Source organism: Sinohyriopsis cumingii, chromosome 10 (genome assembly GCF_028554795.1).
Source record: "Sinohyriopsis cumingii isolate HCF-2022 chromosome 10, ASM2855479v2, whole genome shotgun sequence".
Classification (NCBI taxonomy): Eukaryota; Metazoa; Mollusca; class Bivalvia; order Unionida; family Unionidae; genus Sinohyriopsis; species Sinohyriopsis cumingii.
Window position 1 is genome coordinate 67,642,537 of NC_142970.1, and position 72,089 is coordinate 67,714,625.

At 34.3% G+C, this 72,089-nt stretch overlaps 1 long non-coding RNA gene across 1 annotated transcript in view; it reads right to left on the reverse strand.

Moving 5' to 3' along the window:
* Positions 1 to 605, reverse strand: part of LOC149790326 (uncharacterized) — a 2,903-nt gene extending 2,298 nt beyond the window's left edge. The window contains exon 1 of the long non-coding RNA XR_016423825.1: positions 1 to 605. This exon is cut by the window's left edge and continues 1,735 nt beyond it. This is a non-coding gene — a long non-coding RNA (uncharacterized LOC149790326).
* Between the last annotated feature and the right edge of the window lie 71,484 nt (positions 606 to 72,089).

A 72,089-nucleotide genomic window follows, 5' to 3' on the forward strand; every position in this document is an offset into this window, starting at 1 on the left:
TGGAAAAGAAACAACAATGAAATAGGATGCAATGTGTTTATGTCTAGTTTTGGAAGGTACCATCATAATTGTACCGTAGTTTAATGGGTGGAAAGGCCATTGAAAGGTAAGGGCAGTGCGGAGACCATCGAGTATGTTCCAGAATAGCTGAATCTTTGTAGATACATAGATCCATTCGTAACTTCAGTCCGCAAGCGAAACACTGTACTTCGTATCCCAATCCTGACTCGGGTCCGAAGTAGACAAATCCTGTTCTAGCTAAAACATACGAAGAAGGTAATCCTTCCCTATCCGTAGACCATTTTTGAAACGTGTCCAATCGACGGGCACAATCACAATAATCAGGTAAGAAGACTGGAAAATGGTAGGGTTTGAACTTGGAGTTCTCACTGGATTTCTCACTCGATTCTTGCTGCGGCGAAGTCATCCTTCTGGTGGGTGGCTATCCTCTTACAACCAATGTTTTATACCGACATGTCCATACGGCAAAGTAAAGTGGGTGGGAAGCCGCACTCGCTTCTGCTACACGATTTGATAGACTTTTTCCAAGGGTCGACTGACGATGTGGTGTGTGGGTAAACGTACAATCTTGTTGGTTTGATAGGTGGTCACTTTCTCTAGACTGCAAGGCTTCTTTCAATATGCCAAAGTTGACCACTCGACTGGTACGATAATTCAGAGTAAGTCCTTTCACTTTACACTTCGTGTGCACTTCTCCTTGTTTGTCCCAGTATTCGTAGCCGTAATTTTTGGGACCACCACTAACGAAACTTAGAATCTTGTCATCGGGGTGCTTGTCTGTCCAGGCTCCTAAACGGTCTCCTTCGATGTCAGGGTGCTGTTGACTCGGGTGATCGATATAAATGCAACTGTCCATGTCAAAGTACAAGACACGTTCCCCTAACAGTTCTAAAGCTTCGTACAATTTTAAGTGAGCATGAGCTGTCATGTAAGCTGCAATGATGACATTTCCAAAGGGGTCATCTTCTACAAAGTTCAGATCTTCTTCGTAATTCACCAAGATCAAATCCTCACGAACGACGTCCACGTGTTTCATGAATTTGGCTTTGTCGTGAATCATCTGAAAGTAGCGGGAAGGTTCAGTCAAATACTCCGTCTTGGGTAAACACGGTCATTGTGCCATTTTACCCCACAAGCAATTTAACATCACTTTGGCAAACGATCGCCTGCCTTCGTTTTTCTCAATGTGATTTAAAGTAATGCCTTCTTGTGCCCAGAATTTCTCTCTGAATGTCTTTTGGTCTTCGGGAGTGTGACACCAGGACAGATAGCCACTGGCTTCTTGCTCAGTTTCAAAAAGGCATCCACGTAGTCTGCGAAAATGCCTTTCTGCGTGGGGTCACCCTTGTGGAATTATTGTGTCTTGGGAAAGTGGCAAATTTCGTACACTTCTAACAGTTGGTATCCCATGTTCAGAGCTTTGAACAATTCTACGCTGACCCATGTCCCCGTCAAGGCCCGTTCTTCCTGGGTGTGATGATAAGGTTGATCTTGGTTGCACGTTTCAGCACAAGTACGGCACAAAGGAAACACAAGTTTGCCTTGGCAATGGCGAGGTAAGACGGGATGGTATAGGTTCGTGGGAGGCAAAACTTTGCACTTGATCAAGCCTTCGTATTGTCGAATGTTTTTTAGGTCGATGTGTTCGGTGAACAATTGTGGGTGCCCTGCAGGAAAGCAACAATATTTGCACACATAGGGATACAGTGAACACACGTCCAAGTATTTGATTTCTTCTCCTTTCTCTTCGTCAGCTTGGTACAGCAAACAGGTGGCATTGGTCCTTCCTCCGTACAAACTATTACTTGGGTTCAGGGGGTCCATGAACTGGTAACTTTCCATGAGGCGTTTAAACTCAGGATCGGTGTTCAAACGGTGATTGTATTTGTGTTCCCACATTTCCACCACTTGGTATCCTTCCTGTTCTAACTTTAGGCGTGGCTGACAAATGGCCTGGTACAAGTCTTCCATGGTTCGTTGTAAGAACTGATTTTTAGTGCCGCGGTCAGGGTAACAGACGGGACATCCGTGAAATAAGCAACCGTTAAACTCGTACATGATCTTGGGGTTTTCTAAGTCCCAGCCATTGACCGAATGCATTCCGATGATCTTTCGCCCTGTCCGTTGCGGGCATGCTGAATCCATTTGTCTTCCTTGTCACACAAGTAATGCAACCAGCATGGGGCTTTGACCGAGTATTGACGTTTGACATAGTTGGTCGTTTGAGGACTGATGACAGCCACAGTGTTTTCAAGCATGAATCGTTGTCGGTAGACTAAGGAACACGCTTTGGCAATGGTGCAAGCCTCTTTTAAATGATCAACCCCTCCGTGTTCCATGAACAGTTCTCGAAATTTTCCACAGCATCGCCGTAAAATGTCCATGTCGGAACGACGATACTTTAGCATTTCTTCCTGAAAGTCGAAAGGGTCGGAGGCGTGAGCCTGGTACCAAGCATAGAAAGTTTCTCGTTCAGTACGCATGTTGTCAGGGTCGTAATAGTGAGCCTGAGGCAAATGGGGTAGAACGGCGTGTTGATTGGCTTCTGTATTGAAAAAGTGTGGAAAGTACCCTTTAGCCATTTCTGTCATTCCAAACATTTTAGGCATTCGACTCAAAGGCATGGCTAAGTAGCTCATCGAATCTTTAAACTGCACTTGTCCCACTTGCATGAAAATGATTTTGGCTCCGTTCAAAGTGATTTTAGGACGCTCGATGCCACGTTCCGTATAACATCTCAAAAGAAACTGTCCATCGTATCCGGAGAAATTGTGAGCCATCACCGTGGCATGGTGATGACAATCTCCATAATAATGTTCGATGTCCTCTTGGCTCCACGTCTTGTCGATGGGGTCTAAGACCCATTGTGTGAAATCGGCTAGTGTGTTCAGTCCTTGAAAGATTTTTTCACGCCCTCCAGGAATCTTACTGCAGTGAGGGCAATAACTCAAGATAGGTTCTTGAATCACTTCTCGCACGCTCGATGAGCCACGCAGAAATTAGGAATGTGAATACTGGTCTCTTGCATGCATTCGAAATCGAAAAAGATGAAATTGCCTTTCTTCTTCTTGTGACCATCCTCTTTCTCTGGTTGGGATTGGTATTTTTGTATGTAGCATTGGTGTTCCAAGTCCACAATGCAGTGACAAATGTGACATTTTTTCTTTCCTGAACATACGTGTGCCTTGGTACTGTTGATACATAGACCTTGTCCACACATTGGGCACAATCTCAGGAGTTGGCAAGCACATTTCTTCTGTGAACCTTGCATCTTCAGATGTTGTTGGTAACAGGCAGGGCTGACAAATGTGCGCAGACAAGCAGGACAATGCACTGGTTCTTGCCCTTCGCTCAGACAGGGTTGAGAGGCCAAACATCCTGAGCATTTCGATCCACAATGTTTGTGTTGCTCTCGATTATTATAACCATCATAAGTCACATTTCTCACAGTAATATTTGTATCCCAGGAATCCAGTGATAGTGGTAATGGTATCGAAATGGTCATCGTGATGATAGAGGTGAATGTATTTTCCATCCTTAAAGTCTTTCCCTCGAAACAACAGAGACCCGCGCACTTCTTGAGGGTGCACTTTCAAGGTGTATCGTGGAGCTAGGGCATCTTGCAATTTTTGCATCTCAGGAATGCCACAGGATGTGTCTTTGGACAGGCATGCTTTCTGTAACAGAAGTTCTGCTTCATTTCGTTGTTTGGCTCGGTTCGATTTTCGAATGTTCTCCCAGGCTCTTTTCCATTCTACCGTGTCGTTCTTGTCGGCATAGGTTCATCCCACCACGATGGCTCGGGCTAAACACATGTGGTCTTGAAAATTGTTAATTTGGACAAGACTTGTTTTGGTAATGCGAAGGTTGTTGACCAATAAGGTCTTTCTGCATTGTCCGGTCCCTTGAGGAGGAGAGACGTGGGTCATGTCCAGTGTGGCTTTTCTATCGGTGATGTCAAACTGGTCATTAGATTGTTGCACGTGTTGAATCTTGTCCATGACTTTGGAAGTGGTTAATTCTGCAGGGCTGCTAAACTCGATCCAAACAGGGGATTTCAAGCCATCATGTTGTATGGAAAGTCTCAAGCGATCATCTTCTTTGGGTTGACATTGTCGCTTGAGTGTGGTGAGCAAAGAATCCCACATGTCGGTGATGAACCCTTTTGCTTTCTCTAACAGTACTTCAGACTTGAAATCTTTAAACTTCACTGTGTATTTGTAAGCCGTAGTTCTAAATTTTCTAGAGGGACGCTTTTCCGTCTCTCGAATGTCATAGTACTTTTCAGGGTTGACTAAGGGTGGTAAACTTTGTTTAGAGGGTTTGGATTCTGGTTCACTCATGTCCTCTTCAAAATCACTGGCATGAATTTGTGCCAAGACTTCAGCCCTAGTACGAGGCGATAGATCACGTTTCTGCCTCTTACTTTCTTCTTCTTTCTTCTCAAATGAATTGGATCATTTCATCTCGATAGCAAAAAGTCAAATGACTAAAGTTTAAACACCATGGATTAATTTATAGTCATAGCAGACCAGCGTATATAAAGGGTATGTGTCTTGTCCTTTCACTATTCATTTCACTCTCAAACTGAGCACAACAATGGAAGAGACTACCAAGATCGAACGTTTCATCAGAGCTTTGCGAGGGGTCATTAGAAAATTCTCTTCAGACCAGCCGAGGGACTACTCTCCTTCCTTTCAAGATAAAAGTCAAGATACTTGCTATATCTGTCAGAAGAAAGGGCATTGGTCTTCAGAGTGTCCAGACCGTCAAAAAAGAAAAAAAAGGGGTTAGAAGAGACAAAAATCAAGATACCTGTTATTATTGTCAAGAAAAAGGACATTGGTCACCAGACTGCCCAAAAAAGAAACAAGAGGAGTCAGAAGAAGAGAGGGATTCTTCAGAGGAAGAGGAAGAAGAAGAGGAAGAAAACAGACAGGTGAAGAAAAAGAAACAGGAGAAGAAAAGAAGGGAAGAAAGTGAAGAGGAAGAGGAGGAAAAGACTATGACGGTGAAGAAATTAAAAAAACAGAGAGTGAACAATGAGACAGAATAAGTCTATGAACTTTTTAAAGTGCTCTGTTGTGAATTGTGAATTGTAAATATTTATAAAAGAATAAATTAATTATAAAAGGTAAGTGTCTTTGGGTTTTGATTTTAAAATAACAACCTACACTCACGCACACTCATACACAGACAGGTACTATTGGGTAAAATGGTTTTTATTAGTTATTGGCAATTGAAAGCCTATCTCTTTTCGAGAGACGTGGATGGCCCTGAAAAGGGCCTTTTTTGGTGTAAGGGGTGAGTTTAAACAATCAACTTTAACTGTCTTAAGCCTTTGCCATGGCCAAGGCCTACTTCTGGACTGCGTACTGTTGATGATGATTTCGTTGAAATCACTAAGGATGGTGCAGTAGGCGTAGTCACAGGGTTGGAGTGTTTAGCTTGGGAAGGTCGTATTCTCTTCGGCCGTAATAAAGAAGTCTGATACATCTTATTTAATATAATGATAAACGACCTGGAAACAGCGGTAAAACCCAACCACCTTGACTTATCCCAATTCGCCGATGACAGCGCCGTATGGAAAACTGGCAACCCGGCCAGCAGAGAAACGACCAAGCACTTACAAAAAGGACTAAACGATATAGGAAATTGGACAGATAAATGGGGATTTAAATTGTCACCTCTAAAAACAGTAGGCATAGTTTCCAATCCGGGAGGTGGCCACCCCCCACCCACTCCAAACTTAACCCTAAAGGGGGTACCCATCAAATTCGAAAAACAAGCGACACTCCTAGGTATGGTATTCGACCACGAACTCACATGGGCAGCTCATATCCAAGAACTCGTAACGAAGTGCAAACGAGACATCAACCTCCACAGAAACCTCAGAGGGGTGAATTGGGGGGTTGATCAAAAAACACTCGTTACCCTATATAGAGCACTTATAAGAGCAAAATTGGACTACGGTTGCCAGGTATATGGAGCGGCGAACGCCACGTTACTAAAGAAACTAGACACAGTCCAATCAAAAGCGCTAAGGGTATGCACCAGCGTCCTAAATGGTACCCCCACACAAGATATCTTAATAATAGTAGGAGAACCCCCACTAGACCTAAGGCAGAAGGAATTGATGCTGCGATACTCGACTCGAATATCAATACACCAACCCAACCACCTCACGCTACAAGCCCTCTTAGCATGCGACAAACCATTCGATACAAAAGGAAAAAATAAAAAAATACCTAGTGGGAAAATAATTATAGAATTAAAAAGGAAATTTCAAATCGCAAATATCAACCCAGAAAAAATAAGGTACTACCCAGACCCCCCGTGGACCTGTCCCACACCACAAATAGATCTTAGCTTACGTAAACTAGGACAAAAACAAAATGACCCGATAGGACTAAGAGCATCAATACTAACGTACATTGACAACAAATATGAGACATACACGCAAATCTTCGCAGATGGATCAAAAACCAAAAATCCAAATAAAACTGCAGCAGGGATAGTGATCCCAAAATTAGATGTCACCGTTGGAAAAAGACTCCCAGACCAATGCGCTATATACACGGTAGAATTCATGGCAATACTAATGGCATTAACATACGTCAAAACATACCCCACAACTAAGGCAGTCATTCTAAGCGACTCTTACAGTGTACTACAATCGTTAGCAACGGACCAATCCAAGAGCAGACCTAATATGATTAATCATGCAAGATCGCTACTTAAAGAGATTGAAAAAAACAAACAAACACGTTGAATTCGTATGGATACCCTCTCACATCCATAATCCCAGGCAATGACAAAGCAGATGCAGAAGCAAAAAACGCCACAAACGAACCAAAAGCCCAAAATATAGCATACAGCGTCACTTAAATCAATAACATGGGACAAGATCAATGACATGTGGCAAGAGCTATGGGAAAAATCGGATGCAAACAGTCTAATACACACGATGATGAAAAAAGTAAGTAGAAAAGTCGAAAGTCCGACCTTCAAAAATCCATACGATATAACAATAATAAATAGAATAAGAACAGGTAAAACACTATTGGCAGGATGCGCAGGGAAACACATAAAAAGGGGACCAACCGAAAACTGCCCCTACTGCCCAACTCCAGAAACAATCGCACACTTAATAAATATATGCCCCAAATACAACCAGGAAAGGGCCGAACTAAAATCTCAACAGGAACAAATAGGAGAACGGTGGACATACCCGGAGTTACTTGTGGCAAAAAACAATAACATAGGAATGACCTATAATAACATCATGACATTCATTAACAAAATAGGCAAAAGGGGACAAATCTAAACCGAATGAAGGGTTGGGTATAAAGAGAGACCATGTAAAGAAATTAAAACCAATAAACCTAAAAGATCGAACCAAAAAAGAAAAAAACCAATCAAAATATTACAAATCACTGTTTGGGAATTGTGACGGCCGGCTCGGGCTAGTGGGTTCACAGACTGACACCGCCGCTCATAACCCGAACAATAAAAACCAGATAAGGACGAATATTACAAAATCACTGTTTTGGAATTATAATGGCATGCTAGGCCCCGTAGGTTCAAAAAAAAAAAAAAAAAATATAAAAAAATAAAAATAAAAAAAATATACATTAAAATAAATCACAAATAGCTAAGCTAAACAAAAATAACAGGTAAATAGCCAAGTGGTCAAAGCGAAGGGAAACAAAGGCAATCAAACCACCTCCCTCGAAGAAAACATCTCACGGCGAACATGGCAGTATCAAAAGGACGAGAAGACCAAAACAGAAACGGACACGGGATAAGGCAGAAAGAGCTGAAATAAAGAAGAGCAGGAAAAGGCACAGAATGAAGTTAAACGTCCTAAGGCAGTAAAAGAAGAAAGAACAGGACACTTGCAGACCTTGGGGAATGAAGGCAGAAACAATGAAAAGAGTATGCCTCAAATAATCAAACCACCCCCACCCCCCAGTATGAAAAGAATTGCCTTCCCGAAATCAAACAAAATAAATAAGGCCACCCCCCCCACATCTACTTATAAGTGTGAATGAGAAAGTGAGCGTGAATGTGTGTTGTCGGGATATGTGGGAAAAGCAGAAAAACGAACAAAAATGTCTATAGCCATCACACAAATATAGCATACACACTCCCTACCCACCTTTTTTTTCTTTTCTTTTCTTTTTTTTTTTCTTTTTTACAAACAAATTTTACCACATAGGGCTTTCATTCTGACCCACGAAAGCCCTCTTTTGACCAACAACTTACTGGCCCTGAAACACACTGATTGGTTTAAAGCCACACGTACGAAATACTTAACCAAATTGAGATCTCCAAAACAAAATAAAGGGCTACTAAAAGCCTACTAGATGTGAAAAAATTTCCGGAAAATTCAAGTACGCAAAGTACACAAAATTTAATAGACCTTACAAAAGATAGGAAAATTCACAACTCAGGAATATCTGAAGCGTATGTGACAATCACATGTTTGGCAAGATAGTACAGGAATAGCCCAATAAATATAGGGAACTGGGCATTGATTGCAACGAAAATTTAATAATACTGCTGCTGGTGTGCTTCGGTTACTGCCTGAAATGAGAGAGGAAGGAGATGCAGGATGCAGAAACAGACCACCAACGGAGTACAACGATGGAGAAGGTTGCAGCGACGAGAGCCTGGGCGGGACCTTTTGGGGCACCTGGGCTTCGGCTTGCTTGCTTGGGGGCATTGTATAAGTTAATCGCTAAATTCAAAAAGTACAAACTAAACAGTCGCACATACCGAAAGGTGCACGTGACTTTAATCCAATGAATGAATGAAATGTGTGCTAGAGGGTAGGGTTAGCAGTTATACTCCCAATTATGTTTGTGATGAGCAAAAGCAGCTGCACAAATTTGAGCTTTTAGTTTGGTTCTGGTAGGGTCAAAGGATGCAGGTACATTTTACATTAATTTTTTACTAGAAATAGCTATTTTCAATATTTTTCTGTGACAAGGCAACTAAAAGAATCAGTATGTGCCTTATGCATGAATAAAGTTCACTAGTACTATAACAAATTAGCATACTTTTCATCACCCCTCTACCATCAAGATTTTTTTATATTTACCTCTGTAGCAGACACAAATAAAAGTCGGCAGCTCATTTGCAGACTAAGTTACGCATATGATCTCCAATGCTCATCTAACTGTGACAGGCAGTCACCAACAAGCCAACCTATTTCCATGCCTAACTCAAAGTAAATCTGAACCACATTATAGATTTAGCTTATGTGTAAATTTATAAATGCTAGGCTTGTGATAATTAGGTTCATGCCTTCTACCTTAAAAATTAGAGGGATGTCAAAATACGAAACTATCCAGTGAGACCTATGATGTTAATTTTAATCCCTATGGGATTTGTGACATAAAAAACCCAAATGCTTTATGTATTAAAAGGTAACTAATGGGGGCAGGATCTGCAGTGAATCAACGGTTAGTATGCTAGACTCCTGATAAAAATGTTTGTGTTAAAATCCTGTTATCAAGTCAACCAGGTTACCTACTGCAATGTACCCTTGCCTTACTCCAATTCCCTCAGTACTCAGTAAACAACTAGTGTTGCTGTACATAACAAAACCAGTCCATATTGATTTTACATATTTTACTAAATCCTGACAAAAATAATTCTCTAAATAAAGAATGATTAATATGTGATGGTCTCGCATGTAATCAAACTCTTCCAAGCTTTTAATGATATGAACCGATTTATCAATGTTTATCAAATTTGCATGAAAAACTATTTCTTATTTGTCATCAAATATGTTCAATGTTTTGATCATATAAGCATTTCTGCTACATTAAATCAAAATAATCTTTTTGTCAGAAATAGAGCCCTTATAGTATTTGCAAGGTCAACCAATCAGATGCAGAATTTGAGTTTAATATGAATGAATATTTTTTTTACAAAATTGCTCTTTTGCTATATCTTGATGAGATAAATCTATTCACCAAGTCTGATGAAATTAATGAGAAATAGTTTTAAGAGCAGTAGCAAGAATGTCTAGTGAGATGTAGAACCACCACATTATATGCATAGATTTTGCTTATAGCCTCAGACATACAAGCAAATAATTAAACAAGTCAGATCTAAATTGGATCATAAACACTGTTGTGCAAATCATAAGAAACTCTGCCAATCAGATGCAAGGTCACTTCACTACCATACCTTTATCACACTCATAATAAGCATCATTGTGAAACTTGACTCTATAAGCCCAATGGCCAAGCATGATCAAACTTGAATCAGCAGTAGTGGTTATAACCTCATGTATTTGTATGCATCTTCACTTCTTCAATCTAGATCTCATTTATATAAGCATGTATTCTACGTTTAGTAAAAACTGCACTACATGTATAAATATTGCATGCGGTGGTAACATACTCAGATGAAAGATCACCTTATTATTATTAATGGTTAACACTCATCAAACTTCAAGGACAACTTAATGATTTTAGCCTATATTGTGGAAGTATGGCTTTTAGGCTGGTTAAAAAACTCAACTAATCTTATACATGATCACATGTATATACTTGGATTTTCCTCATTATTAGATTTATCCAAGATGTTGATTTAAGCCCAAAACCAAGTTTTATATAAACAAATTGATCAGAACTATGGACTCCAAAGTAGCTAATTTCTTACTGTTGAAAGACAGAAGGGGATGTGAAATAAATAACACACTCTGGACCATTACATAAACCCACTTAGCCTTTTGACCAGTTGAGATAAAATATCAACAATAATGTTAAATAAGATTGATAAATTATGTTTTCTCACATTACCTCTAGCCCTTTTCAACATGGATGGTATTTTTCTTCCACATATGTCAGCTCTTAATTAGTGGCCCTTTCCCATCATGAATGTTGTAGGTGAAACTCTCAGAATTAGGCTTTTTAATTTATATCTGTAGAAGAAAAAAACTATTGGTCTGCATATATCAATGTCACCATTTCTGTATTAGATTAAAATACCGTGTGTGTGTGTGTGTGTTAATTTTAGAATTTAAGCAAACTTGTCTCCATGTGTTTATTTTAAAACTGATGATGATAACACATAACAGGTTCAATGGATAAAATGTTATTTCTTACTTCTTACAACTGCTCATTATATCTGAATTTACATTCAATGTTTGTTTTAATTAACATATTTGGGATATTGGGCAAATTATTTATTTTGTAGTTTATCATTATATCATTTACCAGTCTTTTATCATTCAAATATGTAATATAGTACCATTATACTGACTTCATATTCTATATGATATCCCAGCAATACATATTAAGCAGATAAGTGCAAATAAAAATGTTCAGAATGTAAAATTTACTCCAAGCTCAAAGAAGATCAGCAAAAGATAATATCCAACAAATTACCAAACAAAAAGCGAAGTTAACGCAGTTACCTTTATTATGATGTCTCCAACACCAACGGTACTGTACAGCTACGTCTTCTGAGTTTTACCGTCATCTTGTCTTTCAAACCAGAATTAATTTCTTGAGCTCTTACAAAATGAAGAAACTTTTAAATACTATAATTTAAGCAGCTTCTTTACATGCCATCAGATAAATTATGGCACAGTGTTATGTCTGTCAGCAAAACGCAACTTCACATTTGGACGGCGCGCTGTGTGGGCATCGCCGACACAGCAACTGACATGAATTCTCTATTAGCAGACAATGATTCGGAATAAATCCTTCGCAAATCTAACATTCTCGATTTTTCATAGTTCCACTTTTCATTGTTGCATCTGTTTGATTGTACAATTGCTAATGATGTTCAATGAATCAACTTCAATTCATCTGCTGTCTGAAATCCCGGTTCAGTTGGTATTTTCTTCCGCGCATGATGCCGTGTAAATAAAAGATACGGTCGACATTCAAAGTGGTTTAGGTTAATTTATTATTTTTCTTTATTAAGGTCATTTGCAGAAAGTGTTTCGCTAGGGTGAGAAAAAAAAATATAACAAAAAGAAAACTTTCTTTTCCAACGCTAATACTGTATATATTTCAATTTGTGATTGATGCTATAAATAAAAAAAAATGATAATAAAGCATTTTAGCCCGTGGCTTCGGCACGGCACTCGTTTTTGTGGGTTTTTTAAAATGTTGTTAGTGTTGTTTTGGGGTTGTTTTTTGTGTGTGTACCACACAAAAAAACATACCAGGTATTAGGCCTAACGTAGGAAAAGAAATTATCCTCTATTTATTACTATTCTTACTGTCAAATGACGCAAAAGTGATCAAATTGCTATTAAGATTTTGTTTTGTATAACACTTACTGCTCGTTTTCCTCGAGATAAAGCAGCCACTTCAAAATGATTATAAAATCTGTGACAGATGAAAAACGTGGTTTAAATAATTCGTAATCGCCTGCCTTAAAATACTGTAGGAATTTGCTAATGTATTTCATGGCCCTCGTTTGAATAGATACCAACGATCATGTATATCGACCAAATTTTGTATATTCCTGCCCACAATCATGTATTTTGTATTAAACCGTATATTACACGAGCGCTCTGTGGCAAACTCGGGGGGGGGGGGTCTCTATTATACCCAGAGGCGTAGCTATGATATTTTGCGCCCGGGGACGAACTATAAAATTGGCGCCCCAGCCCCCTCCCCGTTTAATCACATTTTTTAATATTACCCTTGTTTACTTATTATAATGTAACGTTGTAAGCCTCATTTTGGCGCCCCTGTACCTTGGCGCCCGGGGACATATGTACTCCCCTTCCCCCCCCAGCTAAGCCTCTGATTATACCTGCTGTATCAGTTGAGAAATATATTGAACAGATCAGGCCCCAATACTCTCGCTCTGAAAAACATTAAAATAATTATATGCAGAATATCGGTAGGTCTCCCTCTTGCCAAAAATGTCAGCACCATATATATTTTGCAAGTAATGTAATGGGTATAATAACACACACACACACACACACACTTTTTTTGGGGGGGGGGGGGCAACGGACAGATGCCCCCATTTCCCCAAAAAAATAAAAAGTATTTTATATTTGTGTATTTCCCCCTCAGATGTGTTCTACGTTTTATTAAAACAAAATTTTATATAAAAAATTTAGTTTTTAGAATTTTTGATGGGGTATTTATGTTTCCATAGTGTTATCTAAAGGGTTGTTCGTCCGAGTCTGGTTTCCCTCACCTTGCTCGAAGTTCATTCCCTTGAAATGTTTTGTAACCTTTGCTATATGTCGCCTAGGTCTCAGTGTTTGCTATATGTAATGGTGTTATATTGTGTGTATGCTATATTTTCTTTATGTTTGAGACAGCAAGTATAGATCAAATATCTTTCCCAGTTGTATTTCTTCCTTTATGATGTTATATTGTATCTTTTAATTTGTTTTATGGTTTTCTAATTTTGACGATGGAATGGTGTACTATTTAGATTTTGTTTAAAAAAAATAATTTCCTATTTTATTATTCGAGTGATAATATGTGTCGTTCCTCATAATAGTCTTTAAAGATGTTGATAGGTAGGTTACGCTCGATCCAAGGTTCACGCTTCTTTATTCTCTATGTGTTTTTCCTGGGTCGCGTTAGGCCTCCTTTATTTAGTTTATCTGATTATGCTTTATTGAAAGATCCAAACGTATTTATGAGACCACATTATTCTATAGTGGTCAACCATGCAGTGCGGGAGAAGTTAGTAGGGTTTTAAACTAAGTGTTATACAGTATGTATTTGTGTCTTTATTTTGTCTGTTTATGTTCTACATTGGGTGTTTTCAAAGACTCATGATGGGCCTATGCACTTCACTGAGCCCTGTGACTTAGCCCCATGATGTCATCGCCATTTACTTCCCCCTTATATTTTCCCTGTATCCCTTCCTATATATGTCTTTAGAATTTTCTTTCAGAGAAAGAAGAAAAAAAATTAAATTACAAAATTCTTTTATTTTTTTCTTTCTTCCTTTCTTCCATTTTCTCTTTTAAAAAAAAAGTTATATGGGTTTCTTTGAAATATTTGAAATAGAATTTGAAATTTTCTTTGAAATATGGCTGTTGTGGGGTGCGAGGAGGGGGTATGGGTATGGCATCAGCTCGCAATTGCGCTACGCGACCCTTCGGTCTGTAATACCTATTCCTCCCTCCCCCTCTGTCCCCCAATTCCAACATCAATTGCGTTATATCAACCTGACGGTAAGTATCTATTCGTCGTAAGACGTACTGAGTTCTTGTTGTGGTTAATATTCTTATTTTTACCACGTATCTTATTTAAAAATCTTTATCACCTGTCCACAGGATATCATCGTAGTTACTATATAGTCTATACATTTTAGAACGATTTTGTTTTCGTAGTCTAAATCTATGAATAAAATGTTATTTTTGTTATACTTATATTTTTTGCAAATTTTCATTATTAACTTTATCCTATTATGTTTAGTTTTATCACATTGGACAATCGTATGTAGTTTGGTGAAGTTCGCTGTTTTACATAAAGGGCATTTCGGCATTATCCTCAGCATACGATGTTTGATTGTTTCTTCGCCTGTTAGCCAGGTGTTGTGCAGGTATTTAAAAATTATACTTTGTGTTTTGACAGATCTTATTTTCCCCAATTTTTCCAATTTTTTTGTCCAATTTACACCCTCAGTTGTCCTGCTCTACTCTACATTTTATATTTTTGGTTACCTCCTCCCTAATCCAAGCGTGACTTTTACTTATTAAATTTTGCATAAATCTGTTTTGTCTCTATATTTTAAAATTAGTTCTCATATGTTTGCGTGGCACTTCGATTTTTTTATATTAATTTGTTATTTTTGTATATCTCTGGTCGGTTTCTCAAGGTGAAGCCGAACCAGTAGATGTACGGTGCTTCTCACGCTGTAGCCGGGTCTGAGTGCATTTTTTTTTTAATCTATTGATTATGTTAGTTAATTATAGTAGTAGAGGGCTCGGCAACCCCAAGCCCCCTCTACTTTTGGCCCTATATAATGTCTCTTTTTTTACATGATGCATTTTATGATTCCATATATAATCTATTATTTCGTTGTCTGTTTTGTTTAAAATTGTATTATCCATATCTATGGATTTAATTATGTAGTTAATATTTGAGTATAAATAAGTCTTGGCCACTTGGGCCCGCTCCATGATAGGTAATGGCGCCATGGCCAGATTTTCACATTTTCTCTTATTTTATTGATAATATGTTCATAATTTTCTACAGCTTCTTTTTTTTATTACCAAAGTAAACCCCTAGAGCCTTTACAGTGTCTCTCAGTAAGTGTGTGTGTGTGGGGGGGGGGGGGGCGATAATCCAGGGTGGTTGCCCCTCCAGTTAACTATTTTTAAGATTTCGTGCTTGTTGTGGTTTATTTTGGAACCCGACGCTTATAGCATTTCCCCTCTCTTCTAAAGATGTTGCAATCATATGCATGTTAGAGCATTTTTTAATTCTTTTTTAGGTTTGGTATTTGTATGCCTTGTATAATCAGGGGCGGATTAAGGCTCACTGGTGCCCTAAGCACTGACAAATCTTGGCGCGCCCCTCTTTTCCACGTACACCTGAGAAGATAACCCTAGGGTGTACCATGATCAAGAAACAGAACATCATGATCAATTTGCACTAGTTGTATCAGTTTTTTTTTTACAAATCTTCATTCTTTTTTCTTTCTTTCTTTTCACCCTTTTCTCAACTTTGTGGTGCCCCCTTTGGCCCTGGTGTCCTATGCACGTGCTTAGTCTGCTTAATGGTTAATACGCCCCTGCTTGCACATCTGGGTTGTTTCTTATCGTGTGACGTAGGATTTATATTGCCATTACGTATTCTAGCATTGATAGTGGACATCCTTGTATCACTGATCGTTGTATTTCAAATTCTTTCGTGCATTTCCCGTTTAATTATCCCAGTGTGTAGGATTTTGGTCCATTTTGGAAATTGGGTCCGAAACCAAATTTTTTAAAAACATTCTTTATACAGTTTTGTTCAAATCAGTCGAAAGCTTTCTCCTGGTCGAAGAGTACCATAGCACTCATCATACCAGTTTCATTTATGTAGTTAATTATAGTTTTAATGTTTAAAATATTGTTTTGTATATCCCTCCCCCACAAGTTTGATTTACATTAATTATCTTGTTTATCCTACCCTTTACTGTATTTGTTAAAATCCTACTTAAAATCTTATAGTCCGTGTTTAAAAGTGATATAGGCCTCCAGTTTTTAATCTCGTCTCTATTCCCTTTCCCTTTGTATATAATTGTGATAACTCCCTCCCTCATAGATTTAGTCATTTTATTTTTACTTAAAACTATATTATTATACAAAGCGTTTAAGATCGGCGTCAGTTCACCGTGGAACTTTTGGTAGAATTCCACGATGAGTCCATCTTTCCCTGGTGACTTTTGTGAGTGTTGATATACTTTTTGTGATTTCTTCATCTGAGATGACATCATCACATTGGTCTCTATGTACTGCTGATGTCATCTCACAGTCGACATTTTTTAAGTAGCTGTCGATTGTGCTGAAGTATATGTTCTGTGTGGTGTGTGGTGTATAGTTCTTTATAATATTTGGAAATATTATTTAGGATATCTTCTTTTACAGTATGGGTTACATTGTTTATTTTGATATTGTTTAAAATTGTATCACCCCCTTTTCTAAATTCTTCTCGCTTATATACGTTTTTTGCCTCGTTGTAGATCTTTGTAAATTTTCCCGCCCTTATTATTCTCCCCTGATTTTCGTCTTCTTCAACGATTTTAATTTTGTCTGTCAATCGTTTTTTTTTTCTTTCTCCATCGTCGTTTGTTGTTTTGCTTAGTTCTAATTTGAGTTCGTGTTTGTCTTTTTTTTTCTGGGGTTTTTCCGCCCTCTATTTGAGTACTGAATATTTATTCCTTTTATTTTGTTTTTTAAAACATCCCAATCAATTATTATATTAATATTTTCTTCATTTTTGACGGTTTCAATTTCTTTTTTTAATTATTATTTCGACATATTCTTTGTCATTTAAAATCTTATTATTTAGTTTCCATAGTCCTGACCCACATTTTTCTATTTTTTTCATTTTTAGGTCAATAGTGAGCATGAAATGGTCTGATAGCTTTTGGTTGGTTATTGCAGTATTAATATATATTAATGGATCATAAAAATTTCCGTAAAATTTATCAATCCTGCTAGACTGGTTTAATTTATAGTTACCCAGTTGAAATCTCCCCCTATGATTAGATTTTCCATCGAATATTGTTGTAGGTAGGTGTATAAGTTTTCTTTAAAATTAGTTTCTTATTTCTATTAGCTGGCATGTACACATTTATAATACGCCAATTAAACATTTTAACACGTAGCAACCGTCCCTTAAAAAATTCCCCCCTCCTCAAACCTTTCCCAGCTTTTTAAAAATATTATTGTTGCAACCAACTCTAATATCATTATTTGCAAAATTGTTGCATATCTTTATTGCGTTAAGTTTGTCTTCTACTAAAATTTCGAACTCTGGCTTAATTCTATAGTGTGTTTCTTGTATCATTATTACACCAAAGTTTGTTTCTTTGGCTACTTTGTCTGCTTTCGCTTTGTCTATCCCATTGCTGTTGATAGTAGCGATCCGGAAATTTGTTTCTTCCATTTTTGCTTTACTCCCAGGTGCCGCATCACTTTTATATAGAATTTAATTGTATATATTTCAGTTAAAGTTATTATATTCCATTTGTTTTTGTACACACACACCAGCACGCTCGACAAAGAGCGCTTGAGTAATATACAGTTTGATACATCCTACATGGTAGTGGGCAGGAATACATATATAGGTCGTTATCCTTCTCGACCGAAGTAGTAACATTGTTCCAATGCTAACACTCGACGTCCTCGATTTGTGCTTCATCGTATTTGCAGTCTATACACTTAAAGTTACAATGGAAAAGTGTACATGAACATATTTATACCATAGACAGAGCCTTGAAGTACTACTTTTTTCGGTCTAAAACTGTCCCCAAAAAAAAAAAAAAAAAAAACCAGCATGTAATAGTTCATTTCGATACAGTTGCACAGAGCATTTGACGTTCATTTTGATGTCAATATATATTGATATCGATTAAGTGCGATTTGTTTTCAAAGCTGCTTTATTGCTGGTAGTGCTTCTGTTTTCAAGTTCGATATATAATATACCCATGGAGCAGTAGTAATACAGAAATCAGAACAACAACCATCATCATCATCATCGGGAGTATTATTATCGTATATGTTGGTCACATCGATGATCATTAATAAAAAGCGGTTGAAATATGAACAATATTCCATCTCTTCAAATAGCAAATAACTAAGCAAAGTGTGTGTGTGTGTGTGTGTGTGTGTGTGTGTAATTTTTAACGTAGCTTTAAAAAAAAATGCAATCATATCGCTACCATGTCTGCATTGTGACAGTTTATAATGATGTCTAGCAATGTGGCATCATGCCACAAACATACAGCATTTTGTCCCACCCAATCACATTATCCTCACACCAATATCTTAATGATGGGCGCCAAAAGAGGCAGCTGCTAGTACCATTTTTATGTCTTTAGTGTGATTCGGCAGGGGTTTGAATCCGCGACCTCTCGCATCCAAGGCGGACGCTCTGTACAGACACTGCACCACCTGAGCGATCGCTTAGCAAAGAATGTACGATACTGTTTCCTGTTGTTCATAACAACTCGACCTGGAGACCCACCTGACGGAAAATGAAAGCGCATTATAACGTTATAATATACGAATCCGGAATTTTTTTTGATTATTATAATTTTCAAGAAAGTTAGTGCCTTTTAGCATTTGACAAAGTGTGCTTGCAGTTGCATACTAAGGGGAGGGGGAGTTTACAACATACTTCGATGCTGACTACTGATTTGAAGCATAAAATTAAAACTAAACAGCAGCATAACATGTTTATATATCTTATTAAATACGTCTTCATTTGTCTTTCCGTGCGCCAAAATGCCTTCCTACACGAACATGTTCCATATAGGTAAATAAGTTGTACCAATCGTAAACAACCACCGATTTCGACATATATGATATCAATTTATAGGTTTCTCATCAGTTTAAATCGATCTGTGCAAAAAAAAAAAAAAAAAAAAAAAAAAAAAAAAATAATTAAAAAAAATGTGTGAAAATGAATAATAAAAAAGTTGCTATTTGCGACTCATTGTCGCTTGCGATTTTACCGATCTTCGTATCCTTGATGCTTCCATCCTTCCCGTTTAGGGATGGTAGCACCTACTTGGATGCTAATACTATAGATTTGAAGCATATAATTAAAGCTGTACAACAGTAAATAATATGTTTATGTATCTTCTTATTAAGTACGTCTTCATAATGTATGTTCGTGCGCCCAATGCCTTCCTCTACGAACGGTTTCGATATACACGAATAAGTCATACCAATAGTAAATAAACACCGATTTTGACAAATTTCATATTAATATATAGGTTTCTCATCTGTCAAACTCGATCTGTGCCAACAGACATGTGTGAACATGCAGAATACAAAAAAGTGTACTTTTTACTGAATATTGGGTTCGACTTTACTGATCTTCATATCCTTGCTACGTTCATATACCGTTCCCGTTCTGCGATGGTAGCACATACGTCCATGCTAATACTATAGATCTGAAGCATAGAATTAAAGCTGTACATAATTATAAAATATGTGTATGTATCTTATTAAGCACGTCTTTATCTGTCTTTCCGTGTGCCTACATCTGACCTATACGAAAGTTTTCCATATGGGCGAATAAGTCATACCAATCGCAAAGAACGATTTTGACACGTTTGATATCAGTTGATAAATTTTTATCAGTCTAAATAGATCTGTGCCAATATAAATGGGTGAAAATGCAAAATAGAAAAGTTGGTATTTTTCACTCAGTATCGCTTGCAACGTTACCGGTCATCGTATCCTTGCTACGTCCATCTGCCATTCCCGTTTTGCGATCGTATCACATTTTTTCGATGCTAATTCTATAAACCTGACACATATAATAAAAGCTGTTCAACGGTAAATAATGTGTATGCGTCTTATGAAGTACGTCTTCATTTGTACGTCCTTGCGTTTAGTGCCTTCCTAACCGAATATTTTCCATATAGGCGAATAAGTCATACCAATCGCAAACAACCAACGATGTTGACAAGTTTGATATCAATTGATACGTTTCTCATGATTCTAAGTCGATCTCTGCCAATAGACATGTGTGAAAATGCAAAATAAAAAAGATTGTTCTTTTTACTGAATATCGGGTGCGACATTACCGATCTTCATATCCTTGGTACGTGAAACTACCATTGCCGTTTTGCGATTGTACCACATATTTCGATACTAATACTATAAATTTGAAGAATATAATTAAAGCTGTACAACAGTAAATAATATGTGTGTATCTTATTAAGTACGTCTTCATTTGTCTGTCTTTTCTCCTAATGTCTTCTATACGATCGTTTAACAAACAGGTGAATAAGTCATTACAATAGTAATAAACACCGATTTAGCAAAATTTGATATCAATTGTTAGGTTTCTCGTCAGTCTAAATCGATATGTGCCAACAGAAATGTGTGAAAATGAAAATAAAATAGTTTGTATTTTTGACTCGATATCGGTTGCGACTTATACGTGCCTCTACCATTGCAGTTTGCCACGGTACCACATATTTCAATTTTAATGTTATAGATCTCAAACATATAAGGAAAGCTATACAACAATATATAATATGTGTATGCATCTTATAAAGTACATCTTTGTGTGTCTGTATGTCCGCTCAATGTCTTCCTCAATGAGCGTTTTCCATATAGGCAAATAAGTTATAACATTAGTAATTTTTTAAAAACGCGATTTAGACGAATTTGATATCAATTGATAGGTTTCTCATCAGTCTAAATTGATCTGTGAAATATATAAATGTGTGAAAATGCAAGTAAAAAAGTTGATATTTTTTACTTGGTGTCGCTTGCAATATTACGGATCATCAACGGATCATCATATTCTATATTCTACCTACGTGCCTCTACCCTTGCCGCTTTGAGATGGTACCATATAATTCGATGATAATCATTTGAATGTTAGTGCTCCTAGATCTTTACAACACGAACGTTTATCTTAGAGTCGAATAAGTCATACCAATCGTAAGCACACACAGATTTTGACAAATCTGGTATTATTTGGTAGGTTTCTCATCAGTCTAAATTGATCTATGCCTACAGAAATGTGTGAAAATGCAACCTAGAAAAGTTTATATATTTTACCCAGTATCCTTTGCGACTTTACCATTACCAATCTTCATATCCTTGTTACGTGCCTCTAGTATTGCTGTTTTGCGATGGTATCACATACCTCGATGCTGATACTAGTGATATGAAGCATATACTTAAGCAATAAAACAGTAAAAATTATGTGTATGTATCTTATTAAGTACATCTTCATTTCTCTGTCCGTGCGCCTATATCCGTGCAACATGATCGTTTTCTATAAGGCTAAATATGTCATGTTAATCGTAAAAAAAGCTACAAAGATTTGGACCTATTTGATATCCAGTCATTGGTTTCTCATTAGTCTAAAACGACCCGTGTCAATATAAATGTGTGAAAATGCTACCTTGAAAGTTGCCTTTTTTGTCTCGGTATTGCTTGCGACTTACCGATCTTCATATCTTTGCTACCCGCTTCTACCCTTGCCGTTTTTTGATGGTTTGTATATAACCAAATAAGTCATGCCAATTGTAAAGAACCACCGATGTTAACACATTTGATATTAGTTTATAGGTTTCTCATCCTCCAAATCTTTCTGTTTTTAAGAAACGTTTTTCTGATTCAACTAACGGGTCATCACGCTAAAATTACGCTACTGACAAATGTCACCTTAATATCCTACATACTAAACTTAGACAAGCAGGTAGTCTCCTGAAATCCGACCTTTACATGGTGAATTTAGTTAACTCTTTCACGTGTGCATGTGCTTATGATAATGAAGAAGTTGAACACTTTGTCTATTGCCCCTTACCTAATGCCAAAGATCCCAGCTCTTTCGCTCTACCTTTCAATACACTTCTTGGTTAAGTCTAGATTTATCATTGAAAAGTGACGTGACTACTCACCTACAATAAGATGTCTTTCTGCTTGTGTGATGACCCGTTAGTTAAATTAGAGAAACGTTTCTTAAAAATAGAAAGATTTGGAGGATTTCGGATATCATCAGGCAGAGAGTTCTAAAGACGAATCGTATATGGTAAAAGGTCGTGTGAAAATATAAAGTTTGGTTGAGATTGGTGTGATACTTTGAGAGTAACGTAGACGATAATTAGATGCCTCATATCTCCTTTGTGGAAGAAGTTCGTTTAAATAGTTAGGTACTTGAGTATTTATAATCGAATACATAATGCATAATCTCTTCCTTTTCCTTCGTTGTGCAAACCAAGCAGTTTCCGCATAAAGAGACTATCTAGAAGAATTAATGGGTATAGATCTGGAACGATCCGTGCATCTTCCATCTGATTTTCCCCTCTTTATTCTGATCTTTCCGAATCTTCAATAGAACAATTATCCCAGACTCCAGAAGTATATTCTAAGGTTGGACTTATGAATAGTGTATATAATTTAGCTGAAGTCAACAATTAGTCTGCATTTAGACGGTAGTGTTTTATCTCCTTTCTTATACATCGGTATGTCATACGCTAGCTTGCACTGTGTTAGGAACACGCTGGCTGGGAGTGATTTATTTAAATGTATTTGCAATGGAACATACATTTCTTCAACTATACTTGTACAAGTTTATTACTTATTGGATTGGTTCCAGCGGTTTTGTTTAGGTCAAGACTAGTTACTACATCTATAATTTCTTGTTTATATATAATGATGGCAGAAATAAAAGTTTCATTTCTAACTTCAAAATGCGGTAACTGTTTATCATAATTTTTTAAACGTGTAACATATCAAACTTCCGAGTTCAACAGGTCGCACTTCTCCTGATCACTTGTTGCAAATTTAGATGATCATTTCGTACGTTTCAGTGGAGGTAATAGGTTCCATGTCTTTGTAGAATGTACTTGTTATCTCATTATTTTCCAATAAGGTCGAGGATTTGATCCGATGGCAGGGGTTGAACCTGCATCCTTTCGGTCGCAGGTCTGAGACGCTAACCACTGAGCCAATGTTGCTCCTCTTAAGATTAATATACCCATATGATATTTTCCAGTATCATACGTAACTATATGATACGTTTAATAACACCCAGTAACTCAGCAAATGCCGGCATGACGACATATGAATTGAAGGTGTAATGACGAATGTAATTTAAAGTCAATTATGTAACCTATTTTTATGCTTTTTATTGAATATCATTTCTGTCATGTGATACACATAACATAATCTTACATTTAAGTTTATTTAAAATGAAATTTATGAAATTCGTTAAATAGTTTCAATCTTTTGCGACTCTCGTGAAAAGATCCTTCATTGCTGTTCATATAATTTTACATGTCATTATATTTCTTTATTGATTTGCACTTTGGTTACAAAAGAGACAACTTTTGCAATTTAAAACTTATTTCATCTATACTACACTAGTATAGCTCATGAAATGAAGGCAGTTTACTTGGCCTCTAATTCATCTATAGGGAATGATACCTGCGGGAGACTGCTCTATCTGACCAGTGTGTAACTATGGAAACGGTAATTTAGTGACCTCTTCTCCAGCCTCGAGCTTTAGGTTAAGACTGAAATTCGCTGTCTTATGTAATGTTCTGTATCTGTAGTTTAAAGCTGGGAGAATTATACAAAGAGAATAGCAAGTAAACCCTTCTGTAAATGGAGCAAACTCGCACTTTTACACTGTAAAACTAATTTATCTTACAATCATTTATGAATAATTAAAAATTACTGAGTAGTAACTAAGAATATATAAATTCTTTAGATGGAGACCCAAATTTCATTTTTTAAATTATCGTATTTTTTATGTTTACTTTCCAGATACATTTTTAAAAAAATTCTCAAGAAAATATGAAATCTGACAAAAGATAACGAAAGTCTTATTATTTTGATTTTTTGTAAAGAGCAAAGAAAGAAAACTATTAATGACATAAGCTTTCATCATGACATATACACACTAGCCTCCACAGAAGTACCTTTATGACAGTACGGTTAAAATAGAAATAAATATGCATATACAGTTGTAAACTTTCCCGATTTATGACTAAACATTTATACTGTGATAGGGTATTCTTAGTAAGTAAAATGTGTATTATACAATGAATGAATAGGAGGTATTCGATGAATGGACTGCACGCATTTCAGGTGCAGTGGCTACTCAAGATTATTTACTGATGCACAAACTAGTTATAGTTGTCATACTGGTTGTCATTCCAGGGATACTGACAGTCAGTGATTTCCACCTTGTAAAATCTTTCCTCTAGGGCGGACAATAATAATAGTTTCTGAAGCTGATTTTATTAGCAATGGTTTGCAAAATAACAACAAATATCCTTGTGTTTTATCAACTCATTATGGTTCCGCTGCTTTGGTAGAACAAAAAGGAATGTTCTTTATTGTTTTATGAATTTTATGCCCTGTGACAATGGCCAACATTTTGTAGGTCACGATCACTTTGGCATAAACTTATTTTATGCATGGCAGTTGGAAACTACGAAAATCTTCTTAGAGGCGAGCTGTATAATCGGCAGTTACATTGTTATTCTGAAAGAGTTCTGATAACTAAATAAATAAGTAAATAAATAAAAACACCATCTTTTATCATTAAAAGTTGCCAAGTGTTGTTTATACATTGTACGTGGCGTAATTCGTAAGTTTACTCGGCATATTTTCAACTCGGTAACGCCTGGTAACGGTCATACTTTTACCTAAATATGTGGGTCCTTTGAGAGCATCGTAAATGTATGGAGGAAAAGAAATAATTGTATTTTATGCTCATCTCAAAAGATTTGTTTGTATTTCTGCGAAATAGTCATGCCTAACCAGATAATAGCACAGACCCCCCCCCACTGTAACTACAAAGCCTTGAGCAAGTGCGAAGTTACCAGTTAATTTTATTGTTTGTTTCTATTTTTCAAGTTGTCTTCGTGTGTGCGCGCGTAAATTGAAAGTTTGTTATTACCAGTCAATATCGTCAATCATATTTGCTCCATTATTCCATGCAGATAAGAAAGGAACTAATTTTGTGTTGAATTTGTGCCCCCCCCCCCCCATCCCACCCCGCCCCGGCACGGTACAATAAACAAACACTTGATTGAAAATAAAATAAAAGAAACTAACCTTGCATTGTTATAATGTATTCCTTCTTTTTTCATCATGCGAAATTTACAGAACAAAATATATCGACGAACTCCGTAAATGTAGCGGATGCCGGCATGCGTATGCATCCTTACTGTGTGTGTATCGCTAATGTCAGATAAAAAAAATATCGCAAAAGAGACGAAAATATCACCAGATTGCTTGAAGGCGCCTGCCATTCACGCATGATAAGTTTCAAGGTGCAAACGGACCAAGATTATATTGTATCCAGGTTAACTATACGACGATATCTCGCAAATAAAAAAAAAAAAATCATTATTTTAAAGAACATACAATGTGAGTGCAAATGATAATCTTTCGCAGGTATGAATTACGAAAGTATCATGGGGGGGGGGCACCAGACAGATGACCCCCACCACACAAAAAATAAAGTGTTTTCATGTACTCTTGTATGCCCCAAGATGTGTGTGCTTGTTTAAAGTTTAAAAAAGGAATTTTGATCAAACTTTTAGTTTATAATTAGTCCTAGTGTTTTCTAAAGGGTAGTAGTCTGAAACATGGGTCTTATTCCCATTTTCAGATTTCATATCCTTGATTTTTAGTGATCTTTGTCAAGAATTTTCTATGTTCCGTGTATGCTATGTGTATCAATGCTATGGTGTGTGTATGCTATATAGTCTGTGTGTAGGGACAGCAATACTATGTCAAATTTGTCTCTGTTGTCTTAATATATATTTTTCTATGGACTTTTCAAATTTATTTGTTTGTCCTGGTATAAATTTAGTTGCTTTTGAATTAATTTGCAATTTAGAATTCCGGCGAGATGAACGGTATACTACCATTTGAAATTAAAATAAAACCGTTTGTTTTATGTGATTGACTATGGTGTGGTGTTTCTCACATTAAAGTCTATTTTCAAAATGAGGTAGGCTGTATTCGAGTCAGGGTCCGCACTTTCTTTCTTTATTTATTTGTGTTTCTCCCGATTCGAGTTAGGCCTCCTCTCTAGTATTTAATTTATAATGTAAAAGAAGTAAATATCCAACCCAAAACCCCTTAGGAAGCTTTATACATTTAATGGTTTGGTTTTAGCATGAAAAACATAAGTGACATCTACAAAAATAATAAACTGGTAAAAAGACTAGAAACAACAAGGACCTTTAGAAGTATAAAGGAACTTTTATGTAAATATAGGGAAAATGAGGAACTTTGGGGAATTGAAACTAAGGAAACATATAATTGGATAAGGGAAAATTTAACCTCTAAAATTAAAAATAAAGTAGAGGAGGAAATATCTCGGTTAATTGGGACAGACCTTAGAGGTACTGGACCAACATCGGCTCTCCAAAAATACAAAGCTTGATATTCAGATATCTACACGACATATGCATACATGTAAATTATCTCATGTGCAAATGTGCGAACTTCACAAAATATCATGCGATGGCACAGTGCGAGTTTAGGAAACAAGACAGGATACAATTAATTATGGAGATATCCAAGAAATAAAAATACAGAAGAAACCAAGTTTTATATCAAGACGGCAACTTTAACAAAACTTTAATAGGAAAAATAACAGATAACATAACTAAAACCATGATGGCGTGTGACCAAGTCATAAACATAAAAAAAATGAATAGGCAAATTTTTTTGTAATCCTTTCAAATTAATTAGAAAAAAGAACTTCTAGGAAGATTTGTGAATGGGAGGGACGGGGCTGCAAAGGGTGAAAAGAAGGGGAGGGAGATGGGGCAATGGATAATCTCCCCTTAAAGGGGACCATCACAAAGTGAACCCTTGCCCTCATACCCCCACCCCGGATTGGAATCTGCTGTAGCCGCCACCCTTTTAGATTCTTATAAATTTTCCTAAACAGCTTCAGTTTCTTTTTATTATCCATTACAATTAAAATTAAACAATTAAATAGACTTTAATTATATTACGTAAACTATCACAAATCCTAATTATCGGGACAGAGAAACTATATGGGAAAAGAACGAGATAATGACGTCATGGGGCTATGAAAGAGTCGGGAAAAACACCTCATATAGGAAACTTTACATACATACACGAAAACAAAGGATCTAATAAGTCTCTCTTCTAATTCTATTTGCTCAAAATGTGCAGCTCTCGCACTGCACGGTAAATCCCCACTGTGTGTGTGTATGTGTGTGTGTGTGTGTGTGTGTGTGGGAAGAACAACCATTTTTAGAGATTTTGGCAGAAATCCAATAAATAATTTGAGACGGCCTAACTCTAGGTGGGAGAAATACAAGCAAATAAAAAAGTGTATGGACTCCAACTCGAGTACAGCGGATTTCAATTTACAAATCCAATATGTGAATAATGACACAATATATTTGCACACAGAACACATTAGGTTTTTTTTTTCTTAATTAAATTATAATACACCGTTACTTAGCCAAAATTCAAAAATATATTAAATAAATAAAAATAAACCTTTTCTTGATCCGATTATAAGGTCCTAAGATTACTGGGGAGATTTGGGAAAAAATAAAGGCTATCCCAACATGGAAGCAAAATATAGCATACACAAACTATAGCATATATATATATAGCACACACGGGATATAGGCAACCTCTAGCCAAGGTCAACCAAGAGTATAGCGAAGGGATTTCAAGTCAGGTGATGGAAAGATAGAAACCTATTCGGAAAAACAACCCTATAGATAAAACTAGGTTTTAAAAGAAATACCCCGTTAAAAAGGAGAATTAAATTTTTTTGACCTAAATTCTTTTGCATGATATAAAACATACAACACATGGGGGGTGGGGTGGATAAATACACATAAAACACTATAATGTTTTGGAAAAGTGGGGTGGGGGGTCTGTCTGGTGCCGGCCCCCCCCCCAGTACTTCGTCTTGTGGGGATAAATGTACGTCATTTTCTGCTGGCGTCCTCTATAGGTGGAAAATCGTATCTAAGTAACAGTGATGTATACTTTTATTTCGAGAAATTAAATTATTTTTTCTGTACACTTTATAGGTTTTTTTTGGTTCTTTTTGTTAAAGTATAACTACTTTTAATCATGTTATGCAAATCTGATGTATAAAGAAAAATGTTGGTGCATGGCCGGTAACTTTTATACGTCATGGCAACGGAAAATAAATTCCGCGCATGCGCATTTTGTGTGGGAGCACCAAAAAAAACCCCACACAAAAACAAGCAATCTACTAAAACAAGCCATTACGTAAGAACTTGGCCTGAAAAGAGCAAATATAGGTACTATAAAATATTGCTAGTCTCGGATTTGACAAGCCTTAGTTTTTTATGCTGATGAAACATTTTTCAGTAGAATTTTTTTTCCTACAGTTTAAATGCCTAATTTTACTGTTTATAATCATACATGTTCAAATGTACATATAACAATATCGTCGAAATATTAACTGATACCATGCTGGATTTATATAGAATGTCTAAATAATCATAAAACTAAAGGTGTAATTGATTATAACCAATATATATTTTTTGCAATAACAAGATAATGAGATCCGAACATTGACCAAACAGTACTTAGAGAAATTCAATATCGATTAGTTCATCCTCAACCTCCAACTGATATACTTTATTGCAAGGGGTAAATGGTACCGTATTGAAATACGTGTTAGGAAAAAGATACCATTGTTAAAGAATATCCTGACCGACTGAGATCTTAACATCGTACATCATAGCTGCAAACAGTGCAAGCCAATATACACATTTGCATTATGCTCACGCAAGAAATATTGTACAACCAAATGGGTTTCTTGACCGAGCGATGTCAAGCCCTTGCGCGAATCCCGCTACGAGTCATAGGTTTCCCCGATTCAAAGGAATCCTGTACAACTACTTCTGCAAACTGGAAAGTCCAACGCGTCCAATCTATCAGTAATGTTACTCTAATTAATACATGACCACAAATCCCAACTTCCCAATTGTATGTCAATGTCACAACTGCAAAGCTTCTCTTCGTTAACTTTCCGTAACTTACCGCCAGTATTTCACGCCGTGAAACTACACAACTCAACAACCTAATACAGGGAACCGTTTTTACTACGCCACCTTAGGCCTTTTAAATCATGATTTTTAGCTTCATTTCGCCTGTAACTTTGTAACATATTTACCACCACAGCAACAATAAATGGCGCCCGCCGACGGCGGAACAGTCCTTTTCTGTTGATTCCATTGTATAATTTACCAATCTCCAGTCATAAATACTGCACCTGGAGTCACACGATCAATTCACGCAATTAGATTTGAATAGGGACTACTGAGTGACAGGGATACTCATGCGGCTCTTACCTGAATTCACCAAAAGTAAACCATGTCATCTTGAAACTCACTTACACTTCACTCCGTAACGTTTGCCCCTAGTAATTGGCTAATTATTTTGGTCTAAAGACTATAATCCCAGCACCGACTTCCCATATTCAAGCAAGTATATAAGGAATCCTTAAAATGGAGAGCGGTAAACAAATGCGCATACTCCAAAATATATTACAATATTATACATACCTTGGAATTTTATTAACTATTTTTGTTTACATATTTTCATTGTACTCGTGGATGGGTAATGTGATTTTGCGTTCTGCCTTGCTTATAAAATGTATTGTCTTTGGTCAACAAAAGTTGATTTAGAGAGGATAAGAAAAGAAGTTTTGTTAAACGATGATGGAATTAAATAAACACTGGGGACAATATCGTACGTTGCACATAAATCGCAGAGATTAATTGAGATTTTGCTTAACGGTCAATCAGTCCGCACTCGAAGTAGGGAAATAAGCGAATAGTGCAAAAGCCGACCATTGTCTGATAATCGACGTACATCTGCCACAGCCATATATTGTAAAAATCCCATTACTACAGGTAAAAAAGAATTAACTACAACTGCTTCTTTGGTGCGTCATGTGTGACCAGTGTATATTAGTACTGTGTTAGAAAAATATTGCGACAAACCAAAGTAAAGAAAACAGTCACTTTTATCAATCAGTCCATATCGTTTTACAAATTATACTGAATAACTGACTTCAGTAGAACTCAGAAGAATGTATTCCTGTAAGCACATCACGATTGCGGTGTTTGTACATTTATATAAAGTGGGATCATTTTACAAGCAAAGTATACATTTAAAAATTAACACTACAAATGAGACAACGCTTAAGTACATACGGATTATAATCGTGAGATGGCAAAGAATGGTTCATATGTTGAGAGGTAACCAATACACCAACAAAATAAGAGTTTGTAAGAACATCTTATTTCCTTCTTAGATATACTTAGCCATAATGCAAATTGTTTCCTAATATGAAACATGTAAACATATTCCGACCATGCTGGAAACAAAAATAGTAAATTTAATTTAGTTCAGCGTAAACTGTAAGTTAGTTCTTTCCTTTTGGCATGGTGTCTGAATAAAAAAGTATATTTCTCAAATTTGCTAACCACTACACTGTCATTATGTAATTAGATACCTAATTGATGTACCATGGTTGTATACATATATCTATAAATATATATAGTTTTGTGGACATGTACGGTTGAATAATACCATCCCGTGTTTGTGTAGGGAAATGCGTACATCACAATCGCACTCGTAAATTTGAATCAATACCATCTCATGAATGGTTAGGGGCCGTCCATTTAGTATGTACGCATAGAAGGGTGGGGTGGGGGTAACCCAAATGCATAGGCTTGAGCATGGAGGTATACTGATAATATATGTACGCATTTAAGGGGGGGGGGGGCGCTGAAACCTCGAAAATAAGTTGTATAATACGTAACCTGTTCGACTTGGTTCAGTAGGCTTTTGCATTTTAGCGGACATAAGACAAACTTGTCCCACCCAGTCACACTATCCTGACACCAGGCCGACTAATCCGAACACTAACCTCTTAATGATCGGCACCAAAAGAGGCAGCTGCTAGTACCATTTTTATGTCTTTAGTATGATTCGGCCGGGGTTTGAATACGCGACCCCTCGCATCCGAGGCGGACGCTCTATAGACACATTGCACCATCGGAGAAGTCGCTTAGTAAAGAATGTACGATACTGGTTCCTGTTTTTCATGACAACTCGACCTGGAGACCTACCTGATGGAAAATGAAGGCGCATTATAAGGTTATAATATACGAGTCCATAAATACATAAATATTTTTTAAATTATAATTTTCGAGCAATTAGTGTCTCTTAGCATTTAACAAAGTCTGCTTGCAGTAGCGTACTAAGGGGAGGGGGTTACAACATACTTCGATGCTAATACTACTGATTTCAAGCATAAAATTAAAGCTAAACAACAGCATATAACATGTTTACATATATTATTAAGTACGTCTTCATTTGTCTTTCCGTGCGCCAAATACCTTCCAACACAAAGATTTTCCATATAGGTAAATTAGTTGTACCAATCTTAAACAACCATATATTTCGACATATATAATATCAATGTATAGGTTTCTCATCAGTTTAAATCGATCTGTGCCAAAAAAGTCGAGAAAATTAATAACAAAAAAGTTGGTATTTATGACTCATTATTGCTTGCGACTTTACCGATCTTCATATCCTTGATATGTGCATCTACCCTTCCCGTTTTGCGATAGTAGCACATACTTGGATGCTAATACTATAGATTTGAAGCATATAATTTAAGATGTACAACATTAAATAATATGTGTATGTATCTTATTAAGTACGGTTTCATATGTCTGTTTGTGCACCCGATGCCTTCCTATCCGAACGGTTTCCATATAGGTGAATAATTTATACCAATAGTAAACAAACACAGCTTTTGACAAATTTCATATTAATATATAGGTTCTCATCTGCCTAAATCGATTTGTGCCAATAGACGTGTGTGAAAATACAAAATAAAAAAGTTCCACTTTTTACGGAATATCGGGTGCGACTTTACCGATCTTCATATGCTTGCTACTTTAATACACCCTTCCCGTTTTGTGATTGTAGCACATACTTCGATGCTAATATTAGAGATCTGAAGTATAGAATTAAAACTATACAATATTATAAAATGTGTGTATATATCTTAATAAGCACGTCTTTATTTGTCTGTCCGTGCACCTAGATCCGACCTATACGAAAGTTTTTCATATGGGCGAATAAGTCATAACAATCGCAAAAACAACGGTTTTGACACATTTGATATCAGATGACAAATTTGATTTTAATTGATATGTTTCTAATCATACTAAATCGATCTGTGCCAATAGACATGTGTGAAAATGCAAAATAGAAGGTTTTGTTCTTTTTACTGAATATCGGGTGCGACTTTACCGATCTGCATATCCTTGCTACGTGAATCTACCATTGCCGTTTTGCAATCGTACTACATATTTCGATGCTATTGCTATATATCTAAAGCATATAATTAAAGCCGTACAACTGTAAATAGTATGTGTATGTATCTTATTAAGTATATCTTCCTTTGTCTGTCATTTCGCCTAATGTCTTCCTATACGATCGTTTTCCATACAGGTGAATAACTCATAACAATAGTAAATAAACCCCGATTTTGACAAATTTGATATAAATTGATAGGTTTCGCATCAGTCTAAATCGATCTGTGATAGTAGAAATGTAAGAAAATGCAATATGAAAGTTTTGGTATATTTGACTCTGTATCGCTTGTGAATTTAACAATCTTCATAACCTTGATACGTGCATCTTCCATTGCCGTTTGTCTCGGTATCACAAACTTCAATGTTTATAGTATAAATCTGAAGCATACAAGGAGAGCTATACAACAGTATATAATATGTGTATGAATCTTATTAAATACATCTTGATGTGTCTGTATGTCCGCCCAATGTCTTCCACAGCGAGCGTTTTCCATATTGTGTATTGTTCCACTTCCTATTTTTACACTACCTAATTTTGACCTAGTTTAATAAACACCCATTTCTACAGAGGACACATCTATCGCAGCCTCGACATTTTTTTACACTTATCAGCATTGAGTCACTCGGACAAAAAGATTTGTCAAAAGTCATATCATTATTATTAATGAAGTGAAACAAGGACACATACGATGAAAAAAATAATACATTTCTCCAATTCACTTTTTTCCAACCAGGAAGTCCTCTTAAAATCTTTACCAACTATTCTGACAAGGCAAATACAATTCGTTCCATACCAATCATCCAGTCTGCTACTCAACATGTGTTAGCTATGTGACTCACAGCTGATAACTGCATCTCCATCACTTTTTTAGAATTGTGTTTTGTGTTTTACGTGAATATGTCATTACTGATTTTCTGAGGTGGTTCTTGGGTATTTTACTTTGGAGTAATGAACATGAAACACACGTTTATGGTATATTTCATAAATAAATCAGCATCCTCTACATTACTGCTAATTTAAATAAAATTACGTGTATTACTATTAGGATTTTTCTCTCAAAAAAAGGCAATTTTACTTTAATAGTAAATTTTCAAACGTCCATTAAACTAATCTTGATATTTAACTTATTTTGACAAATTAATTCTTTCTAAATGTCTTCTGTCTCCTATTATTTGCACTATTAGAGAAATAAGTTATGAAGTATGCAAAACAGTTTTGTACCTTAAACAGTACATGTACATTAAAGAATTGGGGTTCTGCATATTCACAATGCCATTTAATTATTGCAAGGATGTTGTACACTAAATCCAGTATTCTTTTATTATAAGTAAACAATTGTATTATTATACCATCATGATTTTCCCCCAATTTTATTCTTTCAGCTTTTCCAACAAAATATCTGTTCCAAAACAAATTTTTTGATAAATATAGGAACAAATTCTGAGTAAACACCATTTTTCTTTTGTTGTCGTTGTTAATGGTAGACTGAGAGAAGAAAATGCAGCAGCATATAATATGAACTTAAGTGAAGTTATGAACTTACTAAGCCTGGATTTAAATAAATGGTATCACTTGTATTTCTAATGACAGCCACAATCCTCTTAGTTTGGGCTCAAGACCAGCAATAGTGAATAGAGGTATTTCGAAAGACATATAACAGCTCACTCATTATAATGTTACTAATTAGCATTATTGAAAACTTCTTAGATATCAAAATAAATAGTATATATGTATGGTGCTTGTTGGCGACATTGGCAGATTATTCACTCCACATCCTGGTTCCCGGGCAGTTTTGATCTCTCACAATAATAATCACGGGCATAGTGGCTCGTTACAAAGAAAATCAACAGATTTGGGTTCTAACCTGTAACACTATTAACATATTATATTGTTACAGGTTAGAACCCCAGCCCTTGATTTTCTTTGTAACGACCCCCTGTCATCATGGGCAGTAAATTTGAAACATACTACTTCCGGGTCAATCTATTTTTAAGGTGCAATATATACTAGTACATAATGGGAGGTAACTCAAGTTGTGCTATTCAATTCAATTCATTAATGAAAAAATGGAAATAAATAGGTAAAAAGGCAATTATTTATTTTGCAGATGAATATTTATCGAATATTTAACATTCAGCAGCGTAAATATGCATTTATTTTATTGATATTTGTGGCAAGAGTGCAGAAAAGGACGACGTGCTTCGTGGGCAGATGGAAATCTGCCCACGAACTTTTATCTGCCCACGAAACCGTCTGAGGACGACAAAACTGCCCACGACCCACCTTAAATAATAGTATATATATATATATATATATATATATATATATATATATATATATATATATATATATATATATATATATATACCTGAACCATCCAATAGGATGAAACTAATAATCCGCTTTAAATCACAGTCATGTCTGTGTAGCGAAACCCATTACTTTTACTGTATCATTTTAACCATCATGCACCATTGCATTAGAACAGTACCAAATCAACTCGGTTAAACTGATTAAAAAATCATCATAGTCTATGCGCGTGCGAGTCACTTAGGAGCTGATCTGCACATTTGACTACCACTGTTTATATATACACTGATGAAGGCTTTACATAACTTATATTTAAAAACAGCTCTCAAATAGTCAGTTCACAACAGAGCAAAATTATTTTTAGTCGGCCTGGAATTTCTATGCCAAAATAGTTCAACAACAAATATATTTTGGGTACAATTATCCTGAATCTTTAGCATGAATGTTTTTGAAATGCATATGTTCGTAACTTAGTAGCGCAAATATGGTCTAAAAACCACTCGCTTAAATATGAAATGCCTGAATTATCTTTAGAGCCGATTCACCTACCTCAGTGGCACGAACTTGTCATTTGAGCTTGAATATGTTTTGACGGGGTTTGATTACTTGTAAACCAATTATTTTATTTGTTCTGCTATAGGAGCATGTATATTTTAAAAGAAAGTTTAACCGTGTTTAAAACCTTTCAGATCTGTTCCTCTATAGGAGAATGATGACTTATTGTGCTTCTAAGCTGAATGTTTCATAACTCTTATGTTGTAGGGTCTAGAAGACTGATTTAAAAACCAGTTTCCGGGTGTTTTATACTTGTTTCCATAACTGTACTTTTATGGAGATATGTTGATTTGTGACCGGCGGTAAAATATTGTAGAACTAATTTTGCATTCGATTCGTTAACACGAATTGATCACTTGATTGCGCAAGGACTTTTCTTGTGTAATATTAGGATACAGCTTTTCACAAAATAGACTGTCTAGCATAATAAGGTGTAAAAGGAAAACGACTAAACTGTGTCAGCTATTAGTAGTGCGGACGTGTACAAACTGAAAATATATGGAAAAACGGTTGTATAAAAATGGAGTCACTCTGGAAAGGTCTTAGCCGAAATAATCCAGAGCAAAGCTATAATTCGAAGAATATATTTCCGAGTGAAATTTTTAAGACTGAATTCGAACCATGTTATAGTTACGCAACGACCAGTTGCATGGGTCTTGTTATATGCCACATCTAGTACGAATATTAGGCACCGAATTCAGTAATATTTGTTATATTGTTGTTTTGAGTTTAGATGTTATCAAACATGTCACCATGAATGAAAACTGTTCTTTTTCGTTAACCGTTCACATTATTGCAGAGCAAAGGGCAGAGCGTGATAGCTCATCATCCTGCTTAATTTTTCTGTCGTCAAAGGATCATAATTAGATCAGATCTTGCACAAAATATTGTATAATACGTATGTCTGTGAACGTGCAGGAAATATGCAATGTCATGATCATGTCCCTCGATATGTGATTTCTTTATTTTAATGCACGTTTTGTGGAATATATGGGGTATTTTCGGTTTTCTCCTTTCTTGCATACATATCTCCACTCAACTTTAATTGGCAGACAATTACGCCTCTCGTAGTGACGCTCTGCAGTATTGCATAATGGAATTCTTTTAAATGATATACCTCAAAGACCTGCTGAGTGGTCGCTTGTTTTAGGTTTTGTGCATATATACCTATTTATGCAGTATGGATGAAAGAATGAGACTTAGGTTTGATATTTACTGCTGTATCCTATGCTCTGTATGTTTTCAGAACGTTATTACATGTCCACGTTGCAATCCTTGTCTCAATGCGCACTAGGAGGATGTTTCAAATTTGACATAATAGCACATGTTATACACGCATATTGTAATCAACATGAATACTAATCTGGAAACAGTTGTTGTTGTTGTTGTTGTTGTTTTGGGGTTTAACGCCATTTTTCAGCACACGATAGGCTATACATGGCGGACAGTATTAATGGTGGATTAAGAACACGGGAAAACCCGGAAAGAACCACCGACCCACGAGAAGCTACTAGCAAGCTTTCTAACATACAAACATTTGCGAATTCGAGACTAGATGCGGCGCATACACATGTGAGATGGCAGTGATCCGCAACAGAGATCACTTTAGACCACTCGGCCACTGGAGGTCCCCTCGAAACAGTTGAATTAGGACCAAATACATTGTCTTCACGTGTATTATTCCTGCTTCAAGTCGTTCTTCGGATTTCAAGCTTCTATTTTGGATTATGTGATTTATTATTTATTCTATAAAAGTTACTATAATATATATTTAGTTTGATTGCAGCCAAAGAATTTAAATATATTTGTTTTGATTTATTTTCAGATTTATTGGCTCTTAGAGACACGCAGAATTGTACAGGCGAAAATCAAGGTTGAATACAACAGTTTGATACATATAACGAAAATTTGGAAGTGTAGAATAGTTCAAAATATTTGCATTTAATTGTGTTTATATAAAAATAAAACGCTTGCGTTACAAAAGGTTTTAATTTTATAACATCATTTAGGTTTTTTCAATTTTTTGTATATTGTTTATAATACCATGTATGACTCTAAGCCATAGTGACCATACACAATTGATTTAGAATATGAAGTGCTATCTGACTGTGTCTAACTCACATAATAAATGAAGCAGATGCCAGAATAGGAATGTTCTCTAAATTAATTAACGTTTGCTTCAACACTGGTTAATTAATGTCACATTTGTGCACAATATATGTAAATGTTTTATGAGCAGTATATATCATTTAAAAAGTCATGTTTAATGGAAACACGCTACATATGATTTGAAGCGCAATATAAGTACAAAGGTCATACATAATTTTAACTATGACTCAGTATGCATTATTATACAAATGTTTCGTTCATTCGATGTTGTTTGCGGAACCTGCCTATGCTTAAAACTTATGCAAGCAAGGACGGAGTTTGACTTCCGTTATTGATTGTCAGTTTTATTTTTATTACATGTTCGGTCTGCAAATGTAGGGATGTAATTTCTTTTTTTTGTGTGCTGTTAGATGGATTAAAATAAGCAATGCAAAAGTTGTTTCTCAAAGTATGTTTTTGTGTAAAGCTCTTTCTCCATATTGTATTATGTTAAATGAATATGACTTAACCATACGTAATTGTAATTTTTCCTGCGTACAATTCTCATTAAAACTAACTTTTGATTCTACAGGTCAAAACAAGGTTCCACGTTGTTACGTATACATATGATTCAAAGGTAATAGCGGTGACGCCGGTTTGAAGGCTTATTGTCCAACATAAGGTCTAGGTTATGATTGACTGATAGATATTAATAAATGGTCTGCTGCACGTTTCAGTGTTGATAATGCTGGATCATCTCTATCATGAACGAAATGGCTATGACTGCATGAAACAAGCTATTATGTATCTGAGTGGTGAGGAATTGTTCTTTACACTCTATGTCTTCACCTATCCTTAACACAGAAAGTTTTTGTTTCTTCCGTTTTCGTTTAACGGTAATGTAACACTTGCATAAACAAAACATATTTGTTTTGTACTGTATGCACGTTATACGCATCATGGGTCTGGATACAAGATTTGTATGACATGGGCAGAAAGGCAACAAACAGCATTTACTTTAATGCAATGAATTGCTACTATTTCTTTATATGGTACTTGCAAAAGTGATAAATCATCAACTTTGTTAAATCATCGGACCGATCCTCGCAATTAAACAAATAAAAATGAATGAAGTAACAAAAGGAACGATATGATGAAACCCAATAAGAGCAATCGTCTTAGATCTAACCCAGTATCGCCCTCCTAAAAATAACAAGAAACAAACACGAAAACAAAGAAACAAACAAATCATTAGAGAAGGTGAAATTTAATATTAGAAGTCTATTGTGACATTAATTTTGGGATAAATGTGGACACGTGTTTAAGAAAGAAAAAGAAGAAATAAACGTGTGACAAGCGCATTAACTGTATTATTGGTATTCATGTCCCTGTGACCAATTTATATCACTGTTTTGAAAACACTGACACAGCTCTAATAATTATATCAGCTGATTGCCTAAAATATTTTAAGAATAACCAGATATGTTACCGTGTTAAAATGTCAGAAACCAATAGCACCATAACGTGACTTTGTGAAGATGATTCACAACATGGGAATGGGAAAACAATAAATGAACATAAATATACATAGTTTAATTTGAGAAATAGTCCTTAAAAAAAGTGTTTAATAAAATTACAGGAATTCATCATTAGGGTCAGGTATTACAGAAGGTGAAAGGTTAGCACACGAGGATGAAACGTCCTTTAACGTAATGTTGTAGAATAATGTTTCAACCAACATATAGTAAATAGGATGGTGTATTTCAGGAATGTAATACAAAAATGCAATGGATTTCATAGTTTAAGCTAAAATCACCAATAAAAGAACCTCAAATCAAAACAGATTTTTAAAATAATCTGTCGCCTTCTCTCTATGGTACACTCTAAGCCAACTACAAGTTAGAATTATAATGAGTGACTTTATTTTATGAAGGCAAATTTAAATTGTATCATTTGTTTGAGATATACTTCAAGGTTGCACTGAATTCTTTATTCAAAGTTTACTATGCATCATTGACTGTCAAGGAGGATTGTGCGTGTTAATGAGGGTGGAGTTTTCAACTACTAACTTTCGTCATTTTCCAGTTAATTAATGTGCTTTTCGGTGCAATACTTGCAAACAAAACCTTAACATTTAAACTTTATTAATTGTTTTTTAATTATACAAATTCTGTATTTCATCTTTGTTTACAGTAGAATCGATGAATGCATATGTTTGCAAAAGTTGAATCCGGTATGTCTCGAAACCTGATATAGAGATGACCGTATAAGACAAATGTGCGTATATTTCGCTGAATGTGTAAAGTCTTTTCACCTGAAAATGATAAACATCAATAAATCTAGTTCCTTTTTTTATCCAATCGAAATATAATTCTGGGTCATTTTGTATCTCCTTTTCCATTATCCCAATGCGACTAGTTTGAGTAGTTAGAAAGCATCTTTATACTGAGCTTTTGCTTTCCAGCTTGGAAGTTAATTTCGACTTTTGTCCATTGATCGGTTTCAAAATGATTTTCTTTTTTATTCATTTCGACGTAGATGCCATAAAAACCGAATCATTGTTTAATGCAACTCTGTCGTAATTATAACCAAATGATTTGATAAGAACATACTATGTAGTATTAGTCATGAGAGTGCACTTTCACTGACTACAAATATAATTCTGATTCCATACGTTCCTTTTCCAAAGCATATATACAAGACTTTCAGGCACTTTTATCAATCTATTTCTGGTATGCGATTCTCCAAGTCCGAACTTGTACGGAAGTCGACTTGAAGTATATACTGGAATAATATGAACAGCTGACATTACTTTCAAGGGTGCATCAATTCCTATAACCATACAAGTTTTATAATTTAAAGTAAGGTCAAATTTTTTTTTCTTCTAAGTATACTTTTAACTTCCTAAATATTTCACTGTCAAAATTACTTTTTGTTTAGGCTATCAATATCCGCTACAGTTTACCTTCCTCTCACCTCTATCTATCTACATTTTAATCATATCATGTCGGCCCTTATTTATTTAGTATATACGCTTACTAGTAATCGTTGTTGACTGTATATTTCGTCCTGTATCATCTGGAATATTATCGTACCGTAGTTTCCCAAGCTTTCTAAAGTTACGTTATAGTCTTCTTTTTCACACTGCACAATTTATGGTCTCACTTTGAATAGTACTTTCCATCGGTCCTTATATTTCATCAGACTCAAGCTCACATTGGTCTCTACTTTCTGATAGCAATACATTCTCTTAGTACCTGTTGATAGTCTTTACAAACTAAATAGCTGGTAGAAATATTTGTTTCCATCCCCGCTTGATATGACCTGAATGATGCAAATTATATATTATATATCAGCCCATGAGCTAATTATTATTATTATCATATAAACGATGTTCATATTCATCATAACAAATACTAATGCTAATACTACTACCACTACTACTACTACTACTAATAATAATAATACTAACACTTCTACTACTACTACTATTAATAATAATAATACAAATAAGAAAAATAAGAAGATTAATTTCATTACTACTACTACTACTAATAATAATAATGATAATAATAATAAAAGAAGAAGAAGAAGAAGAAGAAGAAGAAGAAGAAGAAGAAGAAAAAACAAGATAAAGAAGAAGAAGAACATAATAAAGATATCAATGATGACGATATGTACTGTGGGAATGATGGTAGTAATGGTGATACTTGCACAACTCCAATACTTCAGTCTCCATATGTAACACGGCTTCCTTAATTTATTTACAGTAAGTCAGGTTTTAATCATTTATAGACTAAAATGCTATCTCTATAATGTCGTTTTAGTGCAAACAGCATGTATTGATTAAATGTGTGCCATATATATGTATTGCTATTTGAGACCTCTGTGCACTGTTCTATTGCAGAAAGATTTGGCGAGCACATGCCGGAGTACTGTAACTGCTCTGGGTCAAATATCGTGCACACTTACCCGATTGTTCCAGGTAAGCAAAATAAAAACACTTATATTTTCCACACTAAATGTTTATAAGTATTGTATAACCTGTTAGATTGACAGGATGATATCACAGTAGTAGTGAAAGAAGAATGAGTTTCGACAGCTGTTATTATTAGTGTGCACATGGAACAAAATAGTTCTCTTTTCTTGTTTCCGTAATATTCAGCTTGTATATTTAACCATTAATAAATAAAAGCATCACGCGAAAAGTCAGGACTAGAAGAGGATGCATATGAACAAAAATACCACTTGCAAAACATATATGAGTGAAAACAAATATTCGTATCCATCTCCATCATATTGGTCATTTTATACGTGTATGAATAATAATATTTCGAAATTATTATTTACATCAAACATCGAAAAATTAAAAGAAGAAAATACACTTTTCGCACAGTATTTAAATTTAAAAGTCCAAAATGATAATTCATGTTACGTCGAAAAGGATTATACGTAAAATCTTTTGAATTTTCTTTGCTATTTAATACCTTGTAGATCCCGGAGACCATAAGCACGAGTGCTGGAACGAACAGTCATATAATTGCAAGTGCTGTGTTAGGTTGTAGTTCAGGTAACTGCATTATAATTTCAATTTAATTTTCTCAAGAATAATTTAGGTTACTGTTATTTCAATTTCGTCATTGCTATTAGGATGAGACATAATGTACTTATTGAGATCGTTATGCAATGTTTACAAACAGAAAACACATTTGAAGGAATAACGAAAACACTAAACATCCAAGCTAAACTGAAGAAAATATTTATTGATGCAATGTATAAAGTGTCAATTTTCATCATCTCTAATACTTGGTTAAAGCGATTGGAAGTCGAGTGCATGTAGAACGAAGTCCATTTTATTATCCTAAGTGTGATCCTGATTTTGACCCTACATCTTAATGAACTATAACATAACTGCCGACAGGCAAAACAAATTGCGTGGTAAACTGAGAATCGGTGACTTATGCCACGGAAATGAGGTTGAGGAAACAAACATGAGTATAAATAAGACAGGACAGAGTCCAGTTTAAACACAAAAAAAGGTCTTAGAGGCTTCAAAGATTATAAGTGTATTCTCTAGAACACACCTACAAAACTAAAAGGATCAAAAATCAAATAATCGTTCATTATTTTTTAAACGGCTAATGAAAAGGCGAACTGTTCTAAGCGTATATGATGCCAGTTCTTCAGAAAGACAATATTAAAAATGCTCAATGTCACGAAATTCTCTGTGGGAATAAATGAGTACGGTTATAAAATCGCACAAAGCAAATAAGGTAAGTATTTAGAAAATAGGGAAACGATCTATGTAAGGAAGAAAAGGATTATTATATAAATTAGGAACATTTTTAAAGTTATTTTCATGGTCTCCTACAAATCCACAACTTATTACCATCACAAATAAAATTATGTATCAAAGTTCTGTAATATATAAAATGAACATCAGAGTTGCAACGTGAGAAAGAAGTTGCATTTAACATGAAATCAATTTTTAACATTTACATATCATTCTTTTCTCATATAGATGTAATAGCAGCCATACTGTAAAACAACCGTAGCACACAATAATCCGAAACAAACTGGAAATGAATGCATGTTTTATACAATAATTCATTGACGCAATAAAAACATAGAAAATATTTTTATCTGGAATGATGGTGTGAACATTTTGCCATATGCTACAAAGACATAAAAGGCCTAATTAGTAATATATATATATAATACGTTAAGAAGTTGTATCATATATGTTCCAATCATCTAAGACAACGCATTTAGAGTGTAGAGAAAGTTGATTGTATAACCGTCACATGGATTTAATATTCTTTGTCAGATTTATATCGGACACATTTTACCACGCACATGCATCAGGCACAACCCTATGACTGCAGGAGTCATCACACATGTAAGTTCCTTGATCTAAAAGACTAAGTCACGATTCGTAGTATGGGAATCAAACCAATTCATTTAATTTAAAATTTAAAATGTGCAGTCCTGTGAGGTCATTTACAGCGGGCACATCTGGTGTTAATAGATTTTGTGAAATATAACATATGTGAACCCGAAGCACTAATTCTTTATTTAATAAAAGCTAAAAATATCCGGTATATGTCGTCCTGTTATACAGTAGTCATCAGTTCACATGAACTAATTTGAAATGCCTTCTCATACTATGGCGCATACCAGGTTAGACTTATGTTTAATAGGTTTGGTAGGAAACATGCGATGCCTAGATTGCTTCATGTCTAAATTAAAACTGAAAAACACATCGCTGTGTCAGATACTTTACGCTTCCACCATGTAATTCCAGCTGCAAAATAGAATTTCACATATGTGCCAGCTTATCTTTATTCTGTGCTTTATTGCCGTACATTATTAGTCGAAGAAATCCGGGTTTCTGTTTTTTTGTCTATTGCATCTAAAGATGCAAATACTTTATGACCATTAATGGCTCAAATTGCACTCTGCGCAATATAAGAATAAGCTGCCCCAAGCTTTATTAAAAAATCACAACATATAATATGCGGAAATCCTTTTTAGAAAATCGAAAGGTAACGCAGATATATGCTACAAGGATTGTATGTTTCTGTATCAAGAGTTAATCATATTTAAAAGCGCTAAGGTTTGGGTTAGAAAGGGGGAGAAGTGTGACATTATGTTTCAACACCGTTCAATAAAAGTATCAAAACTCGAAGAATAATGTTTTATTTTCAGACCCTCAATGCGCCTCCCTTTGCTCCCTTATTGCAAGAGACGTTGATTTGTCTATCCATTATTACAACGGTATTTCAGGTTTCAGGAAAATTAACGTGAAATAGTGTCAAAATAGTATCGAAACTGGTGAAACTAATCATTAGGTATTTTTTCTACCAGTAAAAGAAAAAAATATTTTTTAGTTTACGGTGGTATGATTGGTTTGGAATCTGTTTAGAAAGAATTGACTAAGACCTTTAACGATACTTACAGTTTGTAAATCTTATGGTTATTTTGAAATTGTATCTTTATCTGACTTGTTCAGGACTGTATTGTTTTACTTATTTTTCGAGCATGAAAAATCGTTTGTGCTGGAATTCATTTTTGTTGATTTAAATGCTACCACTGTTTAGATGTTGATTTTGAAGATGTCACAATAACTATGAAGCTATTATATGTGTTTGTCATATGTACATATAAGTGTTTGCATCGTCTTTTTACACTGTATGCTCCGATTTCTATTTCATTATGTTTCTGTTACGACCTTTTGCATTTGGTATCGTTATTGTCTTAAACAATATTCATATTTCTTCGATGTCTTTTGATTTTAGGATATATTTTATTTGTTCTGGGTTAAATCCGTGTTTTAAAACATGGCTTTACTTCAGTTGATGAAAGATAGTTTTCCCATATGAAGATTGTTTCTCGCTATCTCAATAACCTTGTGGCTGTTCATTGTTTATGGTGGATTGGGAATTTATCCGCGACAAAATTAGGACTTATATGTGATAAACCAATGGAAAATTTTGTTTAACTACGTAAGAGAAATTTATAAAGGTAGCAAATAAGATCATTATTAATTTCATACTTTCATTTACTAATGAAAAGTTTCACCTTTGATTTACTCTAGTTATGTTTGTGAATTTTGTTATGTCGCATGCATTTACGACATCTAAACCTCTAAAATACTATGTATGTATATTTGGTTTCGTTTCAGTATGGCATAGTCTGGCTACCATTCACAGTGACACATGCAGAAATGATATAGTACTACATTTATCCAGTAAGCATCAATAATAATGAGCAGTACCATCCTAATATTCCATTATTTTGTGTGTCATGCAGAGTTGTTGGAAGCATTAGAAACAACATCGACTTTTCAACAGAAATGGTCATAATTTATCGATATTTAAATTAATAGTATGTTGTAAATCCATCTTGTAAAATTATTCATGATTTCGTTCTTGTGTGATGAGGACTTTATATGTGAACAGGATGCAAAAATCAAACATTTGAAAAAGTAACATAAAGGTAGGAAATTCTTTAGTAAATATGTTAAATTGATACCGGATAATTAAATTGATAGAGACAGGATTACTGTTCACTTTGTAATCCCATTATGAACATTACAACATCACTGATTCTCATATGATTAGAACATATGTCGAAGTTTCGATCCATATTTAGAATTTAATTAATTCGCATCTAATCGCATCTAAACGTTATTTATGTTTAAGAAACACCTGACTTTGATTATCTAGTGTAACTAATCTTGAAACGTGTACCCACACATGAAAACTTTGATCGATTAAGCGGTTGTCACAAACTCACTGAGATCAAACTACAATTCTTTTTTATGAGAGACCTCTGACGATTATGGAATGAAAAGACTCTTTCTGCAGCCATCGATTAACGTAATATACCATTATATATGCTATACATAACATACTCGGAGAACACTGCTAATAAGGTCCAGTGACCACGGCAATCCGGATGACAACACTGCCTGCTTAATAAGTAAATGGCTGCCTACCGCCGAAGACAGGATGGAAAGGTTGAAAATCCTGACCACAGAAAGCAGGGTGAAGCCACATGGATAAGAAACGCGTGGCAAGTGACCGCTAATTGCATAAGATGAATGTAGAGAATTTGCCAGCAGAAAATTAGAATGACCGATTGACCAGGTAACCGCTGAATTTATTTGACATTTAGGACATGTTACGCTCTATAAAATAAGTGACAAAATGGTGATCTTGATTTGTATATTTCTGTAGGTACCTTTCAATCTTCTAGAGATCTGTGTTCATGCCTAAAACACACAGACGGTATGCACTTTGTATATGTAAGCAATTAAGCACACATGTTCGTTACCGCAATAAAGGGATTATGTAAATATATCGGACTATGTATATTTTTGATTAAAGAGTGGCATTATGATAACAGGTACTTATAATTTTGTCGTGTACTGAAAACATATTGTGCTTTATATCAAACTGTTATGTAAAACTATAAACAGTTCCTCAAGGTGGGTAATTTAAAAGATATCTTTTGTCGCCATTATTTGAATAAATGCTGGAACAGGATATAGTTAAAATACCATTTGATACTGAGCATTGCTTTGGTTTAGTCAGTGAAGATGCGACATTTATAATTTTTTATCGTATTACTTGATCAGGTGAAGATGTGCAGCAGATAATTCCCATAACAATCTTTACCAAAGCACCATCGGATCAATGCCTCCAGTATGACTCGTACAAATGTAAGTTGATAATCACTTAGTCTTATATCATTAAATAACGTCTGCCTTTTGTTTACTCAATCTATAATACTGATATAAATAAGTACCATATTTCCAAAATTAGGTTGTACAAAAAGTACATTTCTGCACATATTAAATGGTTTAGATGCGATACGTGGCGGCCCTGAAAAGGGAATCAGTGCGAAAGTGTGTTTTGTTATGTTGCAATCTAAATTGTAAAATTTAAGCTTTTATTTAGAAGAAATGATGGCAAAGGGTAGCAACCTGAAGCAAATTTATGAACCAGAATATGGATATTATAATTGAGCACTATATGCAGACAAAAATGCATATTTTCTCACGAAGCATCAATTATAATTTTCAATACAAACGAGTCTAGAAACAATTGTCTAGTATGCTTTTTGATATTTTATTGTAGCAAGGAGGCATTTTGATTTTTAAATACGTGTCAAAGATCTGTACCTCTGTGCATATTTAAATTATGACCCTTTTTCTCAAATTACATAAGATAATCTTGTGCGATTTTTCGTAGTTTCTTTCACTTAAGAGGATTTTGCATTTCTGGAATATTATGTGTTGACGTTACTAGCTAATTGGTCCTGGTTAAATGAATTGTATTGTGAGAAACCTAACTTTTACTGTATTTAATTGCTTACGTTTAAATATGTTATATCATACAAGTTGTCCTGGATGTCCTCAAAATCTTTTTTTTAACCTTAAATGAGAATGCTTGCAAGTATGGTTTTCATTATAAACATACACTGAGTGCAGGACATGTAGAGAATATTAAGATCAACTGTAGGCTAGTAATCAAACTGTCTCTGATGTTATTTTATTTTTTCTTATTATGTGAAGTATTCTTTTGAAATATGTGTCAAGCACATGCACTATTGCGTTTATATAAACGACGAGATTGTTGTGACTGATATCTGAAACATGTATTACGGAAGCCTGCCCATTTTATGTCAAATGTTTTCTAGCTTTGTTTTAGCTAAAGTGGAGGTTTCGTTATTGTAGATTATTTCTTGACCATTGGGCGTTGAGACAAATGCTAGATCATTGACCTTGTGTAAAGGGCGTTTACTATGGGCGCAAATTTTGTTGTTTTAATTGTTATGGTCGTTTAAAACAAACAAGTTTGGTCTGTATTCTATTGTGGAATTATGGTTTTGTGAACAAACATACACGTAGGGTAGCAAATGTACAGAACATCACATGCACATTTTCAATTATATTTTATTTCGTTTTTACAGATTTGTATGACCTAGGCAAACATGTTCAGCGGTGTGTGAGCGTGAATAACAGTACGGTGCTACCCCTAACACACTTAGTTACATTTCATGCAAGTCTTCTTGGTCGATAACGACATTTAGAAAAAAGAATTTAAATAATTTTCGAAGAATATCAAATCCATTGGTAAAAACAGAATAAAACCCCACTGCCAGAGTTCATATGATCAACGTTCAACATGCTTATCTCTATTTTTCATTAATCAGTCATTATGATATATACATTACAACATAATGAGGTTTAAAGATGGATATAAGGAACTTAATTATAATAAATAGAAGGCATTTAAATCTTTAATCATGAAATAGAGAAACAGTCAGTTATATTTGCCTGTTTCGACGAAACGTCTATTTCACACTGAATTCAAATGGCGATGAATTTGAAAATATTATAAATCAGAGGTTAAATTTAACGAAAGTGTGGACATTACCTTGCATTAATCCTTTACAATATCGTACTGGTTCGCCAAATCGTTTAGAAGAAGTCAAGGAGGTGCTCATGTAAAGCGATCAGTACTAGCACTTTCCGTGCTTAGAATTGATACAGAGCCTTGAACATTTCAGCTCAGATGTTTTTTTTTATTTTTGGGAATTGTGGAATATTCCGTTCATACTTTCAATGGTATATTCACACCTTTACCATAGCGACGGCGTCAACTGGAACAACTCTACACTTCTCTGTTTAAACAACGTGTATGAAATCTTCTTCGACCAATGCATTATTTAATCTTTATATGCAAAAAATAAGAAACCATTTGATGGAGTTTAACGCACAATTACCCATGATATAAATGCATAGTATGAATTAAATACTCATTCCTATAAGTGATATGTCTCAAAGCTATTTGTAGCAAATAATCTCATTTATAGTGTGGCGTTACCTGGCTGACCTACATCACAAGCATTAGCTGCAGAAAGAAGGTTATGGAGCATATGGCGGGTAAACATAAGACCACTTGCCCGCTTTTATATTATATTACAAAAGTCATTAAAATACAGTATACTAAACTTGAATAAAAGGAAATAATGTATTATTTTCAATGTAGTATGATTCGTTGAAATATATCACTACACTATGCAATTCTATACAATACCCAGCTACCCAAGCTAAACCACATTACTGAATGGATCAACAATGTATGCAATGATTAATGTTTTCGTGTCATCATAGTGTTCGAAAACAGTTTTTCCAGGTTTTTGCTCTGTGATAAATGGGTTGGGTATCGCAATATATCTGCAATATAACACAAATACCTTATATTGAATTCCAATTCATTGCAGCTATTTTCCATGACTACAGCAACTCACCGAACTATTGCACATGCGCGGGACACGATACTCACCATAACATCTTACATGTTGGTAAGAATGAAATCCAACCAACTCCTTCCGAATTCATAACTGAATGTGATTACGGTTTATTTGGCCACAATGCTATTATTTTTATTGCAATGCTTATGTTGTTCGTTGCACCATGATTTTAACTGTAGTTCATCATAATCTTTCTTGAGTTGCCAAAGGAACTAAAAACAAAAACGAACGTTTCATTCACTCAGTCAAATGCGACTGTTAATACAATTGCTTTAGAGATATACGTATATATGTGATGAAGAAGAAAACAGAAACGTTTGCAAATTATTTGATAAAATAGACCTAAACAGGAATAGTCCTAATAAAGTATTTGCAATGCTTAGAATTTGTGTAGTCGGCAAACATAGTAAAGGTGTATAGTATAACTTAACTTGATATGCTTATACGAAATGCATTCTGAAAACTAACATGTCGTCACTGATAATTTCAATCACAATCAATATATTAATGATTCTAGCACATTTGAAACAATTAGCACACTGGTCGAACAATTGAATCAATATATATATATATATATATATATATATATATATATATATATATATATATATATATATATATATATATATATATATATATATATATATGTATGTATGTATACATATATTCATAGGGTTCATTAAATAGCTTTTTCATACCTGACTCTTGTCTATAACTGTTTATTTATAAACACGGTGTTTACTAGAACTCAATACCTAACTTTCCTTTCTATTCGTTTTTGTTTTTAGCAGTATGTGGAAATTTAGGATCCGGGTTTGCAGTTCTGTCTAGAAGTAACTGGAGAGGATATTTTCACTGAAATAGTTCATTGAAATTATTAAGTGCTCCTTATCATTAGCTTGATAACTTATTATATAATTATCAAAACTCATTATAAGACATTCTGGAGTACATCATTGTTGTACATCATTACATTCATGACTATACTGTTTGACTTGTGATATGAAATTTAGGATAGTTTGGGATTTAATTCTTAATAATGTAAGTGTATATTAAATTTTCGTTTTGCATTGGAAACAAAGAAAAAAAAAGATCTTGTTATGGTTTCGCTTCATTCTTTGTCATAATTTAAGTCATAGAGTCGAAACAAGGTACAAGTTAGAAAATTAAGATCTTATTTACAATGAGCCGTAGAGTGAATGAACTTGTTAAATGTGAAGTGTATACAATACGATTGTATGATTTGGGGGCAAGCTGAGAGCAATATGGCACCAAACTAAACATTGTGTCCATGATAGGCGTGTCCTCCTTCGATCTGAGCACACCTCTCCTCAGGGCAATATATTAGTTAAATAATGCAGGGTTTAACAGAAAATAGTGTCAAAAGAACATGAGACATGCTTTCGCCACAATTCGAAATAGCTGTGAATACGAATCATGCAATGATAACAACTGCAACCTGGTTATATAGTTGCATTAAAGGACATACATGTTGCGGTAATTGTGTTAAGATTCATACTTATGTAACATTTAACACAAATAACATACAAAACTGGAAAATAAACAACTAGAGGATCAATGTATATAACGTACCTTTAATACGTTACGTATTTGTTACAAGAAACTAACACTTTATCATTGAAAACTTGGGAAAACTAGGTAGATTCAGAAACGTAGACACTATACATAAGTTTGTATACATCGACAACGCATGCTTAATACATCATACATAAACGGTAAGTATATTGAGGGATTTTAGTGGTGAAAAACAATTTTCATAAAGGCTAACCTGATCAGAAGCGATGAATAGACACAAAAATTTATCCTGGAAGCTAGTTCACAAATCTGTCTAGTCCTTATGTTATAAATATACCACAAATACTCGTATTTCAGCGTGCAGATTTCATGTTCATATCAAAGGCATAAGTGTTAATGCAGTCCATGCATAAATCATATTTTATTCACAGTTAATAATTACAACATTGGTATAAAGGGTTTCTGTTGTATCTACACAACCTTTAAACTTAGACCACCGTATACCTAGCGGTAGATTAGATGGTGAATCCGTAATGCTTAACAGGCTAGAAGAACCTTACATTGTGTCATAAGATTTGGGGAGGGTGCTCCGACTGCTGCGTTAGCTGATTGGAAAAGACATTATACTTACAAAGATGGTACAATTGAATAATGTAGAATATTTGTATCTAATTCTATATATTATATGACCGACATATCTAAACCAGCTGAACCTACGTTTTCTCTGCAGAAAATAAATAATCTAATTAGAATGTTTAACCTGTGGTTTGATCCCAAAGGCACACACATCTATATGTTAGAAGCGACTATTATTTGGTGTGACAAATTTGTTATATTGTTTTTTTCATCTTCTTTCTTGTGTTATACTTTCGTAATTTTTAGCTCTTGTGTTTCATTACTGGAAGAATAGTTCCATAATGCTTCGTTTACTTTACAAACTAGTTAAAGCAAATAATCGTTTTCCGTTCGTAATCTTAGTGATAAATTGATAATATCATGCCAGCTTTAGCGGAGACATAGGGTTTTAATTATGTTGCACACTCTACTGTTAGGAGTCCGAAATTCTCATAATATGTCAAATATTTGTATTAGACGCCTGAAGTTCGCAATGATAACAATCGTTAAATGGTGCCATTTAATTTAAGTAGTTTATTTATAATAATTATTAGGTTGCAAAAAACAATTCTCATTCATTGCAGCTCATGGGAACCAAACATATTGTTATAAGAACCATGAGGCATACAGACGTAAGTTAGATGTAATGATACAGAAGACAATGTCCATCTCCCTCTATCTCTTTTACGCTTTCTTTCTAAATAAAAAATAAAATTATATATATATATATATATATATATATATATATATATATATATATATATATATATATATATATATATATATATATATATATATATAATTACACGTAGGGGGAAATCTTAACGGTAGAAGTGGTATAACTAGTATGAAATCAGTCCAAGGTTTCTGGGAGTTTACCACACAGAGATACAGATAACTGTACAGACTATACACGATTGTTTGAAGTAACTATTTACATAGCGATACAATACAAATTCGTACAAATAATGTGGTTGTGCAACGCTACTTGTTTCAACACACCTTAACAAGACGCTCCTATAGAGGAATGTCCTAAGAGAAATGATTGTCGGGAATGAATATATCGAGTCATCTATTGGGTTTTTGGACCACTGCCGTACTACATGATTATTGTATGTGTTGTATATTTTAATGTAATTGTCGTTACCAAACATGTTAAAAGTTTAGTTCACTCGTAAGATAAACCATTTTAGGTTAACATTTAAAATCTATCTTATCATGTGTTACATTTTAATAACTGTCACGATGATGTAATATTAGTTATCATAGATTTGAGAGAATTTTAATGACAAGACTATTCTATTTATGATCACTTGGAACTTGTTATCTGTGAATTGGAATTAATAGGTTTGATTCGCTCAATTTTAGAAATGTAAACGTGGAGCTAATACCTTTTACTTTTAATATATTAGTCTGCATGAGTGTCGCATATAAACACTTGTCAAATAATTGTTCTTTAAACCCGCTTTAATATGTTCATTCTAGATAAGCCGATTGTAGTAAATTTTGGCAGATGTTAATCTTCCTCTGTTGTAAATAATATTAGGAAAAAGTCCATCTCTTGATGAGAATAATGATGCAAGACGTGGGAACAGATCAAAGAAATAAACACAATTTCCAGCACAGTCTCAAGTCGAACGTTAAACATTTAAAGCCGCACTAGTAGATGCAAGAAAGCTATATCCCATTACATGCAAAATTTGCATCACACAAGACGAATAATACATGTCTCCCCCCCCCAGGCACAGTTCAATCGCTAAGGCAAACTGGAGTTGTAATTAACCAAACGATTAGTGCTGGAACAAGGAAATGCATATAAAGATTTTATATTCATCGCCAAGGAAATCACAAAGCCATTCTCTTAAACTAAATATAAATCTGAAGAGGTTAATTTCTGCACGCAGATAAGAAGAATTTATCTAAATCACATGTTTTTCCCTTAATCTGCATACTTTTAAAAGTCAGTTAGATGCAGATGCTTTATTGTTTTAATACGTAGCCAGCCAGAAGGCAGTTGTGTTAATTGCTTTAGAGCAAAACGTTAATAGTTATTTAAATAATCAACATTACTACAATATTCTATATCCAAAACATATTATAGTTCGGCAGCTGTCAACAACAACATAGATGGCGCAGATATTCCAAAGTGATATATTTGCTAACATAAGCAATCACAATTCGCCGATGCCGTGACTTTCCTTCTGTATATGTTTGTGCTAGTGAGAAAGGAAGTGATATATTAATAAATGCTTTGGCAGGATCTTAGCCAGGTGTGATGGTCAAATTATCTATCATACATTCCTTTTAACCAGAATAATTCACCAGAATATATATATATATATATATATATATATATATATATATATATATATATATATATATATATATATATATATATATATATATATATGATTTAATTTAAGTGCTTGTTTGCTAGTTTAAATATGTTCTATTCCATTACATGCGATTATAATGTAAATGTATTTACCGGATTAGATATAGTCCAAAAACTTCAGTTCTGTATATCGTGTCGGTTTTTTTTTATATAAACAACTAATCATATAAATGCTGTATCTAATGTCTAACCTCGATTCCGAACCAGTGATTGTTTTAGCAAAAAACTTTTATTTCTTTCTCAGAGTAAGAATTATTAAGTTAAGTTAAAACCATAACTACAGTAGGTGATATGAAACATGTGTTTTTTGTTATAAACTTATATATTTTCTAGAAGATTGACCCGCATCCGGGAATATGTTAGACTTATTACTGATGTATTGAGAAAGAATAGTCATTTATTCCTTAACGCTTGAAAAGTCAGGTTGTTTTATGTTGTGTCCTGCCTGAACTTATTATTCTATTTTCTTCAAATTATTTTGAATTCAAGTGATTCTGTGTGTGTTTATGTGTGTGTGTGTCCACTAGTCCTTTATAATGTTATTGACGTTCTATTTGATGTAAATTTCATAATGTGGGATACAAATATTGAGCAAAAAATGTTTTAATTTTAGTGTGTCTATAAATTTCTACTATTTGATATAATTCTTTGCTTTGATACAATAATTATATCAAAGATAAAAAGGAAAATTAAGATCTGAAGTAAGATGAGGACTGAAATTTAGTAACAAGTGAAATGATGCACGCAATCCTGGAAAGTAAACATTTAACTGAGAAGGGAAATATATCAAAAAATCATGGGGGGGGGATTGTGGACAATATGTATGATGAAGGAAACACAATCATGTTTCATGTCTACCAGAGGAGAAAAATATGAAGTACACGTGGAATTTATTGCATAATATACGACTTACATTTAGAAATATGCCAACAGAATGATATTACTTTTATTTATTTCAGTACTACATCGAGAAATATGTGAAAACAGCCCATCAGTATGCAGATCACATCAATATCGTGAGAACGCTTCAATTCTTAAAAAATTATAATGCCTATTTACATTAGGTCGTAAATCAGAGCTTTTTTTTTTCTTCTTCTCAATAATGCAGTATTACTTATTTGAAGATTTTGAACCCTTGAATGTGAGGTTGATGACAATCTTATTTAGTAGACATTTTGGTTTCTCCGGAAAACCGATTATGTGCCATTTGTTATAGATTTTTTATAATTTACTATGCATTCAATTTGCACAATTTAACAAGTGACTCAGAGATTAGACATCATCTGTTTATCTTATATTTTGGGTTATATACTTTATGTTGAACGTAATCACCTGATTTATTGCAGACTGCGGAACACCCGAGTTCCCGAAATTTCCAAAGTATTTGGTACTGATTGATTTGTATTGCTTTGTCTTACAGTAGTCGTAATGTTCCTATCCAATAATATAATTACGATTTAAAAATCAATTTTGGTATAAAGTGCATGTATGCTCAACATTTAAAGTGAACATGCATTTAGTTTTGAAAATTGTTTCAGTATGGCATACACATCTTAGGATCAATATTGGTGAACATGAGATAGATTGCAGTACGGATCGTATACTTCATGCTGCAGGTATTCGATCAATGAATCAATCAGTTAATCAGTCCGTGAATCTATCTACCTATCTATCTTCAATCAATCCGTCCATCAATTTATCAACCTATCCATTCATCCATTTGTTTTATCTATCTATTTACCTAAAAGTCTATCTATCTATGTATCTATCTTTCTCCATCCATCCATTCATCCATTAGTTTATCATCGTATCCATCCATCCATTTATCTATCTATATATTTAAATATATATTTACATAACAATCTATCTGTCTGTCGGTCTGTCTGTCTTTCTATCGATCTATCTATCTATCTATCTATCTATCTATCTATACCCAAATATCTTTCTTTCTACCCATCCTCCATATCAATCAGTCCATCAAACCATACACGTGTCTCTCCTTCTATCCCTCTGGCACTAACTCCTGATTGTAATATCTAGATATAAACATCATGTATATAAGTGAATATATGTATTGATGAATCTATTCATTTTCTTTAAATTATATACATATATTCAACTTAAAATTTACATAGAAATTATGGACAAAATGTATTTTATTACTAAAAGAAATAAAGCATTACATTACATGCAATTCATCTGAAAACTGCCACTATAAATTTATACCTTTTAATCCAAACAAAGCCACGTTTCCACATCCAAGAAATGATCCATGCTCATGTACACATGGTAATGTATCTACTTACATTGACAATCTATCTATCTATCTATCTATCTATCTATCTATCTATCTATCTATCTATGTCTTTATCTACCTTTGTATGTATGTATGTATGTATGAATGTATGTATGTATGTATGTATGTATGTATGTATGTATGTATGGTGTTGTTGTAGGGTTTAACGTCATTTTTCAGCACACAATAGGATATACATGGCGGCCAGTATTAATGGTTGAAGAAGAACCCAGGAAAACCCCGGAAAGAACCACCGACCCACGGTTAGCTACTGGCAAGCTTTATCACATATGTATGTATGTATGTATGTATTTATGTATGTATGTATGTATGTATGTATGTATGTATGTATGTATGTATGTATGTATGTATGTATGTCTCTGTATGTGTGCCTTTCCTTTAGGCAACAAGTAAGAATGGAACAACGCCCAATTTATAGCCTGATAAATGTATAACTATGTTTTACCGTTAAAGTTACGCATGTATCGGATTTATATATGTTATCATCTGTGATTTCTTTATTGATTTTGAATGTCTAACATTTTTTGTATAAGGCGTTTTACTTCTTTTAATACACGCGGCAATAACATACATAGATCTATGTCTAAAAACTAATATTGACAAAATGTTGATGTATGGGCCGATTTCCTAATCTATAAATATAGCTTCATTTAGACACCAAGACAACGTTCTTTATGACATATTGGTAATAACACGGATTTCATCAAATGAAAATTTAAGCTATATTAAAACTCAAGTGAGCTGTTCTTAGATAATGTTATACCTGTGTTTCAATGTTGAAATAGTGTTTAAATGTAAAAAGAAATGGATATAAAGAGATACACGTAAAACCGTAAAACCGTACACTTGTGTCCAATAATAACGAGGGATATGAGAAGATTTTTGCTTCAAAAAGGTTTACGTTTTCTCAAATAAAAATTATTTGAAGCAACAGTCAAAAAGGTGATTCTGAAATGTGTAAGAATGTGCAAGATTTGACATAAATTTGTTTATGCTTAGTCAACAGAAAAGGATCTCCGTAATAACTCTCCGATATGGTTCACTAGAATTAGATCTAAATGTAAAACAAGAAAAGCTGATGTGGATATTATGTTCCATGAGAGATAAAAAAAATTATAACATATTTTGAAAATGAATCTAAAAGTATTAAGTGTTTTTTATTTGCCTTCGAAAAAGGTTTTGTAATATAATTGATTATGCTTTCTAGATGACAACAATTCACTAAGTATAGCAACTGCCTTTTGTTTGTAATTGGACCTGAAAGAAATGGCAAAGGATACATAGATGATTTATCATATAAGTGGGTTGTAAGGTAGCGACAAAGGATTGGTATATACGAAAATATATCTCTTAAATTGACTTTCATTAATTCAAATTAGAAATAAAGTAGACATACACCTGTAAGAATTATGCGGTCTCTATGGTAACCCAACATAAAGTTGAATGATGGTCTTGAGATAGTGGTGAGCACAAAAATAATGTTTGAAGGCTTTTAAAATATTATTAAACTATTAATAACCTTAGATTAATTCAAATAATTTAACTTTCTTTATACCTGTGCTGTATCTTTGGTTTGCAAAATAACTCATTATACGTTTAATATTATTGAAATTAATGGCTTGAACTTTTTCACGTGTCTGTGGAAAAGTTAATATGATTTGTTTTAGAACTTCCTGACAGGAAACTTGATTCCACAAAATTATTAAATTTTCGAAACCATACAGCATCATCGTCATTGACGCTATCGGCAACGACACGCGTAGCAGAACCAGCTATCTCCTCACTTACTTATACAACAACATTTACTGCCACATCGACAGCGGCATCTACTACTAGTACTAAGCAAGAAACAGAAGATGCAATAGGTAAATATATACATTAAAAGTTTTCGTTTCAAACATTAAACTAACAAAAAAGGATATGTGGCAACAGTACTAGGTCCGACTCTAGTGTACCCGACTCACGAGAATTGTGTAGATTGACAGATTTAAATGCAGCAAGGTGCACCATCCGTGTTCATTCCAGATCAACCGTTTTGTCGTTTTAGAGAAAGGGAATTTACTCCAACTGCCTTGGTACTCAATTTTAATTTTTGAGCTGATGTATTGTTTCAAACGAAAACCTATCAACAAAGACTGCAACAATCTGATTATACCTTTCTCAATCATGACTCGTCTATTTATCGTTTGTTGCAAAGTGATAATGGGGAAATATCGTTTGATATTTTATTTATTTAATGCTTTTTATCGTATTAAATCACAATGTGATTCACGCAATAGATGCTCGATAACCCTGGCGAACATTTAGAGAGGAAACCAAGAAAGCACAACAAGGTACCTAATCGTTCTGTACCATCAAACAATGTCTACTGTGAAATAACTATCTATTAAAACCCGCTCAAATTAATTTAAGCGCATTTCTCGACAGTAGATAAGATATTCAATTAATGTAGCATATTTTATATTCATACCTTGCTATTTTATTTATAACACTATTCATATTTTACCTAAATCTGAGTTACGCTGATTTTATTACGTAATGTTGAATTACGTTTTTTTTTCTTTATCACGCTGACTTACGGGTCCAGCAAACCAATTAGGGTATATTTTTTCTGATATATATATATATATATATATATATATATATATATATATATATATATATATATATATATATATATATATATATATATATAACTAGCCTTTTTAAGTGTTGTTCTAAAGCAATTTGATATATTAATACTATCCGCCCAGGACACAATAATACGAATACACAAACATGCTTGGAGCTATGTGCTATTGGTCAATTCCTATATATCAATGATGAATTTTCACTTAGTAATTATTAGTGAGGTATGATAATAACGATACAACTTAAAAATAATCTCCGTTTTCTGAATGAATTTAACATGGTACACAATTTAATCTCAATCCCTTCTTTTTTGCTTTTCACTCACCTCTCATGTACAAAGGATAAACTATATAGAAGTCTGGAGTGAGATAAAATCAAAATTGGACGAGATGAAAACCTTGAAACTAAAATTGCATCACGTAACCTACAATATGGTTGTTCATAACGGTATGTCAACACTTCCCTTGGGACCTGGATAAAGTGTTTATAAAACAAATGATACAAAGTTGGAATTGCCGGTCGAAACAGTAAGGTAAATGGCTTGGTTATGAGAAAAAAATATGTAAAGTATTTATTGCTTTCTTGATGATGTTGCTGCATCTTAAACATATTATAAGTATTTTAATCATTGATTGTTATTAATTAAATATGAAAATATCCAAAGGCCGCATCTCTCTCTCTCTCTCTCTCTCTCTCTGTTTACATCGTATCAATATAAGATAAAGAAAATCCATGCAAAGATGATGATAGACTATTTTCGCAGACGTAATACCACAGCGTTTATGGAGCTATGAAGAATGCTGGTAACTGTTACGGTAAACCAACGAAAGAGAGAGAGAGAGAGAGAGAGAGAGAGAATGGTATGGTCGGTACTAATGTTAACTGAAACACAATAATGCCTAAGATCAACTTTAATTATAGTACAATATTCTAATTACCTCTTGTAGGTTCGTCGTTTTGCTTAGATTCTATTCCACGCTAATTTCCTTGCGCCTGTACTTCAACGCATCGACGAGCGTTTAGTATTCAAGAAACAATGTGTATGTGGGCCTAGTCATCTGCTTTCTTCAATAAAACCATCCTGCATGTATATATCATAAGTGGAATGTATATTGATTTAATAAATGTGAATACAAATATATATTCAAGAATGAAAACAATCAACTTATCAATACGAAAAGGTCATTATGAATAAGCACAAAAAGACAGAACAAATGTCTGTAGCGGACACATAGTTGTCTAACGCAGTTTAGATGGCAAATATATGTATTCGTATCTGATATGTGTTGTATATATATATATATATATATATATATATATATATATATATATATATATATATATATATATATAACAACACTTGCATTTCCCACTTTAATTATTAATCAACAAGGCTTTTGAAAAGCTTGTAAATCAGAGGAAGAATTACGTGCGCTTTAGAGTAATGCTTACAGTGTCTTTGATTTTAATATGCACAACTGGCCAGTTAAGTGCATGCTAAAAAAACAGTAAAATCGTATCATTAATGTGTAAGGGTTAACGACAAAAAATCAGTGAGACGGCAATTTTTCTTTTCATTTATTTTCGGATGGTATTGTTACTCACTTTAGGTCTTTACGTATGTGACAAATCATCAACTATCTCCGTCATCTTACACAACCTCACGGTTACCCATCCTAGCGCATCAAATTGCATCACGGGAGATCACACTTCTTCAGAGGCAATTGTACTTAAAAATTGTAATGCCAGCTCTACGACGACGTGGAGAAAAGGTGAAAATGTACGTATTAACATACGATAGTTTTATTAAGTTCTCTTGCGTATGTCAAAATTTAAATAAATTCACTAGTGTATACAGTTATAATAATTCGAGTAATAATAAACCAACAAAGGAAATTTCGTTTTCTAATTATCATACAAGGTGTGTAGACCTTTTTTCCAGACGAAGTTAGTATTAGGCTTTGATTCAAAACTCTTCCGGCAGGAAGTTAAATTAGGATACGCAATCCAAGAAAACGAAATTTTACAGTTCAATAACTACCGAATAAACGGCCGATAAAAATATATTCCACCTGATTAATCCTCATGAAATTTAGTTTCCCTGATCGCAGATTCGGAATATTCGGATTGTACTCCACTAATACTGTCAAACTGTAATTGAAGAAGGTTTTACCTTCCTTAGCCAAGAAATCCATATACACACATGACAAACAGACATTTGATTTGACGGCTGAAGATACATATTGTAAATTATTAAATGTCTTCCATTTTTATAATAGATCACTAATGATGTCACTAGTATACATTGTTAAAACAATAAAAAAGAGGAACGATGTTATGTTTTATTATGCCTTATACATGGTGCAGATGCTTTCCTATTTCAGTCAGTAAGCGTTCACTCTGTTAAATTTCTCTAGGTTAAGGCAACATGTACCAGCATTCCTCTGTTCACCCCCATTGCCACATTTAAAGATAGAGTTTTCGACCCAATTTGAGGGAAGGCCGGGATTTTCCTTGGATGCCTTTCAGATGGATTTAAGGTACTTATAAGTAACAGAACGATATTGGAAAGAATCATGTATGTTAAGGTCCTGATAATGTAAGTCTTATAAACAAATATGGTACTATCATTAATATCTTTTCATCAGTTATTCGATGATGTGTTCTGCAAAGTATGTGTTTATATTCACATGTAACTGAGTATCAAATTATGAATGCTAAGGCAGTCCAATTTGCTTCTCTTGCCAGATATAAGCTTAACAAATGAACTAGTAATTATTAAACTATCTTTGGCAGGAAGACGTTATTGTCTGAAGACTAATGGATATGATCGCAATGTGAGAATGGTGTTACCACCCTCATAATGTTTACTGTGCGAAATCCAGAAAAAAGTGTGTTTATTGCATACAAAAGGTATTTATTTGGCAAATACATACATTTTCAAATATTCAACGTAGGATATAAAATTGCGAACCCCGCTGAAGGAACGTATTATAATATTTCGATACCAAAACTTCTTTTTCTTGATGCAGTAGGGAAGCTTATTCGTTAATTTCATTGATATTTCTTGCATTCGAATGTATACGATAAAACAACTCAGACTAAATGCGATGTCGAACAATATTTAATCACTTTATAAACCTAATAATTTGAATAAAATGTACAAATAATGCTTACACAAAAATCATTGTTACAAATGACGAAACTAAGATGAAGTAATGTCTTCGTTTGTCTACATGCTCAATTTTAGTTTTCGTAACTCTGATGGCAAGGGAAGACAAGCACAACGAGGATAGTCTGATAAGCCTTTACTATATTCACACTCTATACAAGAGGAGAACATTCGGAAGGCGCCAAATTAGAATTAATGCAAGCGATACGTTATGCCAGCCTGAAAGTATTTCAAGCGCCTTAGTTTTCTATTGGATAATGTGAATAAATAATTGCTTTCTAGTTGGTATAAATGTTGGTATGTTTAGCTTTGAATGTGGGATAACCAATAATATGATAAACGTATTATAATCGTCATTGGTTTCCACATTGTTCTCACTCCTTATTCGTTTACTTCTTCTGCTTCTTACTGTTAGTATTATTTTCAGTTTTGTCATCATTGCATTGACAATCATCATATGCATTAGTATCACAATTGCTACATTTTACTTATTTTATTATTTTAGTAATAATTATCAGCTTAATTATTATCAGATTTTTCTGATTTGTTCTTTCAGTTTGCTGTTCAAGACTGCCTTGTCGGTACACAAATCAAACATCTGAAATCGGAAGCATTTGGTGCGAATGATCCATCAAACTACTTTGTTATTAGATGGCGAATTAAATGCGTTTAACAAGATTCAATTTTGTTGAAGAACATATTTTAAATTGTTACGTTCGTGTGAGAAGCATTTCCTTTAAATTTTGCTTTATGCATTTATTCAAGCCTTTGTTATATTTCCTTCATGAAATCGTCATGCATACAGATGAAGACATGCATATAAAGCTTACTCAATGAAAAATAATCGCTTTATTTCTTTTGCAAACTATAATAACCCCAGAAAGGTCTTTGTTAATAAATTTCTTGGAAACATTAAGGATTGTTTAAAATTTCAAATGCTATGTGTTATAAACTGTTCAGTTTCCTATATAGCAAATTATAGAACAAGTGAAGATAACAATGAAATGATTAGAACAAATAAAAGAGAAAATTAATATACCGCTACGAGTCATTCAGTTTCTAGAATATGCTGAAGGACCCCTGATCTGGAATATCGCTGCCAAATGTGTATGCACAATATATGGTGTTGGGACATTTGCATTGTATGTCCCAGTACCTGACTTAATGGCACTATATATTAGATTACAATTAAAAGGGTCATATATTTAAACGGATGCAGACAGGATTTTATAAAACAATTTGCAAGAGAATAGATGCCTGCCGAAAACATAATTACGTGACGCAAAAATAACAGAGAGATAATAACGTATATTTTGACGATACTTGTAGTTTTCGTTGTATATTATTTATGATTGTGTTTTTGATGTCGTGTGTTCTCATTATTTATTGTGATCGGTTCAATTGTCTTCTCTTTGAAAAGACAAATTATCTCCATTAAACTAAATAATGCTTTTTATATGGTTTTGAAACTGCCAGAAAAATCACATTGGCCTAAGTAAATATAATACTGACATATCAGGATAATAAATGTGCAAACATTTATGATTCTATAAGGGTGCTAAAATTATATACATAATAAAGGAACAATACGTAATTAAACACAGTTAACACTAATCGAATTTCATTCATGAATATATTTATACCATATGCATTAAAGAAGCCACAGTCTTTAGATATGTGGCGAAATTTGATATACCATTACTGTAAGGATCTCAAATTTTGATCGCCCATGGTGTACGATTGATCTGAATTTTGAAATGTTGGCAACCATAATCGGTAAGAGATGAAGGGAGTGAAATCTTCACAACTCGTCTCTCAAATTTTACGCCAAAACATATCTTCTTTATTGACTCTTAATTTAATTTAAACTGCATCCTTATTAATTAACTTTATTATTGTACTGAATAAATGAAATGTTCTCATAGAGCTGACATATAACTTTCACTTTGAATAATGTAAATGCCAACAACGAATTTGCAGTGTGCTATGTTATGAAGGGAGACAGCAAGAAAATTTACCAGACATGTTATTTCAAGCCAGAAGCTTCAAGACAATAAAGAAACAAAACCTAATCGAACACATTTAACCTTATCTACAGTCCATTGGTGTCCCAACTATCCATATAAGTTGTTCTTCCTACTAACTGTCAATGTCACTTTCTCTAGTTCTCTGACTTTGAGAAGTCGATTGTTGATTAACTTTGACTTAGATATGAATTTCGTTTAAGTTCCTTGGAGGGAGCTTAATAACATATATACTACTTATTTTGACGTTTGAACCATAGGAAGGTTTGGTGATAATATTATGATGTTGTATATTACGTTTCCAACTCGAACTGTTACAGTCTTATTTGGTGCAATTTGAAATATTTGTGTTGCTAGGGAAGGGGCTTGACAGCATCACTGCTAGTAGTAGGTGGAATTAGAACATTCCACCTAATGGTTCATGACAAGTTTATTCCTTCTGTCAAGTCTGCTTCTTTTCATTATTGTTTGCATGCAAACCAGTTATTTAATTTTTTTTATTCCGACGTTTTGTATTCTAAAACATTTTGATGCGTAAAAGTGATCGGCATAATAATATAGAGGAAGTTTTCTGGTTAACAAGATTCCGCTGATCTTAACATTGCATGCATTTGTAGATTTAAATCAAATTTATCTCATGTTAATCCTTATTTTGAATGAATGAATCTCATGTGTTTAGCTTTGTCTGATGCTCTTGTTTTTTGTCTGCCGTTCACTGATCTCATGGCAGTATTGGCCATTAACGTCATTTTTATAGCAGTGTAACCATTCATTTCAAATTTTAATGTTCAGTCATTATCCGCAAACCCATATGCACAGAGATATTAAACAATAGTATGTCAACCATGAATTATTGTGTTCCCATCCGCATAAATGTTTCCTTATGCAAAGCATTTATTTCTTCAACTATGATTGACTTAATGCGATTCATTTATTTCCTTTTTGCTTCGATTTAAATCTATTGTTTTGCCTTAAGAGTGTATTATGTTAACGCAAAATGTGTAATTTCCTGTTATGCTTGTGGTTGCATATTTCTTTTATTTTTTATATGGGGACCAACGGATCAGACAATGCTTCTTAAGTTGATTGGCTTAGTGCTAGACACTTTTTCATAACACTGCCTATACAACCTCACATGTGCTAATCCAATTTATATGGAGGAACTTCGTGTATGTTACTGCGTTTATATTTTGCCTACAATAATTTAGTCACATGTCGCAGATCAAAATGTGTTTTTTTTAATTGTATTTGTATATACATGTGACTGGAAAATTTAAAACTTATATCGTGGACATTGAACATAGTATTGATAAGCTGCCACGCGCCATCGCGCAAAACCTGTGACCAGTGATGTAGGAGATACCATGGACACTGGAACATCGGTTGTTTTTGTTAAAGATTGTCTTGACACAAATACGGAATCGAAAGGTAAGTAGTATTTCTATGAAACTGGCGGGAAACTTATCGTGAATAAAAGCCGAAACCAGCCGGTGAAACAGCCATTTGATGGCGAAAATAATGAAATAATACAATAATTGAATATTTAATCCAGTGATATCAACATTGTGGTTGGCAACCTTATTCTAACAAATAGTACATTTGCAAGGATTGTTGACAGAGGGCACTCAGTAAATTAATTACTGTTGGCGGAAATGGAACACCACGGGCATCTGCGAGAACAGATAGGTAGACAGAAGGTTGAGGAATAGTAGACAGTGAAAGTAGAGTAATTTCGTTTCAAAACATACCCTGGTATATAAATGCACAGAACAAACACTGTGCATTGTATTTGTCACTGTCAAATCTCAAAGTGGTGTATATAGGTAGAATGATGACACCTGTGTTTTTTCGTTACTGATAATAATAATATTCTGTTAATCTATATGTCATTGTCATCTGCTATAGGTACATGGTGGTAACATTCACTGGCCACAGTGTCGCATGAACAAATCAGGTGGTACAGAAGGAACTGACCTGTATTAGGGACATACATCTAAAAGCACCATCACCGCGCCACTCGAGAATATGAACACCATCTAGTGCAGGAAAGTTACCCATATAATTATTAAAAAAATATTTAATTCAATGAACCATTATTAAAACAACTATGGTAATTCCAAAATAGCATCATATTTACTCTGAAAGCTATTTTGATCCGTCATGTATCATGCATCAGAGTTACAAAATGCGGCGTAGTTCTGTAGGCGTCCGAAATATATTTCAACCTGATCTATAACAATATCACCACAAAATAATGTTTTCAACTATTAAATTGCTGAATAGTAATTTAACATATATGCAACAGTCCTTTTAAATGTTTATTAAACTGTCTTTATATTAATTAATTAAGTATTGTCCCCGTGAGTATATATAAACATCCGGACGAAACTTATCTATCGCTATGGACCATTACAATCTTGGCCATGTGCTAAACCTGGGTCACAATAAGAAAAGCATCGAGTGGAACCGCTCCAAGAATTTTTTTATCAACATGCGTTGCTTTCATTGTAACATCACAGCGCGCGACATTCATTCCGGATTGTACATTTAGGTTCATTTCGTCCAAAAACGTATATGTACTTTAAGATTGGTTTTTCCTTATGCACCTATCGGGGCTTGTAAATACCAAACTTCCAAAGGAATGTGGATGTATACGAATCCAAATAAAGTGACTGATTGCCACTTAAAGGCATGCAGAATCCAATTCTAAAAGACAACACCCATTACTGAAAGAGTCGGTGTTGAATGCCGACATGACCTATATGACTTGAACTCTAGCCTAAGCATATAATTCAACTCAAAGATAACACATTGTTCAAACAGCAGCCTTGGTTTCCTACCAGAATATTTACGGTTAGAAGAAATAAAGTTTGTCGCTTCGAAAGAACGCTTTGTACATTTATGTTACAACAGACACGAGACCGATTCCTCAGTAGTCCAGGCAGAAGTTGCGTTATTATCGTACCCATGATTACCGTAAATTATCAGTTATCCATGTTTTCCATATCATGCATTCCCCTAGCAGGGAATGTATTTCTGCGTATTATGCAATTTGAATTTTACTCTGTTAACCATGTTGTAGTAATATTTTTTTTTCAAGCAGCACACTAAGCTCGAAATAGTGTAATAAATGAGTCCAAAGTAGTTTATGTAATTATGTTTTATATTTCAACTACATACGTTCGAAATTTAAAGATGACATAATAACAAGAACCCAAGGTCAACATAATAAAAATAACATCTTGAATTTAATGAGTTATTTATTTATGAAGAGAGGTAATGTTGCTGTGTTTACTAAAGTCTTAGATATTCTGAATCGCTGTTGTCGTAGCGGATATTGCGGTTTTACCACTGTATTTAATTAAGAGAGCACGTATCAAATTTAGGAAATAAAGTTTGAATTGACCATTTGTGGTTGACATGTTCCTGCTGCGGTTCAATAGTGAATAGAGGGGAGGATATACCATATTCTGGTATTTTACACTATGTTTATTATGAAAGAAGTCGACACATATTTTGCTCGTTTATTATTCTTTACAAGAACCTGTGGATTATATACGCCCGTGGGTTATCACATATACATGTTGTACCGGATTGAAAAGTTGCCTGTAACACATTGGTGAATGTTATATTTGGGCGCAATGTTATATTTGCTAATTTAAGGTAGTTTTCTTCACACTTGTGAAAATTTCGATAATCGAAAATCAAATAATTGGCATGAACTAAACCTTCAACTCTACTGCTGATTCTGTTAATGTAACTCATAATTTGTTTATCTAAGTATTTTAATTCATACCTTCTGGCTAATATCGTGATGTACTGAATAACAGACTTATTTTTCGATAGTCAATTAATTTGTACAGGTGGTCGTTTAGGCTAGAACATTTCCTGTGAGGTAGATTAATATATGATATATGTTATTATGTGATTATTTCAACAAACATAATCATTACCAATGCAATTAACTATCATTAACCTCCTTGGTGGTGGTAGTGGTAGTAGTATATGAGGGTATCCTAATTATTATACTTAATACCACAATGGCATATTTACAGTCTATAGAGAGGGAAACAATACACATTATCATTGTGGAATAAATGCTACAAAATGTATTATATATATCTAAGTTGTGTGCTTAACGTTTATCCATTAATGAGTTGCGTAGTGTAAGCTAATTATCATTTACAATCTATTTAGTTAGTGTTTGTTCATGACTGTAGGTTCAACTTTAAGATAATATGGCCTTTTACCTTAGAAAATTTTAGAAGCGAACCAATAGCCGACATCCTGGTAATCTTACGTTATCTTAGGTATTATATAGGTTTCGTATAAACAAGAGTGTTAATTTCTATTTGTATATAATATTATAATCGCTTTTAGTTCTGTCTACGTATAATGTGTAAGGAATTATGTATTTAAATGACAGAATAAATTTACGAAGTGTTCATCGAAGTTTTGGACTAAACGCTATTTTTGGATTATTGCGAATTCATTCAATTTCATTCTGGATTATGACATTGTGACACAGCAAAGAAAACTGGAACATCCGAACGATGGTATATGGCATGTTGAGCACGATTGGTACATAAGTACATTCAATACTAAATTCATTTGTGAAGGCTCGACACTATTGCAATTTTAGTAGAATATGTATTGCTATTTGGAATTTAATTCACAATATGTCACGTTCGTACAAAATTGTCACTTTTGTGTTGCTTTTTACTAAACCTGTTCTTGATGCTTTTTCTGTTACTTAGTTTGAGACGAAACACAATGTTACTTTTATAAGATGGAAAAGTACTGCACGATTATAGAATTGTCTTTCGAAAACACGCCAGTTACGTTCTCGAAACATAAGGCACGAAGTCGTATATATACTCGTAACATGCTACGGATTGGGATCATGGAATTAGACTGCTTTTGTCCCGTGCGCAGTTTATTCCAAAATCTTAATTTCGTATACATATTATTAAAGTATATTGTGAATGATGCTAACATTTAATAACGAAAAGTTAAATGAGCTCACAAAGAGTTTATTTTAAAGTGTTCATGTGTAGATGTCATTAATATGAACACATTCGACAGAAATGTAAATCAGATAATTTATATCAACTTTTCGATTCGGCCATATATGCGCACGGAGATCTGCGTTGGAGCCAAAAATGAATATTGGTTGTTGTTGTTGTGGGGTTTAACGCCATTTTTAAGCTCACGATAGGCTATGCATTGCGGCCAGTATTAATGGTGGAGGAATATCCCAGGAAAACCCCAGGAAGAACCACCAACCCACGATAATCTACTGGCAAGCTTCCTCACATACCCACATTGGCCGAATCCTAGACTCGAACCCACGCAGACAGAGGTGAGATGGCAGTGATTGGTAACGGAGAGCGCTTTAGACCACTCGGCCACTCGAGGCCCCTATGAAGATTGGTAAGATGTACTGTATGTGTCTCAAATAGGTGATATGAATGTATCTCAAACGCAGTCTTTGTCATATCCCTAAATTACGTGAATATGTCTCAAACGCAGTATTTGTCATCTCACTAAATTACGTAAATATGTCTCAAACGCAGTCTTTGGGATATCCCTACGTAAGTGATATGAATGTCGTTTTTTTTTCTACTTCCCAGATCAAATGTTAAGATCATAATGTTGTAAGATGAAGTATCATATGATTTATGAATTTATGGATATAAATGGAGAACTGCGTAATAACGAATAACATATATCACATAATGTGGCATATACATATAAATACTATTCTTCTTATTTTATCCGGAATGACTTTTCGTACTATGTATTACATTTACTGCTCTTCGATATGCCTGGAAATTGAATTAGCTCAAATTAATTTTCTCTCCGTGGTAGAAGTCATACGTTCTACAATATTATTATGCGATATAATAACATGATAAACTTTCCTTATTTTGTGTAAAATAAGCTTTGAATCTTGTAATATCTAACACATTTATGATACTGCATTTATATCTTTAAATACCTTTTAATTTATTTAATTTTATTGTTATTCTTATTATTTACTTACGAATAATTTTGATCTCCATTGGTTTTCAATGGTTGCACTTCTATTTTAAAAACAAATTATGGGAGTGTGACACTGTTTGATTGCTTACTATAAATATTATAAATGATGAATTGTGATTATTTAACACGCGGCCAGTCACAAAATTGCCTTGCTCGTATGCATGAATATACACTGAATATACTATTCAGATATGAACGATTATCTTTCTCTTATGACCATAGTCTTTATGATGGAAGTAAAATGTACCAATTTATATGAATGCGTCGTGCTTACATGTAAGCAACATAAATTATAATATGTACATAACGTTTTAATGTGTTGCGTAAAAAGAGGAAAGAAATGTACAATGAAGGTTCTAGATTTATTGTATATATTTTCCGTGGTTATTGCAGTTCAGATACTGTTGATCCTAACTTTGATTAACGCATCACAAGGTAATGTTGAAACGGCTTAATTTATCGCCAGTCCTTTTGGATTTTCTAATAGAAATAGTTTTGACAATTCCTTGGAATGACTTACCAAATATTGTATGTTCTCAAAGGGAGTCAGCATATGTCATCTAACATTATTGTTAAGTCGTTTGATCATCTATTTTGCTACTTGGCTTGCTTGCTTGTCTAATGGTAAGTATGGTTACCTGCAATGATTAAATCCCTTATCATGCATATTTAGCTTGTCTTTAATTTATTTGTAAATATCCTAGTTTTAATTGAATTAGTAATGAGGCTTACGATAGTGCGGATATTCTGTGTGTGACTATTAACAAAACACAGGGAAAATACATAACGGATAGCTGTCGTTATCGCTTGGGCTATCATAATAAATCTTATGCTCGTGATCTTTATCGAATCAAATTTTTGTGCATGTATTATTCTGGATCACGTTTAAACGCTAAAATATACACAATATTTTGACAAGTAGTTTCATATTGAGCATGCTTTATATCCTAATTACGTCTGAGTAAAACTAAACGCGTATGCTATTATATATTCTGGTATATGAGTGCAACAGTCGATTCAGGCAGCTATTCACACCACATCAACAACCATGATCACTGACTCCATTACGAAACGTACCAATAAGTCAGCTTGATTAGAGAAATATGTAAGTGCTTTGACTATGTAAATAACTCTAAGCAATAGCGGTATGGTTCTACAATATGCTTTTATCCATATATTTTGTTCCTCTACTTTCAAATCGAATTCATATTAATGAACGTCCAATCACAGTTCAGCATATCTTCATACTAATGATGCTAGAAAACGTATAGTACATCACTGAATGATGCAAGTATAAATATATAAGTTAGATGCTGTTGGCTGCAAGCGAACGAATACACTACCGGTTCTAATCATTGTAAAATATAACAGAACCGTGGAAGACTGCAGGATCTACAATTATTTCAACAATCCTTTGTTTGTCGCCTGATATGTAGTTTTTGACAACTTCGCATAGACTCAGACAACATTCATCACGGTTAATAGTTTTGGAAGCGTATCCTTGTCAAAGACTTTGTGAAATGATTTCTCAGTGTACCTTGTTTTTTTATCATTTTAACACAAATATGGCGTTGCCAGAAAACAACTGATGTGCTGAAGAGAGAGATAGAGAGTGCGCAAATCCTTATTACGTGTTGGAATGTGTTTCCTTGGTGCAGTTGATTGTTGTTAAGTTTGATGGATTAGCTATTTGGATTTGTTCAGCGTGAATATGCTGCTAATACGATGCCGTCAAAGCAACACATACTGGGATGTAAATCATGATCTAATACATTTGAACAAATTTAACGGTGCAAATAATATTGTCAAAGCAACTATGTGGACGCTGTAGCAATGCAATTAAACAATCACATTTATCTTACCTCTAAGAGTGTCCAGATTAAGAAACCTGTCTGTGGTAATTATGTTAATGACATAATAGTTTGCAGCTGAATTGGATTGTACGG